The sequence below is a fragment of the Phodopus roborovskii genome, unplaced genomic scaffold (assembly GCF_943737965.1).
Source record: "Phodopus roborovskii unplaced genomic scaffold, PHOROB, whole genome shotgun sequence".
In the NCBI taxonomy this organism is placed as follows: Eukaryota; Metazoa; Chordata; class Mammalia; order Rodentia; family Cricetidae; genus Phodopus; species Phodopus roborovskii.
In genome coordinates, this window is record NW_026126585.1 from 5,382,912 (window position 1) to 5,453,421 (window position 70,510).

At 50.7% G+C, this 70,510-nt stretch overlaps 2 protein-coding genes and 1 pseudogene across 2 annotated transcripts; 2 read left to right on the forward strand and 1 right to left on the reverse strand.

The window, feature by feature from the left end:
• Nucleotides 1-541: 541 nt before the first annotated feature.
• Ralb (RAS like proto-oncogene B) lies at nt 542-13,013 on the reverse strand. Its single transcript, XM_051203994.1, has 4 exons — nt 12,851-13,013; nt 6,286-6,494; nt 4,037-4,214; nt 542-687 (listed from the first exon to the last, which is right to left on the reverse strand). Exons 1-4 carry the CDS (start codon nt 12,962-12,964, stop codon nt 568-570), a joined length of 621 nt encoding a protein of 206 aa, XP_051059951.1. The 5' UTR covers nt 12,965-13,013; the 3' UTR covers nt 542-567.
• An 8,065-nt stretch (nt 13,014-21,078) lies between these two features.
• On the forward strand, nt 21,079-21,564 carry LOC127236374 (40S ribosomal protein S13-like; annotated as a pseudogene).
• Nucleotides 21,565-49,738: 28,174 nt separating this feature from the next.
• On the forward strand, nt 49,739-51,623 carry Tmem185b (transmembrane protein 185B). The gene has a single exon (XM_051203997.1). The coding sequence runs from the start codon at nt 49,903-49,905 to the stop codon at nt 50,953-50,955; it is 1,053 nt and encodes a 350-aa protein (XP_051059954.1). The 5' UTR covers nt 49,739-49,902; the 3' UTR covers nt 50,956-51,623.
• Nucleotides 51,624-70,510: the final 18,887 nt, after the last annotated feature.

A 70,510-nucleotide genomic window follows, 5' to 3' on the forward strand; every position in this document is an offset into this window, starting at 1 on the left:
TGTTATTTTCACTGTTACCGGAGCTTAGATTTCTCTGTGTACTTCTAAACTGATAAGAACTGACAAGGGGTCTTACCAGAGACCCTTTTCTAAACCTAAGAAAATAAGACATTTTTTTTCTTTTAGAGACAGAGTCTTGCTAGGTAGCCCAGGCTGGCCTTGAACTGGGGCTACCCTCCCTGCCTTACCCTCCAAAGTGCTGGGACTATAGGCGTGCACCACCATGCCCAGCTAAAACTAGGCATTTGAATCGTCAAACAAAGGGTGGTCATGTCTAAAACGAGGGAGAATAAGATGCTGTGACAGCGCTTTTCCTTGTCATCCCAACTCAGCTGCCGGGGTCTCCAGCACTAGGTCCCTAGAGCTGGCGGCTGTCACGGGGTTCAGGGAGGGTGGGAGGGGGGCAGATTCTTCTGCCAGCCGCCCATGCACAGACAGTGGTCCCATTCAAGGGAGTGGCGGTGAGGTGAATGCGGCGGCTGTGGAGAGTGAAGCCAGGCTGGAGGCCGCCCCTGGCCTCGCGCTCTGCAGCTCCGCCCACTCTGTGCTCTGATGGCGATGGCGCTGTCACAGCAAGCAGCATCGCTCTTTGAAGCTCTTCTTGCTCTTGCTACTCTTCCTGCCGTTCTTGTCCTTGTTTTCTGACATCTTCTTTGCTCGGATCTCTCTCATCAGATCAAAGAACACCTGGCGGCCGGAGGAAGGGAGGAAAGAAAGAAGAGGGAAGCCATTGACAAGCAGTTCAACTGGCGGGAAAAGCCCAAAGGTACATTCATTCATTCACTCATTCATTCATTCGTGCACATATTCATTCATTCATTCATTCGCAGCAGGGGCTCCTGCAGCCCCAAGCACATTCACTCATTCATGCACTCATTCATTCATTCACAGCAGGGGCTCCTGCAGCCCCAAGTACATTCATTCATTCATGCACTCATTCATTCATTCGCAGCAGGGGTTCCTGCAGCCCTAAACTGGCCTCCGATTGGTGGTACATGGCCAGGAGCTCCCGGTCCTCCCTGGGCTGGGTCACGTGGCAGGGGAGATGGACACCAGGGCAACAGTCTATCGACTGAGTCCACCCCCAACCCCCTGCTTACTTTTATGAGCCCGGCCCATTGAAAACAAGGAACCAACAATAAATAAATAAACAAGGCAGCTACAGCAATAGGTAATAGTGAAACAGCCCTCCTTCTCCCCAGTTAGGAGCTCTGTCACCCCACACGCTGTCAGCACGGACAGGGCGAGCCCGTCAGATCTTAACGACGTAAGGGTAAAAAAATAAGCTTTTGCAGAGAGCAGTTCTAGAATGGTGTGCGGAACTGAAACATCTGGAGGGCAGTGGGCACGTTGTGAGTCTACACTTCCGGCGGCTGAGATGGCACATCGGGTAGAGTCCCTTGCCACCAAACCTGATGACCGGAGTTCAATAGTTGAGACCCACATGGTAAAGGAAGAAACTGGTTCCCACAAGCTGTCCTCTGACTCCACACATATGTGACAGTATGAACGGACACACACACACACAAAGGTGAGCCTCTGCTTTGTCCCATGTCACACCTTATTTGACCACTACAAGTGATGGTCCCCTCCCCAAACCCTATTGTAAAAGCCACCAGTAGCAAATCTGGAAAAGCAAGGAATGGGAAGTAGGAAGGCAGGTTCCTGTAGTGGAGAGCTACGCCCAGCTCCACCCCTCCCTGCCCCCACCCCGTCCCTTCACCCCCCCCAACCCTGCTCCATTGCCAAGAGGAATTTTATCAAGAAAGAAGAGCCTCTGCGCATTATCTAGACAGACATTATCGTTTGTCAATGAGGTTTGGGTTTGCCCTCTGGACCAACAATCATCAAGGGACTGATTACTCTCTAGCAGACAAAATAAGCCCCCTGCAAAGACACACTGCAGATTTCCCACAGAAACTGGAAGCGTGACAAGGGACACAGGCTTTTTTTTTTTTTTTAATCTTCACCAGCTCCAAGATCTAATTCTCAGACACAGACCAAGGTGAAAGGCAAGTCTGAGGGCTAGGGACGTGGCTCAGCTGGCGGTGTGCACCTGCCTGGCACGCACACGACCCTGGGTTGCATGAAGTAGGCGTGGTGCTGCACACCTGGAATCCTAGCTCTCATGGGCAGAGACAGGATGACCAGAAGTTCAAGTCCTTCCCACCTACGTCTTGAGCTGGAGGTTGGTCTAGGGTAGATGAAACCCTGCCGCTCTGTTTGCTTTGTTTCGTCTTAAAGAAAGAAAATTTAAAAAGACAAACAGAAAAAAGAGGAAAAGGCAAGTCATCTGTGATGTCACAGAGCTGGAACAGTTCAAAAACTCAGTCATTCCTGACTAAATAATCAATTTGAGGCCAGCCTGGACTACGTGAATTACTGCTTCAAAAGCAAAGAAAACAAGATTGCTCTTCTGGTGTGGCAACTCCACAGGAAGTTACCACGAGCCCTAGGCACAGGAAAGGGAGCCCCGAGTGTCCGGGCCAGCCAGGGCCATCGATTCTAAGTGACACACTTTGTTCCAGACTTTTTGTGCTAAAAGGCAGGGGAGATCTGTGGGTGCCTTCAACTGAAAATGTCCCCTGCCCTGTCCCCGGGCTGAGCGTATCCAGGGCCTTTCTGTGGGGAAGTGTTTACTGAAGAAAACAATATCGACTACCTGTTCCTGCTGGCTTGTTCTGTTTCATTGTTCTTTAGACAACAATGACCAGGCTGGCATTGAACTCACAGAGATCCCCCTGCCTCTTGCCTTCTGAGTGCTGGGATCAAAGGCCTATGCTGTCATGATCAGACAGCCTGCTTGGGTTTTAAAAGACAGAAGGCATGGGAGGCAGAGGCCAGCCAGGACTACTCAAATGTGTGCCCATCTCCTCATCCGGAGAGGACGAAGGTGACCTGGGTGGCCCTGTGTTTCCCTCGCTAGGAAACTGATGGGGGGTGGTAGGGAAACAGAAGTCTGAGCATCACCGGAAGCAACGGAAGCTCAGATAAGAGTACAGAGAAAGCGCGTGTGGGGTGTGGCGGCTGGAAGAGGGCCGGCTGCCTGGCATATGGGAGGCCCAGGCTCCACTCTGACACCCACAAACCAGGTGTAATGCTCGGCACCTGTAATTCTAGAACTTGTTACATGGAGGGCTGGAGGTCAGTCTGGGCTACATGAGACCCTGGAGAGAGTCAGAGAGAGATTCAGACAGACAGAGAGAGAGAGAGAGAGAGAGAGAGAGGGAATGCCAGGGGAGATGGCTCAGTGGCTGACAAGCATAGCAACTTCAGTTCAATTCCCCGGGACCCACACGATGAAAGCAGAGAACCCACAGGTCGACCCCTGACCCCCACCTGTGTGCTGTGACATGTGAGTACACAGATGCACAATGCTCCCCCAAACACACACACACACACACACAGAAATAAATGCAATTTAAAAAATAAATAAGACAACTGAAAAGCAGCTGATGCTGGGACACCAAGTCACACTGCACCGCAGGCCACACCGAGGTGGACTGATGACACTGAGCCCCGCTAAAAGCCAAGCCCTCCTAATGCTCCAGTGAGAGCACTCAGCCCCTCCTCCAGAACCAGCTGGTCAGACAGCCCTCCCTCCCGGGGACGGCTAAGAACACTACCAAGGCTTGTTCTTTTCTTTGGTTTTTCGAGACAGAGTTTCTCTGTGTAGCTTTGGAGCCTGTCCTGGAACTCCCTCTGTAGACCAGGCTGGCCTCGAACTCACAGATCCGCCTGCCTCTGCCTCCCGAGGGCTGGGATTAAAGGCGTGCGCCACCACCGCCCCGCTAACACTACCACTCTTGCACAGCACCTGAACTCAGTTCCCAGTACCCACATCAGACAGTTTACAATCACTGCAACTTCCACTCCAGGGCATTCTACAATCTCTTCTGGTCTCATCAAGCACCTATACTCCCGTGTGCATACCCTGACACACACACACACACTTAAAATAAAATCAAAACCAAGTGAGACAGGTGTCTTGAGACAGAAAAGCCAGTTTCCAAGAACCGTCCAGAACCCGTGCTACCTTGTCCACATTGGCACGGGTCTTGGCTGATGTCTCCACGTACTGCACACCCCACTCCTCCGCTTTGCCCCGGGCCTCGTCCACAGGCACCTGCCTCCGCTCCTCCAGGTCAGACTTGTTGCCCACCACCAACAGTGGGATTTTATCTTCCTCGGCCTTGACTCGGAGGATCTGTTCCCTATGGTGAGGCAGCGAGGTCAGCGCGGTTAAGAAAGCTAACGAGGAGCCCATGAGAAGGCTCAGCAGATAAAGGAGCTTGCCCCCCCCCCAGTGGCCTGAGGGCTTGAGATTGAGCCACAAGGTGAGTGGTGGAGAATGACTCCTGCAAACTGTCCTCTGACCCCTACGTGGGCACTGTGGTATGTGTGCCAGTGCATGCATATGTACAAATAAAGTTGCTTTATTTTGTCTTGTTTTAAAGCTGGCATAAGAAGTCAGCTTTGTGAGTAGCCGGCAGTGCGCCTTGGTGTTTACAAGCATATCTAGAAAGTTCAGCTAAGGAACAAGAGAAATCAGCTCCATTTGGGAACTATCTCAAAGTGGGGTTCCCCTAGCGTGGTTTTCCCAGGCTGGCCCTCAGCTTCCCCCCACCATGATGATCTGGTCTCTCTCCATCCCAACAGGGTTCCCAATTTATGGGGAAGAAGAAAAGGGTGGAGAGGGAGAGGGAGAGGAGACGGAAGGGACCCTCTGAGACTCTCGGGAATTAAAACAAACTAAAAGGTACTGGAGATGCGGCCCAGGGCAGGGTACTTGCCTTGCATGCACAGAGCCCCGGGTTCCATCTCCAGCACTCTATAGTCGGGGCATGGTGGTACCCACCTGTAACCCCAGGACTCGGTGGAACCAGAACTTCAGGGTCACCTTGGCTACACTGTAAGTTCAAGATCAACCTGGGCTACATGAGATGCTGCCCCCAAAAGAGCAAAACGAAAACCCAGGGTCTGAGAGATGGCTCAGGCGTTAAGAGCAGCCTGGTCTGATTCCCAGCACCCACGTGACAGCTCACAGCTATAAGGGAATCAGTTCCCGGAATCTGATGTCCTCTTCTGGATTCTGCAGGTTCTGCCTGCACATGCTGCCCAGACATACATGCAGGCGAAACACCCATGCACATAAAATAAGTAAAACAAAACCCCGCCTCAAACTCAAAGCAGCAGCTCACACAAATGGTTAATAATTCCAATACAGGGACAGGGGGACAGGGGAGTGAACAGGGCAGAATGCGCATGTACCCTGTTCTATCCTCAGTGGCCTCACTGTGAAGAGGAGACACGGTTGAGGTCGCAAGAGTATGTAGAAGCTCCATGATAAGATGGGAAACCCTACAAACGGAGGCGGCGGCTCACGTGAGACCTCCTCTGTCCATCTGTCTCCTCCACACACACTGTATTTGCAGAAACAAGGGACCTTCAGCTCACTGGAGATCTGAGACCTCACGCACAGCTAGAGGTCCTATCTTATCATCTGATTGGCTGAGTTCCTCGTCGCCTCCCTGGCTCACTGAGGCTGCCTTCCAAATCTGACTCCCTTTACCTTTGGAGGGTCATCTGACTTTGTGACAAGAAAGAAGGCATTGAAGCATGGAGTCTGGGAGCTATGGAGATGACTCAGCTAGGAAGGGGGCTCGGGCACCAAGCCTGACTGCCTGGAATTCACATGGTAGGAGAAAACCAACTTCAAGTCTTCCCTGGCCTACACACTTTCCCCATGGTAAAAATACACACGCCCGTGTGTGCACATGCACTCACACACACTCACGCAGTGGTTTAAGAGATAGCTCAGTGGTCAAGAGAACTGACTGCTCTTCTAGAGGACCCGGGTTCAGTTCCCAGCACCCACAACCTTCTGTGACTCCAATCCCACCCAATCCGATGCCTCTTCCGGCTTTCCACAGGCATCAGGCATGCACGTGGCACACAGATTACATGCAGACAAAACATCCGTACACATAAAATAAATAAAAATAAAGGTATGCCAGGCGTGGTGGCACACACCATTAATCCTAGCACCCTAGAGGCAGAAGCAGGCAGATCTCTGAGTTCAAGACCAGCCTGGTCTACCCAGGACAGCCAGGGCTACACAGAGGCCTTGTCTCAAAAAAAACCAAAATAAATAAACGAATCCTTTTTGAAAAAGGTATACCCAGAAGTCCTAAAACATGGATGCACAAAGAGGCGGGGGCAATGATGGGGGACGCCTGGGCACCCAGGCTGTGGGTCCAGCGCCCGGCTCTCCCGCAAGCACACCTGAACTCGGCTGTGGCAGTGAAAGACTCGTGCTCTGTGATGGAGAACACAAGGAGGAAGCCCTCTCCGCTTCGGAAGTAGTTGTCTCGGATGGCTGCATAGTCCTCCTGGCCAGCTGTGTCCAGAATGTCTATCTGGACCTCTTCTCCATCGAGGACCACCTTCTTTCTGTAGCTGTCTGCTTTGGTGGGTTCATAGTCTTCTACAAACTGGGAAAAAGAGTCAGAATTAAGGAGTACAGCGGCCCCTGACTCTACACCTGAATGCTTTACGGTCGCCATTGTTACTACATCCAGAGTTACTACATCTTGGAGGAGGCAATGAAGAACACAGTCAGTCAGTCAATCAATCAATCAATCAATCAATCAATCAATCAATTAATCAATCCCTCCTTTCCTAGACAAGGTCACACTAAGTAGCTCAGGCTGGTCTTGAACTCCCGACCCTCCAAATGTTGGAATTACAGGCATGCCCCACCATGCTTGGCAACCCTTCCTTTCTTGATAGCTCTGAGTTCTACCATATTTTTTTTAAGGCTTTCAACAATAGGGGCAGATAGCCCCATTTACAGATAAGAACACCAAACTCCAAGCAGAACTCTTGGTGACATTACTTCTGTCAATACAGTGTAAAATTATAATACAAACTGGGAAAGGTGAGACATGGAAGTCTGTATTCATAAAGAACAGATATATAAACAGAGAGGAGACAGAAGCTTAGATTAAACCACTGGGGGCTGGGAGATGGTGTGGGGGGGTCAAGTGCTGACCAGCAAACATGGGGACCTGACTTTGATCCCCACATACCACGTTTAAAAACAACAAACAAGGCAGAGTGATGGCTCAGCGGTTAGGAGTACATGCTGCAGCCTACAGGACCCAAGTTCAGTCCCTAGCACCCTTGGATGGTTCACAACTGCCTGTAACTCCAGCTCCGGGGATCCAATGCATCCAGCCTGCATGATCACCTGCATTCCCGTGCTCATATCCACAGTTACACATGATTAAAAAGATAAAAATAAACCTCAAAAAAGTCAGCCATGGGAACAGTGCACGCTTGCAGTCCCAGGGCTGGGATGTGAAGAGCTCACTGGCCAGCCAAGGCCAGCCTACTCAGCGAGCCCCAGGCCAACGCGAGCCCTCGTCTCAAAGAACAAGGTGGGCCATGACTCAGGACCGATACCTGGGGCTGTTCTCTGACCTCCACAGGCACCCCAGCACATGTACGCACACGCACATGCACACTCCACATACCCACATCTGCATACATGAACATGCATGTACACGTGTAAATGAGTGAGAAAACAAATCCTGTCGAGCACTGAAAGTAAACAAGGCGAGGACCTTATTACCTTGAGGTAGAGAAGGCCTTTTTAACTATGACTCAAAATCCAGAAGCCATGTAAAAAAAAAACAACAACAAATAAACATTGATAAATTAGATTTCCAAAGAATGAAAGATAACAGAGCACAGCACAAACGCAAGGGATAACAGAACAAGGTCTGGGTCCACAGTGCACAGAGCATGCATGCCTCTCCATCACAGCGGTGGGGAGGCATCAACATTCAACAACCAACCTCTGAGCCAAAGAGCAGGGAGAGAGATGCTCTTCACTAGTGCTGAGGGAGGGAGAGAGGGAGGGAGCCAGGGAGGGAGGAAAAGGAGAAGGAGAGGGAGGGAGGGAGGGAGGAAAAGGGGAGGGAGGGAGAGAGGGAGGGAAGAGAGAGAGGGAGGGAGGGAGCCAGGGAGGGAGGGAAAGGAGAGAGAGGGAGAGAGGGAGGGAGGGAGGAAAAGGGGAGGGAGGGAGGGAGGGAGGAAAAGGGGAGGGAGGGAGGGAGCCAGGGAGGGTGGGAAAGGAGAGAGAGGGAGAGAAGGAGGGAGGGAGGGAGGAAAAGGGGAGGGAGGGAGAGAGGGAGGGAGAAAGGGAGGGAGAGAGGGAGGGAGGGAGAGGAAAGGAGGGAGCTACATATGGGCACACTTAGGCACATAGAGAACAATACAGCATGTCCTTCTGCAGAGGGTCACTAGGGAGAGTAGAGGTGTGTGTGTGTGTGTGTGTGTGTGTGTGTGTTTCCCACAAAAAAGACAAAACAAACTCAAAAGCTGCCAAAAAAGAAAAACAGAAGCAAATTAGTCTTCCTAATTAACTAAAAACAGGAAGTTAAAGGTCTGAAATGGCTGCGTATCTATACAGCTCAGTGTCACAGGGCTACCCCGGCATGTGAGGCCGTAGGGTTAGTATTACCCCACCCCAAAGGAAAGAAGTTCTGGCCAGCAGTAAAGATTACTAGATGCCCTTTGGGAAGGCATGAATGTGGGCACCCACTGGAGGGGCTGGCTCAACCATCTCTAACTCCAGCTGCAGATCTGAAGCCTCTCTGGGGCAAGTGCACTCATGTACATACCCAAACACAGATACACATAAATAAATCATGCACATACCCAAACACAGATACACATAAATAAATCATGCACATACCCAAACACAGATACACATAAATAAATCATGCACATACCCAAACACAGATACACATAAATAAATCATGCACATACCCAAACTCAGATACACATAAATATAAATCATGCACATACCCAAACACAGATACACATAAATAAATCATGCACATACCCAAACACAGATACACATAAATATAAATCATGCACATACCTAAACACAGATACACATAAATCATGCACATACCCAATCACAGATACACATAAATAAATCATGCACATGCCCAAACACAGATACACATAAATATAAATCATGCACATACCTAAACACAGATACACATAAATATAAATCATGCACATACCCAAACACAGATACACATAAATATAAATCATGCACATACCCAAACACAGATACACATAAATATAAATCATGCACATACCTAATCACAGATACACATAAATATAAATCATGCACATACCTAATCACAGATACACATAAATCATGCACATACCCAAACACAGATACACATAAATAAATCATGTCACATACCCAATCACAGATACACATAAATAAATCATGCACATGCCCAAACACAGATACACATAAATAAATCATGCACATACCCAATCACAGATACACATAAATAAATCATGCACATGCCCAAACACAGATACACATAAATAAATCAATCTTTCTATTTATTTATTTAATGTTTCACTTTACATTCCAACCTCAGAATCAGTCTTTTTTAAGGAAAGAAAAAATAACAACTAAGCAAATGACAAGAAAAACCAGAATACACAGAGTGGGTGTAACTGGACTTCTTATGCAGTACATTTGAAACATAACAACTAGCTCAAAATAGCAATGACTTAGATATGAACTAAAACAGAAACTCAGAGGGAAACACAGGGTTCTCAGGGTGACACCAAAAGCACAAGAGGAAATAAATCCGGGGCAGGGGTAAGGGTGCTGGCCACTAACCCTACAACCTGTCCGGGGCAGGGGTAAGGGTGCTGGCCACTAAGCCTACAACCTGTCCGGGGCAGGGGTAAGGGTGCTGGCCACTAACCCTACAACCTGTCCGGGGCAGGGGTAAGGGTGCTGGCCACTAAGCCTACAACCTGTCCGGGGCAGGGGTAAGGGTGCTGGCCACTAAGCCTACAACCTGTCCGGGGCAGGGGTAAGGGTGCTGGCCACTAAGCCTACAACCTGTCCGGGGCAGGGGTAAGGGTGCTGGCCACTAACCCTACAACCTGTCCGGGGCAGGGGTAAGGGTGCTGGCCACTAAGCCTACAACCTGAACTCCATCCCTGGGGCTCACACACTGGAAGAAAACTGAGTCCTGCAAGCTGTCCTCTGACCTCACCATAGCAAATGCACACATGCACACACACACCACACACACAGACACAGACACACACACATGCCACACACACACAGACACACACACATGCCACACACACACACGCACAAACACACACACACACACACCACACACACAGACACACACACACACAGACACAGACACACACACATGCCACACACACACAGACACACACACATGCCACACACACACACACGCACAAACACACACACACAAACACGCACAAACACACACACACACACCACACACAGGCACATGCACATGCACAAACACACACACCACACACAGAGGCGCGCACACACACACATGCACCACACACATACACACACACACACACACACACACACACACACACACACACACACACACCTTTCAGGGCTGAAGAGATGGCTCAGCAGTTGAGATGCTGGCTGATCTTCAGAAGACCCAGGTTCAATTCCCTGCACCCACACGGCCTCTCAACTTGCTGTGTACAACTCCAGATCCAGGAGTCTGACACCCTCTTCTGGCCTCTGTGGATATTACACACATGGGGTACACAGACATGCATGCAGGCAAAACGCCAATACACATAAAACAAATTAAGTTTTCTGAAAAGTTAAAACTTTGGCAAACCAAAGGGCAGTATTGGAAATGTAAAGGGCAAGACAGAGTGGACGCAGAACTTCTGAACACTGGGTCCACAACTGTGACACTGTATGGGAAGGTTGTAGAACTGTTAGGGGGTGGAGACTTTCAGGAGGAAGTGGACCACTAGAGGCGGGCCTTGGAATTTTATAGCCAGCCCCACTTCCTGTTCACTCTCTGCCTCCTGAGCGTGGTTGCAACGTCCCCAGCGGCCTCCTGCTCCTGCTGCACGCCTTCCCTGACATAACAGACGGTGTCCCCAGGAAATGTGAGCCAAAAAAAAGCCCCTTTTCCTTTAAGCTGCTTTTGTCAAGGGTTGTCACTGCAACAGGGACATACCCAGGACAACAATTCATTACTTTATATTTTTGCCTTCTCACACAGGGCTTTGCCATGCAGCCCAGGCAGGCCTCAGACTCAGGACCCTCCTGCCTCACTCAGCCTCATGAGGGCTGGGATTAAAGGCACCCCACACCTGCTTGGACTACACACGACCAAAGACGGTTTAGTGGGCGCTTGTCTGAAAACTCCAGAACCCACGTGGTGGAGAGAGAAGTGGCCCCCTCTGATCATCAGTGTGCTGCGACATACACACAGGCAGACACAATCAACCTTTCTTTAAAAAGCACAAAACACCTAGACAAGGCTCTCCTGGTGCCTCCCGTGTCTGTGGCTGCAAGGAAAACAACTTTTAGACTCCAGCAGGACCCCGGCTCTGCATGAAGTGTCCTCAAATTTGGCATAACGCCTCTACAGCCTGGAGAACTACAGGCATCTTCTCCACAGCTCTGCCTCGCCTGTGATTTGTCTCCGCCTAAACTCCGGGCTGAAATCTGGTTTTAAGTGTTAAGAAAGACCAGGGTTGCAGGGATGGCTCATCTGGTACATACAAGTGCTTGCCTTACATTCCTAAGTCCTGGGTTCAATTCCCAGGATCCCCCATAAAAAAGCAGGGCATGGCCGTGCTGTGCGCTTGCGACCTCAGTGCTGGGAGATGGAGACATGCCATCCCAGATGCTCCAGGGCATGCGGGCTGGCCTCAGGGAGCGCCAGGACAGAGAGACCTTGTCTCAAAATTCAAGGTGGACAGTTCCTGAACAACGCCAATTAAGGCTATTCTATGTGCTTCTGTATCTATGTGTACATACAAACACACACACACACACACACAGAGCCCACAAAATTAATGAACGAGAAAGGGTTCATTTTTGGCTCACGGTTTCAGTTTTCATTCCACGGTTCCTAGAGGCCTGTGGTGAGGCAGAGGATGGGCATGAAAGCACCCAGCAGAAACAGGAAGCCGGGAAAAACACAGGAAGGGGCTGGGATTCCGATCTTCTTTAAGGACACTTCCAATAGCCTAACTTTCTCTGGCTGAACCCTCGTTCCTAAGGTGCTCTGGGCAACAGGAGTTTGGTTCCCAGAACCCACACTGAGCAACTGTAGTGAAATATCCACCCTGTTCACACCTGTTGTACTGACCACGCCCATTGCGGGGCATGGAGACAGGTGTGGGCATGACCGGTGGAGTCTAGGTCTGGGTCCTGACCAGGATGCTCTCTCTTACTTCTGAGTTGGAGAGAAGATTGGAGGACATCTTGTAGTGGAACCTGGAGTGGTAGTCTGTTTCTTGTGTAAATGAATTCTCCCCGAATAAACCTCAATCAGCCTGTATTGAGTCCCAGAATCTTATTACTCGCTTTCGGCAACTCACAACTGCCTGAAACTTCAGGCCTTCTGACACCCTCTTCTGGCCTCTGAAAGCCACCACACTCTTCTACACCCCCACACGCACACACAGAAATTAAAACAGTAACAAACAAACCTTTAAGTTACAGCACCTATAGAGACTTCTCGCTCCCCTTGCCCCTGTCACAAACAAAGCACCCTGAAAATACAGAGTGCAGACAGACGCCTCCCATTTCTACTACGACTAAAATCACCAGCCGGGATCCTCTGCCGAGACTCCCTCCCCCTGAAGCTACCCAAAAACTCCGTGGACACAGGGGGACGTGGACACAGGAGACAGCTGAGGTGGACACACACGATGACACAGCAGACACAGTCACTTGCAGGAGGTGTGCTGGCATCCTTACCTCGTCATACATGAACTGAAGCGTCAGGGCTGACTTGCCGACCCCGCCACTGCCAACCATGATGACCTTGTGAAGGGCCAGGGAGCCCTGGCTCTTGCCCTTGTTGGCAGCCATCCTGCTGGTCTGAGGTGATGACACACGGACAGATGGCCCAGATGGGGAGCTACAGGTGACAGAGACAAGGACTTAAGATGGTATGCATTCTATCCAGTCGAAATCAAACGACATCTGTCATTCCTACACTTTAAATATATATATTTTTTAATTTACTCTTATGTGCATTGGTGCTTTGCCTACAGGTTAGTCTGTGTGAGAGTGTCAGATCGTGGAGCTGTTAGCTGCCATGTGGGTGCTGGGACTTGAACCTGGGTCCTTTGGGAGAGCAGTAAGTGCCCTTGACTGTTGGTTGCGCTGTCTTTGCAGCCCCTAAATATTTTATTTTTATGTTAAATTATGGGTATGTGTGTGTGGGTTTGTGCACATGAGTATAATACTCTCAGAGAACACAGGCATCAGTCAGATCCTCTGGGGCTGTAGTCAGAGGGCAGTCATCAGTCCTCTTAGCCCCAAGCCATTTCTCAAGCCCTCCCTGAACTTTAGAAACACTTAATCCTGAGGTAGACTGATTCCCATTTTCCTGAGGAACCGCCATACTGATTTTCAAAATGGCTTTACAAGTTTGCACTCCCACCATCAGTGGAGGAGTGTCCCCCTTCTCCACATCCTCTCCAGCATAAACTGTCATTGGTGTTTTTGATTTTAGCCATTCTGACAGGAGCAAGATGGTATCTCAGAGTTGTTTTGATTTGCATTTCCCTGATAGCTAAGGATGTTGAGAACTTTCCTAAGTGTCTTTCAGCCATTTTAGATTACTCTATTAAGAATTCTATATTTAGTTCTATGCCCCACTTTTTAATTGGATTATTTGGTATTTTTGTAACTAGCTACTTGAGTTCTTTGTATATTTTGGGAATCAGCCCTCTGTCAAATGTGGGGTTGGTGAAGATCTTTTCCCATTCTGTGGGCGGCTCTTTTGCCTTGTTGACAAGGTCCAGCAATTCCACTCTTAGGTATATACCCAAAGGATGCACATTCATACAACAAGGACATCTGTTCAATTATGTTCATAGCAGCATTATTTGTAATAGCCAGAACCTGGAAGCAACCTAGATGCCCCTCAACCAAAGAACGGATAAAGAAAATGTGGTACATGTACACAATGGAGTATTACTCAGTGGGGGGAAAATGAAATCTTGAAATTCACAGGCAAATGGATGGAACAAGAAGAAACCATCCTGAGTGAGGTACCAGTCACAGAAAGACAAACATGAGCATTCACACAGTAACTGATGGAAGCAGAAGCAGAGATCCACAGCTGAGCACAGAGAGGGAGGAGAGATGAGCAAAGGGGTCAAGACCAGGCTGGAGAAACCCACAGAAACTGCTGACCTGAACAAGGGGGAGCTCATGGACCCCAGTCTGACAGCCGGGGAACCAGCATAGGGCAGAACCAGGCCGTGTGAATGTGGGTGCCAGTTAGGAGGCCTGGGCAGTCTATGGGGCCTCTAGTGGTAGAACCAGTATTTATCCCCAGTGCATGAATGGACCTTGGGAGCCCATTCCCCATGGAGTGATACTTTCTCAGCCCAGATATATGGAGGAGGCCTAGGCCCTGCCCCAAGTGATGTGACAGACTTTGATGATCCCCCATGGAAGGCCTCACCCTCCCTAGGGAGTAGATGGGGGTGGGGGGGCATGTGAGGATGGGAGAGAGAGGGAACTGGGACTAATATGTAAAATAAGATTGTTAAAAGACTTAGCCCATTGAGACAGAGAGGGTCTGGAGAGGAGGCTGTGACAAGTCTTAAACTCTGAAGCCAGGACATGCTGAGAAACAGTGGACACCCCACACCTGCACCACTAGGGAGGGTGGCCCGGGCTCTCTGGCCTCCACAGACACCAGGCAAGCACATGGTAGGCAGATGCACACACAGGCAAACATCCACATGCATAAAACAAATTGAAATTTTTTTTTGATAAATAGATTAGAAGAACTAATATTCTAGTGGCAACCAAGGGGCTCCTTGATCACCAGGGCCCTGGTGCGGGGGAGTTCTCCCTAAAAAGCTGTAGCCACAGCCTCCTCCAAAGTCAAGCAATTAACATGGGGGGGGGAGAGAGAGAGAGAGAGAGAGAGAGAGAGAGAGAGAGAGAATAGTGTTTGTGCATAGTATGTGGAGGCCAGAGGTTGACATCAAGTATTCTTGAAAACCTCCAGGGTATTTTTTTAAAATTGTGTGTGTGCGTGTGTGTGTGCGTGTGTGCATGCGCACATGCCCTGAAAGGCCAAAAGAGGGCGTCTGATCCCCTAGAGCTAAAGTTATAGGCGGTTGTGAGCGCCACTCTGCCTGGGTACTGGTAATAAACAGGGGTGCTCTGGAAGAGCAGCAAGTGCTCTCAACTGCCAAGCCATCTCGCTGGTGATGGGAGATGTCATTCTGTAAATGTTTCTCATACTGGTTTATGAATAAAGCACTGTTGGCCAATAGGAAAGGAAGAGAGGAGGGGCTAGGAGACAAGGAGGAGAGAGGAAGGAGTAAGGAGGAGTCAGCATGTAGAGACCGGAGAGAGCAGACGCCGGCCCATCTCCAGTAAGATGAGACCACGTGGAAATACTTAGATTAATAGAAATGGGCTAATACTTAAGACAGAGCTAGCGGATAAGAAACTAGTACCTGGCCAACAGCGTTGTATCAAATACAGAGTCTTGGTGTGTTCATTGGGACTGGGTCCAGACCAGCGGCAGAAAAACCTTACTCGTAACACACTGGTTCCTCAACCTTTTAAAAATTATTTTTACAATTTTGAGGCAGGGTTTCACTCTGTAGCCCTGACTATGTGAAACCATTATGTAGACCAGGCTGGCCTTGAATCCCCCTGCCCCTAGTCTGTATTCGTTACTTTTCTATTGCTGTGATAAAACACAATAACCAAGGCAATTTACAGAACAAAGGTCTATTTAACTCACAGTTCCTAAGGGACACAGTCCTTCAAGGTAGGGAAGCTTAACAGCAGGCAGGGGTTGGGAAGGAAGGTGAGGGCCCAGAGGCAGGGACAGGAGGGGAGGGCCCAGAGGCGGGGACAGGAGGGGAGGGCTCAGGTCTTGAACCATGGGAGAAAGCACAGATAGCAAACTAAAAAAGGCACCCGGCTTTTGTTTGGTTGGTTTTTGAGACAGGGTTTCTCTGTGTAGCCCTGGCTGTCCTGGAACTCACTCTGTAGATCAGGCCGGCCTTGAACTCATAGAGATCTGCCTGCCTCTGCCTCCTGAGTGCTGGGATTAAAAGAGTGCACCACCAAATTTAGGCACAAGCTTTTTAACTCTCAAAGCCCTCCACCAGTGACACATTTCCTCCAACAAGGCCACACCTCCTAAGCCTCCCCAAACAGTGCCACCAACTGGACACCAAGCATTTAAACGCTGGGCCAACAGGGGGCATTTCTCATCCAAACCCCACAGCCTCCAAAGTGCTGGGCCTAAGGCCCTACACCTGGCTCCCCACCGTATCTTTTGAGACAAGGTCTCTCACTGAATCTGGAGCTCAGTGTTTCTACAGCCCCATCTCCACCACCCAAGCGTGAGCGTTGGAGATGTGGGCTGTTATGCCTAGCGTTTTACATGGGTTCTGGGGGCTGAATGCTGTTCTTTACCCTTGCACAGAAACGCTACCTAACTGAGCCAGCTCCCAAGCTGTGTTCTTTGAGGGCATTTTGTTGGAGTGATGTTGGTTCTTGCTTTCTCTGTGACAGGGTTCTCCACTGTGTCACCCAGGCTGGCCTGGAACTCAGGCTCCACCCCCCCCACCCCAGCCTCCTGAGTGCTGAGATTACAGGCATGCACCACCCAGGCCTGGTACGCACTGTTCACTGTGCATTTCTGGCTAGCATCTCCATTTATACAGTCTTGTATGTACGTAAAGCCTTCGAGGCCGCAACTGAACGTAATTAATTCATTGTGTTCTTGGCGATGTGCAGTTCCTTAGCATTGGTGTTGGCTGGCGACATGGCCTTGGGCTGCTCGAAGTCATTTCTCCCCTTTGCCCTTCTCCAGGTCCCTGCCCACTCCAGGCATCACACTACTCCCCCCTGCGCTAATTATGTGCTTTTTAATGATCCAGCTAAGCAATTAACTAGATAATTAAGCACAGCTGAGCGGGGATAGAACTAGAAGGAATAGGGGTCCCGGCGCCCCACCAGGCTGAGATTCCGGAACTTGAAAATACCTCTGGCCTCGTTTGCAGCCACCAACTCTTTCTTGCAGAGCTGAGGTTGGTAAATGGGAGTTGGGACCCCAAGTCACCTAAGTGTCTCATAACTTCCCAGTCAACCTCATTTCTGTGGAGTTGATGGAAATGAACCGTTGGTCTGGGCGGGGTATGAGGGGGGCAGGGTCCTTTCCAATATCTGCCGACACCAAACTATGCTGACATATATGTACTTAGTATGTATGTGTGGTATGTGTATGCGTGCATGTGTTGTATGTACCTTTAGTGTGGAGTGTGCAGATACATATGCATGTGTGTGTGTGAAGGTGAGACATGAATATTAAATGAACACTGGAGCCTCTTTCCCGTCATTTGTCACCTTAAATTACAATAATTTACTTCCTCTGCATATGTGTGCGCGCACACGCGTACACACGTGCCACAGCACATGTGTGGAAGTGAAAGGACTCTCGGGAGTTGATTCTCTCCGTCTACCCCATGCGTTCCAGGGTCAAACTCCGGTAGACAAGCTGGGCAGGAAGCCATCCCGCCCGTCCCTACTTTACTTTTCGAGGCGGGGTTTCCTGATGAGCCTGAAATGACATCAAGATGTCCGCATCTGCGGTCCAGCGCTGGGATTACAGGTGCACACAGCCTCCCCTGCCTTTCCCCGTGACTTCCGGAGATGGGAGCTCAGGCCCTCATCCTTGCAAGGCATTTCCCTAGCCATTTCCCTAGCACCATTTACTCGCTCCTGGGTTGTGTCTGGTTTTGTTTGGTTTAAAATGAAGTCAGTTCTCTGTAGGAAATAATCACCAACAAAGTCTTTACTGTAACCACTGAAGACCAAAACCTTCGCTCCAAGTCCAAAATGGGGACCAGCCCATTCACTACTTGCCTAGCATTCTGGGTTTGGTCCCTGCACCACATAAACTTCGCGCGCGGAGGCACACCCCTAATAATCCCAGTGCTCTGAGGCGGAGGCAGAGTTCAAGCTTACAGAGACGCAGCTGCAGAGTCTCTGAGGCAGAATGAGATACACGAGCTCTGGTCTTTTTCCCTCCCTGCCTTAAATTATGTGGGAGTACACACACATGCGTGCTGGTGCCCACAGCAGCCACGGGCACCAGGTCCCCTGAGCTGGAGTTACGGGCAGGGCAGTTGTGAGCCACCGTGTGGGCACTGGGAAGATGTGCAGCTAGCCTCCCTCACCCCTCCAGCCACCAGATCTAGTTTTTGTTGCTTGCTTACGTGCAAATCAGAAGTAACCAAAGATGAGATTTGCAACCCAGGCCACAGCCGCAGCTAGGGTCAGGGAAGGACCTGAGCAAGGGTGGAGGACAGATGTCTGCCACTGACTCCTGACACTTCCGAACTCCTGGTTCTAAAGATAAGAAGCTGTCCTCTCTTTAAGCCACATACACCATTCACTGTAGCTGATTTTGCTTTTTATTTTTGCAGGTAACCATTCCAGAAACACAGCCTTTGCCTTTAAAACCCTGTTTGTGCGTCTGACCATTCAAAATGAGCCGTGAAATGACTGGAGATCATGAGAATAGGTATGTATTCTCTCTCTCTCTCTCTCTCTCTCTCTCTCTTTCTCTCTCTCTCTCTCTCTCACACACACACACACACACACACACATGCAATAACTGAAAAATAAAAGACTAGTTCAGGAAAAACCAACACTGTTAACTGCTAACCCGACAGAGAGATCTGGAAGAAGAGAAGGCTATTAGGGGCTGGTAAGAGGAGCATTTGCTCCTCTTCCAGAATTCAGTTTCCAGCACTCACGTCAGTCAGGCAGCTGAGAGCTCCAGAGAATCAAGCATTCTCTCCTGGCCCCCAGGGCACCTGCACACATGTGTCATAAACTCACACACAAGTGTACATAAATAAAAGTCTTTTAAAGTAATAATAAACAACATTTAAAAATAAAAGATACTTGTGTGGTCTCGAAGCATACCTTACCGAATCACTTTCTTTTTTTAAGTCACATTTATTTTAATGGGGGAGTAATAAGGAGTACTGGTGTGTGTGTGCTATGGAGGTCAGAAGGGACTTAGAGATCAAACTCAGGTCATTAATTTTGTTTTGGTTTGGTTTTTCCAAGAACAGGGTTTCTCTGTGTAGCCCTGGATATCCTGGAACACACTAAGTAGACCAGGCTGGCCTCGAACTCAGAGAGATCCACCTACCTGTGCCTCCCCCGGGCTGGGATTAAAGGAGTGCGCCAGCACCCAGCACCCATCACTTCTTGATTATTGAGAAGGTAGAAAGCATGGGATGGCAAAACAGAGAACAATCTGGAAGAATCCACTAACTGGAAACACTTGAAGAAACTATGAACGATTCTATGTTTAGAGTATATGGCATGACAGAAAGGAACAACCCTACCTGCTGTCCTGGAAAATGTCCAGGGTGCACCACTAAGTGAGAGGTGGGGGCGGAAATCAAACTGCAGGAAATAAAAGCTATGGTGTCATTTGTTAGAAAAAATCTGGGGGCTGGAGAAATGGCTCTGCAGTTAAGAGTGCCTGTTGCTATTGTACACTGGAGCTCAGTTCCTGGAACCCACCATGGGCTACTCACAACGCTAGTTCCAGGGGACCTAACAGCCTCTTCTGGCCTCCTTGGACACCTGGACACACGGCGCACGTGCCTACACACACAAATGCACGCACACGCACAGACGCTGGAGAGATGACGGAGTCAGTAAAAACTAACCGTGCAAGTATGAGGCCCTGGGTTTGGTCCCCAGCACCTACGAGAAACCCTGAGCTTGGGGTGTAGACCTGTAATCCCAGCACTAGGTTGGGGTGTAGACAGAAGGGCTTTGGGGATCCCTGGGCAGTCAGCCTACCTACTCAGCAAGCCCTGGTCTCAATGAGAGACCTGCTCTCAAAACACAAGGTGGTGGCTCTGGAGGGACCCCAGAGATTGACCTCTGGCCTCCACACACATATGCTCTTGCACACACAAGCTGGGTGTGTAACACGAGCACCTCTAATCCTAGCCATCCTATGGGGAGATGGAAAGCAAAGAGAAAACCCCCCAAGAGCTCCAGGGACAGCTAACTTGAGTACACCGTGCGGAAAACAACAGACTTTGCTCAAAATTAAAAAGGGGAGGAGAGGAGGGGAGTCCCTGCACCTAAGGCTGTCCTTTGACTTCCTTCCATATGTGTGATGCATTCACACTAAAACACACAACACTAAATTTTAAGCAGCCCTGTGGTTACGGTAAGCGAAAACGAAGGAAATTCCATGTCAACCTGACACAAGCTAGACTCATCCAAGAGGACGAAGCCTCAACTGAGAAAATGTCTCCTTGAGATCAGGAGGTAGACAAGCCTACAGAGCATTTCCTTAATTAGCGATTGATGGGGAGGGCCTGGCCATGGTAGGTGAGGCCATCCCTGGGCTGGTGGTCCTGGGTTCTATAAGAAAGCAGGCTGAACAAGCCATGAGAGAGGAAAGTCAGTCAGCAGCACCCTCCATGACCTCTCCTGCCTTGGCTTCCCTCAATGAGCTGTGAATAAAGGCATATAATCCTTCCCTCCCCAAGCTGCTTTATCACAGCAATAGTAACTCAAACTACAACAATTTTTAAATCTTATTAGACTACTTCCTGCTAAAACCCAAGTGTGAACATCTCAACCAGAATGACCTTCTCTCCTCAAATAGCCTGCTCCAATATGAAACAGCCCTTGGAGCCCCAGACTCAAAAAAGGAGATGCAGAGTAATTGGAGACGGCCGACTCTGGCGTCTGCCCTCCACATGCGCACCCACAGACATAAATCATAAACGCACACACAATAAACAAATGCAAAAAGACAGCATCTGTTCATCACCTTGAAGGAAACAACTCACTGCTTTAAAAACTCAGTGCTCAGGACTTCCTGCCTGTGGCTTGGCTTCCTGCGTTGTCTCCTCCCTTGTTTTCTCTTTACTGCGAGACCTCCGCCATCATGGGTTGCATGCACGCTCCCGGGAAGGGCCTGTCCCAGTCGGTGCTGCCTTACCGCAGGAGCGTCCCCACGTGGCTGAAGTTGACGTCAGATGATGTGAAGGAACAGATTTACAAACTGGCCAAGAAAGGCCTGACTCCCTCCCAAACAGGTGTGATCCTGAGGGACTCACATGGGGTGGCACAGGTCCGTTTTGTGACTGGTAATAAAGTCTTGAGAATCCCTAAGTCCAAAGGCCTTGCCCCTGACCTCCCTGAGCATCTCTACCATTTGATTAAGAAAGCTGTTGCTGCCCAAAAGCATCTTGAGAGGGACAGGAAGGATAAGGATGCTAAATTCCGCCTGATTCTGATAGAGAGCAGAATCGCCGGCTGGCTCGATACTATAAAATTAAGCGGGCCCTCCCACCCAATTGGAAATAGGAGTCATCCACAGCCTCTGCTCTGGTGGCATAAATTCTCTTGTGTACACAAGCAATAAAATCACTTTTGGGGGGAACAAAACAAAACAAAACAAACAAAAACAACTCAGTACTCAGAAGGTGGCAAAAGGAACAGGAATTCCAGGCCAGGCCAGCCTTGGAAGGGGGAAAAAGCAGGCTGGCTGGCCAGTGAGTTCAGTTCCCAGCATGCATGTCAGGTTGCCTGTACTGACAGTTCCAGGAGATCCAAAACTGTTTTCTGGAATCCACTGCCAGCTGTATGCGCTCCCCTCCCCTCCCCCCTCCCTCCCTCCCCCCCCCTCTCTCTCTCGTGAGGCACACCCACAGGGAAGCATCTGAGGACCCTGCTGTCCAGCTACTCCAGCAGCTGGAACCTGGGCCCCTGCCTCCATCCCTGTATTCCCTCAGTGTGCTGACCCTGCCAGCCTCTTGGCATCACTTGGTGAAATACAGCAGCCAGTCTGTAACATCTGGTGGCCTGCAAGCACACTGTCTGTTTGGTGTTTCCAGAACATTCAATTTTGTGTAATCGCTAAAGAATTTTGCTCTTAAATTCTGTGTACATGTGGAGAAGGGGGTGAACATGAGAGTGCAGCTGCCCATGGGGGCCAGCAGAGGGCGCCCTAGAGCTGGAGTTACAGGTGGTTGTGAGCTGCTCAGTGTGGGTGCTGGGATCTGAACTTGGGTTCTTTGTCAGAGATAGGCCAGCAAGTGTGTCCTAGGGATCCATTTGTCTCTACCTCCCTAGCTATCTTACATGTGTGCTGGGAATCAAATTCAGGCCCTCATGTTTGCATAGCAAGCAGTTTACTGAATGAACCACACCCTCAACCCTTATTTATGTTGAACGCCTGAATGTACTTATGGGATACCACATGCAGGCAGTGCCTGCTGAGGCCAGAAGGGGAGCATCAGATCCCTTGGAACTGGATTTAAAGGAGGTTGTGAGCTGCCATATGGGTCCTGGGAATGGAATCCGGGAGCCTCTGTAGGAGCAGTAGGAGGCCACCTCTCCAGCCACCCCTGCCTTTGTTTTTGAGATAAGGTCTCATTGTGATGCCCAAGCTGGCCTTTAATTCTTAGGCTTGCAAGATTCTCCTGCCTCAGCCTCCTGAGTACCAAACAGATACACACCTCTGCACTCAGACTGTGAGAAATGGGTTTTAGTTTGTCTAGCAAAGGTGACTTGCTGCCAAGGACCAGCATCCCATAAACCCCCCTGCCGCTTACAACTTTTATGCAGAGGAATTCAAATCTTTCCATCTCCCCTACCTTGTAAGACTTGTGTTTACCGCCCCGCTGCCTCGTGCATTCCCAGAAGGTGACTCATGACGCCTTCCCTTCATTTCCTTTCCGCTGCCACCTGGGAGTGGACTGTGATGTTGAGCCACAGCCAATGAGGAACGGCCAAGCTCCCCCCCCTTGCCAAAGGACAAAAGACAGGGACCGTCCTGGGCGTGTGTGTTGCTTGCTATCCCGGTCTGGGCGGTGGCTCGGTAGTTAAGAGCACTGACTGCTCTTTCAGAGAACCCAGGTTTGATTCCCAGCACTCACGTGATGGATGGCTCACACACGTCTGTAACTCTGGTGGCAGAGGATCCAATGCCCTCTTCCAGCCTCTGCGGTACTGTATGTACATGGTGCACAGCCGCACACGAAGGCAAAACAACCACAAACATAAAAATAATAAAACGAAAAAAAAAAAAGAAAAAAGGAATTGCCTTGCTGGGTTGCCTTCACTTTGTGTTTCTTTTTTAGTATCAAATATTTCTCCATTCCCCTCCCTCCCCCTTCCTCCCTGCCTCTCTCTCTCTCTCTCTCTCTCTCTCTCTCTCTCTCTCTCTCTCTCTCTCTCTCTCTCTCTCTCTCTCTCTCTCTCTCTCTCTCTCTCTCTCTCTCTCTGCCTCTCTCGAGGTCCTTGACCCAAAGAAGCTCCCAAATAAGACACACGAAGACTTACTCTTATTTATGAATGCCTGGCCTTAGCTTGGCTTATTTCTAGCCAGGTTTTAACTTAAATTATCCCATCTGCTTTTTTGGCTCTGGGCTTTTATCTATATAGACTTTTCTTTGCTTCTTACTCCGTGGTTGGCTGTGTGGCTGACTAGCCAGCCCCTGGCGGCCTCTCTCCTCCTTTTCTCAATTCTCTCTAGCTACTCTGAGCCTAGATTTCTCATTCTCTTTATTCTCTCTGCCTGGTAGGCCCGCTCCTGCTTAGCTACTGGCCATTCGGCTCTTTATTAGACCAATCAGGTATTTTAGGCAGGCAAAGCAACACAGCTTCACAGAGTTAAACAAAGGCAACATCAGAGAATGCAACACACCTTTGCATCACTGAGCAAGCATTCCCAGCAGAAACGAATGCAACACATCTTAAACCAATGTCCACACAGCCGTCCGTCCTGGGTGCAACCTCAGCTCTGACTGCTCTAATGTTAATGCCTTTCCTTTTCCCGCCCAGGCAGAGTGCACAGTACTCCTCTGCCAAGGCCTGGGGGTGGAGAAGGCAGTGCCAGAATGGGACTCACCTTGCTGGGCCCTCACACCCTGATCGTAGCTCTGCCTCTACTGGGACGGTGAGCGTGACGATGCCCCACACTCCCCACGACCAGGTCTCTCAGCTCAGCACCTCCTCTACCCGAACCACGCTCTTGGTGAGAGGATAAAGAAGAAAGGAGAAGTGGGTACCTTTCAAAGGACGCCACCAAGCAAACATGCCATGCGCAAAAGAGTTGGTGCAAGAGGTTTATTGGGGAGGGGAGTGAAGGGCCGTGTCAGAGCGGGGACATAAGAGAGACAGACAAGACAGACAGACAGAAACAGAGAGAGCAGGAGACAGACAAGAGGAAGGAGGTGGGCGAGAGAAACGAGAGGTGATAGACAAGAGAGCGAGCTGTGCCTGGCGGGCACTTTAAGGGGCACCTGCTGACAGCCGATGATGTAACTGCCTCAGCAGAGGCAGGCGGCTGCCACTCGCAATACAGCAAGGCCGGTAAGGACATTCTTCTAGTCTAAGAACGTTCCTCTCTGCCTGTCCTTAAGGACTCCACACTTAAACATATGATGTCGGCCTCCCCGGCCCTTTCCCCACCCCCACCGGGCCACTCCCTGCTCACCTCCTTAGTTACCGCCTTGTTGCAAACTTCCCATATAGCTAAGGCCTAGCCTTCCATTGTAAAGTCCTCTGTGGCGACTGTCACAGCCAGACCTCCTTCCTGCCCGCTTTCCTTCTGGCCGGAGGATGCTGATTCTGCTTCTGACTTCATCCTCCTCCGGACCTTGTTCATGTAAGTGCAGGGAGGCTGAGGCTGTCCCTCGAGGGGCTCGTGCCCCGCTGGCTCTGAGGGCGTTTGGACAATGACCCCATGAAATTGGCATCTCTCCAGGAATATCATGCTGAGAGAAGCAGTCAGGGGCCTTGGTGGGATTGGCCAGGCAGAGGGGGTGCGGGTGAGGCTTGTCTCCAGGAAGAGATTCACACAGTGCAGACAGCCTGTCAGACCACTCTCCAGCAGGGACTTGGAGTCCCCAGCCCCCGACAGTGATGGGCAGGGCCACACCTGGACCAGAACTGTTTGGCTCTGCTCACATCATGGCCTCTGTTTAACCCTGAACCACATGTTAGGAACCCCGACGATGACTTACGGGGTCACTGGGCCTCTCTTCCCAATGTGGCCACAGAGAATCACGCTCCTTTATCAGCTGTAACTGGTTGGTTTAATTGGCATCCTGAGCTCGGGCTGCTGAGCCCAGGCCCTGACTCTAACAGCTCTAGGGATACCAAGTTCCAGGTCTCTTCTCCAGGACATTTTCCTTCCATCGACCCGACACCGCCACACCACGCCACGACCCTCACCTGATCCGGGCTCCCCTGTGGCCCTCCACCCCACCTGTGCCCTCATGTTAGCCAGAGCCGCACGGTGCTGGAGCCCCCCCCCCCACCCCGGTTGGCTTCCTCCATTATTACTCTCCTGCCTCCCACCCCCACAGCTGACTCTGCACACAAGACCTCAGGTAAACAGAGTTCTAGAACATCTAAGAAGGCACACTCACTCTGCCCTGTGGACCTGATCTCACCTCAGAGGCCCTCATATGTTACTGTCTGCCTGTCCATCTACAGCATTAAATTTTTTTTATTAAATCTCTTACCAAAAAAAAAAAAAAAAAAAAAAAAAAAAAAGACATTCTGACTCGGTGTCTCCTGGGAGCCCTGTATTGGTTATTTTTCTGTCTCTGTGATAAAACACCATAACTTATGGAAGGGAGAGTTTATTTGGGGTTGTGGTTCCAGACGGTTAGAGTCCATGCATGCATGGGGACTGGACAGAGCAAACTAGAAATGGGTAACTATTTAACTCAAAGACCTCCTCCAGAGACACACCTCCCCAACAAGGCCGTGCCCCCAAACCTCCCTAAACAGCACCGCCAACCGGGGGCCAATTATCCAAAAGCATCTCCGGGGAACATAGCATCCTTACGCCACACCCCAAACCTACCATCTTTCCACTCACCTGCTCAGATCCCACCTGCCCTCCTGCACCTATAAACACTAACCCCGGCACACTCTTCCTGGGCTCCAATGCCACCCCAGGCTTACATACTGGAGACCTTACCATGTCCTCATGCAAAAACTCACCCCTCAACCCCATTGCCAATCTTCCTGGTACTTGTACTAGCAAGCTGGCCAGAGAAGGAATTCAAGAGAAAAATTAAAAAATCATGTAACCAGCCTCATGTGACTACATGTTAAATGCAGTTTTACATCCCAAACCAAGAATGCCACTCATTCCCTCCCCACTGAGACCCTACTGCTAACCCGTGTGTCTGCTTGGCGGGGCCTGTCCTAGACTTGAGGCTCATTTTCCCCAGGGCTTATCCCTTCTCTGAGGCTTTTTCACACTTGGGTTTTTCTCTGTAGTTCAGGCTCCACACTTTATCCCGGGGGGAGGGGCTAAGCACATCCATTCAGGTGGCTTCCTGTCTTTCCCAGGGAAGAGCCCAGGCCCCTCTGACTTCCTGTCGCCTCCCCCCCATTTGGCGGTCTTCCAGGAATTTCAAACTCACCAGTTCCAAAATAGATTTCTCCATTCTTCGTCCTTCCTACCTTAAAACCTGCTCCTCAGGGTGTGGCCAGACATCTTGGCAGGGAAAAGCACGCGTTGCCAAGCCTGACAACCCTGGGAACCACATGATGGAAGGCGAGAACCTACCCCCCCCCAAGCTGTCCTGTGAGTGTGCGAGTGTGTACTGGAAAACACACACGAATTAAATAAATAAACACACCAATAGAACCCTAGTTCCCTTTAACTGTCAGTTTAATGTAGCCAAGAGTCACCTGAGAAGCAGTCTCAATTGAGGGACTGACGGGATTAGACTGGCCTGTGGGCACATCTGTAGAGGACTGTTACACAGTTACCTGATGTAGGAGGACCCAGCCCACTGTGGATGGCTCCATGGCCTGGGCCGTTGGTCCTGGGTGATACAAGAAAGCAAGCTAATCACGAGCCTGTGAGTCACCATGCTGAATCCTCCATGGTTTCTGCTGCACCTCCTCAGCCGTGAGTGGATTCTTTGCTTAAAGGTGTAAGAGCAAGCATGCTTGCCTTCAAGTTCCTTCTGGAGTTCCTGCCCTGAGGTCCCTCACCGAAGGAAGCCAAATAAACCCTTTCTTCCCCTAAGCTGCTTAAAGTCCAGGTGTTTATCACAGCAGGAGAGTGAAACTAGAACACACAGGCCTTCTAGGCCACCCCACCCCCCACATCAGCAACTCAAGCCCCTGGGAATAGGGACTGCAGGCCTCTGTCAAGCCAAGCCTGGGAGTCATTCCAGACGCCCATTCCTCCCCAGTCCTACTCATCAATTCTCCTGACTCCGCCTCCAGAGACCTTTCCCATCCACCCCTCTCTTCCACTTTCTCTGCTCTATCTGGGGTGCAGCAACCAGCTCCTCTTCAAGCCACTGTCCACACCGGCCCCTGCAAAGTGTGTGTCAATGTCAGGTGTTCTCAATTGTTTCTGTCCTTTGTATTTTTTCCTGAGATGGTGTATCATGTAGTCCAGGCTATGCTTGAACTATCTTTATAGTCAAGGACAGCTGTCATGCTCCTGTTTGCACCACCTCAGAGCAGGGGCTGTGACTGGAACCTAGGACTTCATACACTCCGGGCAGGCAGGCGCTCCGCCAATGGAGCCACACCCCCGTGCTACACCTCACTTCTGAGACAGGGTCTGCCACTGGCCTGGAGTTCACTGCTTAGGCTAGACGGGCTGGACAAGCCCCAGAAAGCGCCTGTCTCCGCCTCCCCGGCACTGGGATTACAAACTCAAGCTGGCATGCCAGGTCGGTTTAGCCTTGTTTTGCTTTAGCATGGGTCCTGGGGATCAAGCTCAGGGCCTTGGGCTTGCATGCTGAGCACCTTAACAAACACACGGCCTCCCCAGCCCGTATGAATTTTCTAAACCAGAAGACAGTAATGTGTTTAGCACTGTAATGGTTCACCATTGCTAAAATCTAAACCCTCGCCCCACCAGCCCTTCCTCTCCCAATCACTACACCCAGAGCTTCCTTCCTGCTGCAAACATGGCTCGAGTTAGCCGAGCCCTCTCTCACATGCTTGCTGTCCCAGGCTCCATTCCCAGAACCACGCAAGCTTGCGCTGTGCCTCTGTAATCTCCACTCCTGGGGAGGGGAGACAAGAGGATCAGGCTGTCTTCAGCTACACAGGGAGTTCAAGGACAGTCTTACCTACACAGACCCTGTCTCAAAAACAACCAAAAAAAAAAAAAAAACAGAAGTAGCAGACAGCCTCTGTGGCCATGGCCATGCAGCAGAGAGCCTGTGTGGCCACGCATGGGGCTGGGGAGCTGCTTCTGTCGCTAAAGCACTTGCTGGGTAAGCATGAAGGTCTGAACTTAGAGGCCCGGAACCCATGTAAACAGAGCTGTGATGATGTGTGTATAATCCCAACAGACATAGAGACAAGACAATCCTTGGAGCTCACTGGCCAGCAGTCTAGCAGGATGGGCAAGCCCCAGTTTCAGTGAGAGCCCATAACTCAAAAAAGGAAGATGGCTGGGCATAGTGTTGAGTGCATTTGGGAGGCAGGGGCAGGTGGACCTCTGTGTCTCCCAGGCCACCCAGGTCTACATAGTGAGTCCCTGTCCCAAAAACGAGGAAAAAACACCGAGGTAGAGGCCTCGTGAGAAGGCTCAGCATGTGACGCTCTCTTGCCTCCAAGCCTGAGGACCTGAGTTCGAGCTCTAGGATTCACACGGTTGGAGAGAATCCTAAGTTGTTCACCAAGATCATCTTGTCAACAATTTTTTTTTTCATCATCAACTTGTTTCATAGTTGACTTAAGAGAATCTCTGTGTTCCATTTAGATTTTTAATTTCTAATTTTTAAAGCTACTTATATTTGTTTGCTCAATTCTAGGATCTGACAGTGAAGAAAGAACATGAGGTTCCAGTATGATTATGGAAGTTTCTAGAACAGCAGGAACTCGAGATGTATCTTTATCCCCTACAGTACCCACATGCTTTAGGAAGAACCATTAACAAAAATCATCTCAGTAGTGTCTAGTCTACAACTCTTTTAAAAGGAAGCTGGGTGTGGTGCACACCTTTAGTCCCAGCATTCGGGAGGCAGAGTCGGGGGATCTCTGCGACTCGGTCCCTCTGGTCTACAGAGTGAGATTCCAGGACAGCCACTGCTACAGGAGGGACCCTGTCTCAAAACAAAAAACAAAAATGGAAGCTAGTCTTCAAAGAAGGCCTGTGGCTATCAGGATGCAACTCAGTTGTAGAGTGTTAGCCCACAGATGCCAAGTCCTGGTGTCCATCCCCAGCACAGGATAGACCACGTATGGAGGTGTACCTTTGTTAGCTCAGCACTGAGCAGGTAGAGGCAGGACCCGATCAGAAGTTCACACTTGGGACTGGAGAGATGGCTCAGTGGTTAAGAGACCTGGGCTGCTCTTCCAGAGGACCTGGGTTCAGGTCCCAGCACCCACATGGTGGCTCACATCCTTTCCAGGGATCTGACTCCCTGTTCTGACCTTCTGGCTCCTGCACACACATCAGACACATACTCTCATAATCTCACATAGGCATACATACACATACACGTAAAAATATATGAAAAAAAATAAATTTAAAAAAGGAAACAAATGTCTTGCTCATCTAATAGCAGGTGCTGAATTAGGACGGAGATTTGACTCAATCCTGTGTTCATTTCTTAGCACAGGAGGCTAAAGAAAAAATTAAGAAAGAAAAAATAAAATAAAAGAAAGTAGGACTTGGGGCTGAGGAGATGGCTCAGCGGGCAAAGCACTTGCCTTGCAAGCTGAAGTACCTGAGTTCAATCCCCAGAACTCGTGTTAGGGGAAGCCGAGAGGACTAGACTCCTGGAAGTCACAGGCCAGCTAGCCTGGCCTACATGGAAAAGTTCAGATGAATGAGAGACCCTCAAACAGAGGTGAAAGGCAGACGGGTGTGTGCATACATGCATATGTGTGCGTGCGCGCACGCGCGCGCGCACACACACACTGCACGATAAATAAAAGATGCAGTGATAAACACTGGGGTTCAAGCTTCAAGCTGAATAAAGAGCAGCCACTAGCTCTCACCTCTAGCTCAGGCTGAAAGGGCTGATCCACGAGCTCTCTACCAAGCCTCAGACTGCCGCCTCTCCTCAGCATGGAGCGACTTCAGAGACCATCCCAGAATGTCTTCCTGTCCTCGATGTGGCTGGAGAATGAGTCCCTGATACTGACTACTGAAGACCCTGCTCCTATCTTTCATAACCCACTATTGCTGGGATTAAAGGTGTGTGATCCCAGATGCTAAGATCACCTTTGTGTGAGCTGCTTCTCTTTAGGACTGGATCAATCTTGTGTAGATCTGGGTGGCCTTGAACTTACAGAAATCCTTCTACCTCTTAATCCTGAGTCCTAGGATTGAAGGTCTGTACCACAACCTCCTAGCTTCTGGCTGCTGGAATTAAAAGTGTGTATCACCACTGCCTGATCTCTACAGCTTGACAGTGGCTTTGCTTTCTGAATCCCCAAGCTTTAATAAATCATAAATAACATATCACGAGCGTACATAATCATACATACATACACACATACATACACATGCATACACATACATACATACATACATACACACACACACACACACACACACACACACACACACACACGACTCCTGTGCTGGGAGAATAGCTCAGTGGTAGAGCAGTTGCCTAGCATACACAAGGTCCTGGGTTCAATCCTCAGTAGCACAGAGATAGTTCACAGAGCTCCACCCCAATAGTTCTAGCTGTTATTACAATGTCTCCAGCAAGGATGGTTCCCACATTCAGAAATGAGGTGAATGGGGGTGGGATTTAGTCACAGGACCCAGAGAGGTTCGCCATGATGGAATGAGGCAACACAAACTCCCAGGCTTCAAACGTTTTATGGAACCTTAAGCCATCATCCCCACGGCAGGAACCTTGAAGAACTTCAAGGCAAGAATGAAGACACTGTTCTTCCATCTTTTGTGTATGAGCATACATAGATGTGTACCTGTGTTGTCGTGCTCTGTACACAGTGCACATGTGTGTTGGTGTGGAAACTCATGTCTGGAATCACCCTCGGTCTGAGCCAGAGCTCACTAAAGGGAGAATCTCACACACTGGCCCACTTTCCCCCCGATCCCATCGGCACATCTTCCCATGCCAGAATTTCAGGCAGGCTGCTGTGCCCACTGGGTATTTATCTGGGCTCTGAGGATCCAAACTCCAGTCTTTATGTTTGCAAGGCAAGTGCTTTAACCACTGAGCCATCCTCATAGACTAAGGATCAACAAATCTGAGGCTCCGTCCCCAGCACCAAGTCAAACAGACAAAACTCAAAGACCGGACAACACCTCTACCTCCACCATCTGCCTACCAAGAACTCTGCAGATTCCACTTAGAGGTTCCCATTCTCATTGTCCTATTGAGTAACTCGCACCCACACCTTCCCCCACACAGAATCCTGGAAAAACACTTCCTCCGGCACAGTAACACATTGCTGGGATCTCAGCCAGTGATTGGGAAGGAGGAGGGGGAGCTGGGGTCCCCCACTGGTGGATTATGCATGCCTGCCCAACTCATTGGATAGAGGCAGGAACACCAGAAGTTCAAGGTTACCCTCATTACAAACCAAACTGCAGGCCAGCCTGGGCTACAAAGGACCATGTCTCACACACAGAGAGAGTGCCAAAACCAGCGTCCAACCTTGGCTCAAGTTCCCGGTTCTGGTTCTCCCCAGTATTCAGCACCTCCTTTCGCGATCCCCCGGAATCTCACAATGTCCCCACCACAATCCAGGCTTAAGAAGCAGCACTTTGATAAGTTCTCAGAGTAGACATACACATGACAATCTCGCTCTGTTTAAAGCAACCTTCACAGTCCTTTCCCTCTGATGAGCCTACTTCATTCAAAAGCCCCCTAAACTTAAGAAAAGCGATTAGGAAATCAAGGCAGAGCAAGCGTTCTCTGTCTACAGGAGTTGAAGGCAAATCAAAGAATAATCTATCCACCGGAGACTCCAGATCCTGTCCCCAGAAGAACACCCTGATAACGTTAAAGTTCCAGGTTCCAGCATTCACTCGGAAATGAACAGAGCGGTTGGGAGGACGCTGCTGTGGGTGTGGCGCTCTGTGGGGTTGCAGGTAGGAGCCACACACCCGGAGCCAAGACGCCGGGCCAGGAAACACCCTTCAAGCCACCGTGCTTCTAGAAGCCACCTTCGATGCTAGTCACGCTCCGAAAGGCATTTGGAAGACAGGATCAAAAAGTAATTCACAACCAACCAAGCCCTTCCAAACTTTAGGAACCGGGCCCCCAGGTCACCCAAAGTACAAGTTCCTACCTTTAAGAAAGAAGTTTGGGCAACATTTTATCACTCTGAAAGGCACTGAGGAAGTGGACCAACTCAAGCGGGAGGCCCGAAAAGGCAGGAAGTGGTCATTTGTGGGAAAAAGGGAAGGACAGGCAGCAAAGGAAGAGAAGCTGGGGCGCCTCCCCCAAGTCCTCAGCACCCCGGATCCAGCTGGGAGGCTCTCCGGCTTTCCCAGGAGACACCTCCCAAGCCAAGCGGGGCGCGGCCGGGGCGTTGTCCTTCAGGGGACACGTCCCTCCCTCCCACCGTGGAACCAGGAGGCCGCGATCGCGCGGGGAGCGCACCCACTTCCCCATCCCAGGGCGCACCCCGCGCCTAGGGTCCCCTGAGCGGCGCGGCATCCTTACCTGGGGGACCCGACCCACCGCCGCTCTGGCCGTGCGCTCAACCACACTCGCCGCTCTCACGCGCGCCCCGCCCCGTCCTGGGGCCGGACCCCAGCTGTCCCCAGTCGATTTGTCATTGAGCAGTCGTGAGCTCGCGTCCCCACCCCCTCGGAGCGCGTTCCCGCTGTCCCGCGGGCAACCCAAGCCTCTCCAGAGCCGGCCCTCCCTTCCGTTCCCCCGAGGCCACGCCCACGGACCAATCAGAAGCGGCACCACCAAACTTTGGCCAACGAGACCGCGCGTCTTGAGTGTAGGGGGTGTGGCCCCATAGAACGGCCCCGCCCACCCCGCCTTCCTTTTGGCCTCTCCGCCGGACTCGTGCACGTGACCGCTGCTGCAGTGGCGGAGCTTGGGAACTGGTCTGGGGACGCCGGGCGTGGGCGGGTGCACTCCCAGGGAAGCCAAAGCGAGGCCAGAGTGGAGAAAAAAGCCAAGAAGGACAGAGCCGCTAGACAGAGGCCAATGGGGAGGACGAGGTGGCCAAGTGTGGCCTGCGCCCTGGTGTGGAAGGGAACAAGCAGTTTTGGCGACCCTTGGCCAGAAGTTGGAAACTACAAGCGGCGCCGCCTCTAGCTTGGCCTATGACATTCTATTAGTAAAGGAATTACAGCTGTTAACTTGACCTAGGTCACATGCAAGGGCCGGAATCCTAACTCAAGCCATAGCCTGCGGCAAGAACTACAGACAAGCTGCCCTGCCATCACCCTCCTACGCACAGGAGCTTGTAATTTTCGGCTAGGGTTGACTTTCCTAGGTGAACGCTGGCCACCTCCCACCACCACAGTTGTGTGATACCCTCCCCCTCCCCATACAAACTCCATGGTGCCTTTCACTGTACGGCAATTAATGATTCAGTGCCTGTCTCTAATCTTTAAGGAGGGTGACAGTGATAGCAGTAGTCCACACTGTGTAATTACTCTTGTTGATAATTCTAAATTAGGACACATGTACATCTGAGGCTTTGTGCTTTGTTTAAATGGTTCCATACCAGCGACTAACAGACCTAGCCCTCCCACTGACAGCTTGGGGACAAGCAGAGCCTTGGGGCAAGCCAGATGGCTGGAGGGAGTAAAGGCACCTGCAGAGATGCACACAGTCTCGACCTGAGTTAGACCCCTGGGATCCACATAATGGAAGGGAAAACTGGCTCCCTTAAGTTGTCCTCTGACCTTTCTCTCTCTCTCTCTCTCTCTCTCTCTCTCTCTCTCTCTCTCTCTCTCTCTCCCTCTGTCTCCCTCTCTCTCTCACACACACAGGGATGGATAGATGATAGACAGACAGACAGATTAAATTCAAAAGATTGCCTTAAAAAGAAAGAGACAGAAAATACAGCTGGGCAGCGGTGGCGCAGGCCTTTAATCCCAGCACTGGGAAGGCAGAGGCAGGTGGATCTCTGTGAGTGTGAGGCCAGCCTGATCTCCAGAGTGAGTTCCAGAACAGGCTCCAGGCTCCAAAGTCACACAGAGAAAACCTGTCTAGGAAAAACCAGAAAAGGAGGGAGGGAGGCAGGCACGGAGGGAGGAAGGAAGAAAGAAAGATTAAAAAAAAATGGTGCCCTAAGGGAGGACTAGGAAGCTGCTTTTTAATGAACAGATTTATGTCGTGTGCATCGTGTGCATGGTGTTTTACCTTTATTGCATGTATGTACACCACGTAGGTGCCTGGTGCCTGCATAGGGCAGAAGAGGGTGTGGATCCCCTGGAATTGAAGTGGCAGGTGGTCTCCAGGCAGCGTGTGGGTGCTGGGAAGTGAACATCTGCAAAAGCAACAAGTGCTGTTAGCGGCTGAGTCATCTCTCCAGACCCTACAGGAGGCATCTTAAAACACTGTGCAGAGTTCATCACCTGGGAGAGTCATGCTGAAGCCTGCTGGAGTCGGGAAGTGTGGGGTAAAGGAGAATGTGTGAGTAGCACTGGATCAGGGTCCCTGAGGTGCCTGCACTGCATTTTTCCCAGCTAGTCAAGAGGGGGAGTGCCCTGAGCTGTAGAAGTCATACATGGAGATGCCTTGACAAACAGATACGGGCTTCCATATCTGTGAGGTCCAGCAAACGTTACCTAGAAGGCTCCCGTGTCTATGAAATTCTTCCTCAGGCATGATGACACGCTAGCTCAAACAGCAAAGCTGTCTGTCCAGCCACAAGAGAAAGGAGTAGCTCAGGAGACAGGCAGGAGCTGGGTCACAGACAGGCCAGCCTTTCCCTGTGTCCGGTCCTGTCCCCCATCCCTACCCTGCCCCCACGGTGTGGCCTCCCAGGCTCTGACCTACCTTTCCCGGGTCAGAGTGTGTGAGTGCTGATCCCTTCCCTTACAAACAGGATGCACGGGGCTGTATGAAAGGCTGACTCATGCTCCACCCCTAGGATGCCTGGATTCCACTGGGACCCCATCAACACAGTCATGCTCAAGGTCTCACCATGCCAGGCCCCGCAGGAGACTGGCAGGCACTGGTGTAGGGGCTCTCACACAGGACATGTGCCCTGCTATGGAAGGGTACTGAGACGCTTCATGCCAGGTCTCAGGTGGGCCCTGGTCCTCCATGATGCTTCTTCAGGAACTCGGACTCTTGGCAGAGCTAGGGGTCTCAGCGCAAGATTACATAGGGCCCAGGCATACCTGTGAAATCCCTCTAATCTACTGATGGCCCGAAGAGGAGATGAGCACGCCCTCCAGAAGCATCTGCTGAGCGCTGTGAGCATTCTGTTGTTTCTAGAATGAAGGCTGTAGTTGGGTTGGTAGAGTGCCACCTCTAGGCAGGATCAGGATCAGGAATGGGTCTTTCCAGGGAGGAGGAAGGGAGGCAGTGGTGAGGACTCTTCCCTCTGGGCAACCCCAGCCCTAGGGCCTTCCTGCTGGGAGATGGTCATCAGTGACTTTGCCCCCTGAGCCTTCTCTAACAGCACTATAGTGATGTGGACAGGTGATGTGGTCAGGGACCTTAGGGTCCCTACCCCTTGAGTGTGATGCCTTGAGCTGACCTTCCCATGACTCGACAGCTCATGTAAGAGGAGGTGTGACTGAGAGAAGCCTTGGAATGATCTAGAATAAGACTAGATAGGCCTTCTGCTTCTCCTATTGAGGGGTGGTTTACTGTAACTAACTTTGGAGCTCCAGAGGCCTGGCTTGCAGCACTCAGGCCTGGTGGCAGGGGTGGGTGGTGATGGTAAAGTTCTGCCTTATAAGCAGGGGGACCCTCAGAACCCATGTGCTTTTTAAAGTTCGGTGTGGTGGCACACATTTGTGATTCCTGTGCTGGGGACACGGAGGATTCTTGGGGCTCACTAGCCAATCACCTTAGTTGACTTGGGGAGTTCTAGATGTCAGGGTCTCAAAACGAGGGGTCCTGGGGCCAGAGAGGTGGCTCAGAGGTCAAGAGCACACGCTGATCTAGCATAGGACCTGGGTTCAGTTCCCAGCACCCACGTGGTGGCTCGGAACTCCCTGTAGCTGCACACAAAGTACAGATCTGTATGTTGAAGTCCACAGCACACTATATATAACGTGTGTGTGGGGGCACCTGAGGGATGACAGCTGAGGCTGTCCTCTGACTTGCACACTGACACATAAGTGAATAAGTGAATGAGTTAAGTTAAAAAAATACAGCTCTGTCAACACATGCTGTGTGACCCCAGGAAAATCTCTTTACCTCTCTGAGTTGTATCTGCATGCTGCAGTCCAGGTCCACCCTCTATACCAGGAGAGCCCACCACCTCCTGATTGCTACTATTTAGTGCATCGAGCCTCCTCCCTCCCAGCCCTGCCCTGCCTTTGAACAACTCTGCATCCCCCCCCTTCACCCCCACACACATTCAGATTCTGGACTAGAGGGAAACCCTTGAAGTTGAAGGACATTGGCCCTCCCCTTTCTGACCTGGGCTGGCTCAGTCTACAGGGAAAAAACAACCTCATGGGCAGAACCCCCCCCCCATCCTTTCTTTGTTTTCCAGCTTCCGGGGGAAACACCGGGTTGCACCGGGCTTTCCTTCCTGACTCCCCCATGCTCCTTCCAGAAATCCCCCAACTGCTGCCTGTAAGACCCTCAGAATGAGGAGTCTCCCAGTTTCGGTCGCTGCCCCCAAGAACTCAATGTCCAGTCCAGTTGCTGCAACACCAAGAGGCTTTAATGAACAGGAAACGTTTGCACAAACGGGATCCTCCAGCACGCAGGCTAGAGAGAAGCCCCCTCCCCGGGGCACAGGTGTTTTTAAAGGCAAATCCACTAGCTTAGGGAGGGGTGGGACCCTCTGTCCATTGAGTACGTGACCCTTTGAGGCCGGATGGTCTCTCTATTAGGGTCAACAGACCTTAGGGCCTCAGGGTGTGCTAATTAATCTTGTCTGGGCAAACCAGAGTTACAGCTATCTCTTTGTTTCTTAAGGACCCTATTCACCACCTGCTGACTCACAAGAAAGGAGGGGCAGTGTGAATTCTTGGTATCTTGTTATCTTAGGGCCATGTGAGGGGAAGTTAGCAAATTCCAAGGAACAGATATTGGTCTGGGTTAGCTTTCCAGGTTAGTCTGTCCTTCATTTCAAGTGTGTGTGGGGGGGGGGGGTTCCTTTAACTTTATTTTTTTTGTCTTTCACTGCCAAGCTTTGACACAAAGAGAAAGTTTAGAGCTATGAGGTCACCTAGGCCACAGGCCCTCCCTCCCCTGACGACACAGGAGATGAGTAGGCGAGATGGGGGAACGACACTCTGAGGACACTTTGGGCCCCTCAGTGTGGCTTTAACTGAGCACGGTGGAGCCTACCTGTGATCTCCGTGCTTGTGAGGTGGAGGCAGGAAATCACAGGTTCAGGTCCTCAGCCAGAGGGGGGGAAGTATGGTAGAGGTACCCGCCGAGTCTGGCATCTGATGGGCATCCAGGAGAAGTTCTTCCTCTCCTTGGCAGTTGATGGGCAATGAATGCAGAGTCACACCCACCCCGGGGCCTGGGCGGGGAGCCAGGAGAGTGCACCACCTGAAGGCTGGCCACATCAGACTTACCTCCACCCAAGGTGGGAGTGGGGGACTCGGGGGTGAGGGTGGGAACCAGCCTGGGGCTGGGGGTGAGCTCAGCAGGACACCTGTGTTGCTCTCCTCAGGCCCGGCAGGGGTTCCAACCCTGGCACCATGCAGTGAGAAATATAAATGAGAGAGCCAGCACCAGGGGGAGATTGGATTCCAACTGTGGAACCCCAGAATCGGAGACGCAGGCAATGAAAGCCCTGCCCCGTCCATCTTCTCTACCCAACCTCAAGGTAACCCCAAGAACAAGCCGATACTTTCCCCCATATATCCCAGGAAGGGCTGCAGGGACAGCGTCCAGGATAGACTGTGACTCACTCTGAGTCAGGGCTGACACCTCCCAGCCAGCCCTTCTACCCTCCCTGCCTGGCCAACAAGCCACTGTATGGGGTGCCACCCTTTCCCGGTGACTCCCTCAGTCCCTTAACCCCACCCTGACCTAGTCCCTCCTCCTAAGGCTGCGCGCTGCCAGGACCCTGAACTCACTGATACCCCGCTCTCTTGCCTCTCCTCCTCCAGCCCCATGCTATCCCCTGCCTTCTGTGGCTCCTAGCTGTCACCCCTGTCCTCCTACTGCAGCTAAAGTGACTGTCCACCCGTGCCTCTCTCTGGCTGGGAATCGAAACAATGGACACCAAGGCACTGGAACTTCCCAGGGCATCTATTGGTAGGAGGATGAAAAGCCTGGCACCTGGCACCAACCATAGGGGATCTTGTCTCCCAGGAGGAGATTTCACACAGGTCTGACGTTAGTCAGACCATCTTGTACGCGAGAATGGAACCTGGACAATGATGGGTCAGTGGCAGGCACGTTCACACCTTGACCAGAACTGCTTAGCTATGCACACTGTTCGCTCTCTATTTAAGCCTAAACTTCTAAACTTCATTCAGGCCTGGGATGTGGCAGGATGGGAGGGTGGGGATTGGGTGGGAGAGTATCACCAGGGCACACTGAATAACTCTTTCTCTGCTTTTCATTATTTCTTGTCTCCTTAATGGACCTGTTGAGGATCAGTGCTTGTGAGGGCTGCAAGGCCCAGGCTCTGACCCTAACAACTCCAGTAACAGAAATGGACCCTCCCAAAGGCCTCTCTGTGCCGGGCGGTGGTGGCACGGGCCTTTAATCCCAGCTCTCGGGAGGCAGAGGCAAGCGGATCTCTGTGAGTTCAAGGCCAGCCTGGTCTACAGTGCTTTCCAGTACAGCTTCCAAAGCCACAGAGAAACCCTGTCTCGAAAAACCAAAACCAACCAAACAAACAAAAACAAAAAACAGAGGCATCTCTGCAACTGTGGTCATCAGTGTCTTGCACCGAAGCCCTGCTTTCTCTAAGAAGGCTGTGTCTAACTACTGTCTTCCTGTGCCTGACCAGAGCAAGGAAGGAAGGATGCCTCCATTCGGCATCTACTGCGGCTCACAGAGGCTGGCCTCTGTGGGGCTGTGTGGAGAAGAGCAAAGGGGGAACTTCAAGAACTACATCACCAGCAGAAAGCTTGGAAAAATAGGAAACGCCCCCTCCCCACCTACCTTGCAGACAGGAAGCTTCAGGACAGTTCCCTATAGACTTCTCTGCACGGTGAGGTCCTGTGACCTCAGGATCTAGCCACAGTTCTGTGAGACAAAGGCACTGTCCCCACTGCTCAATTCTTCTGTCAGGGTTCAGTGTCCCCTTGCACAGCTGCCTGCCGGAGTCTGTGTGCATCAATGGTGTGTGTATGTGAGAGACAGAGAGAGATAGACAGAGATAGAGCGAGCTCATGCTTCTACCATAGCAAACCAAAGGCAGGGCTTCCCTGTCTCTCTTTTTCACTGTCCCTGGGGGAGATCTGATCAGGGGCTTTAATTTTATTCCTTTACCCCCCTAGTAACACAGTAGGCACTCGTGGTGGTTAATATTATCAACTCCACAGGATCAAGAATGACCTAGAAGAAAAACTTTGGCGCCCGTATATGACGGGCTTTCTAGCGTGGATTGTGTTGGAAAGACCCACTCTGAATGTGGCTAGCACTGTGTGTGGGGGGGGGGGGTAGAGGACTGGGCAGAATGAAACTGGAAATGCCATGTGACCAGCCCCTGCAGGTTCCTGCTTCTGCCTTCTCAACCCGTGAGCCAGACAAACCCTTCCTCAGGTCCTTTGCCAGGCCTCTGTGTGTGTGACTTGTCTTCAGCCAGCTGTGAGAGCCCCCATTGCAACAGCTCAAAACTGGAACGCTGGAGCCCCGCTCTGCCACCCTGGACGCCTGAGTCCCAGGGTCCTCATATGCGTGTGTGACGGTGACAGGCCCTACTTCAGAGCCATGGCAGTTTCTCCTCCGCCAGAGGTTCTGCCATTTATTTATTTATTTATTTATTTATTTATTTATTTATTTATTTTTATCTTAAGGGAACAGTGGGGATCAAATGAGAGATTAAGACAAAGCCATCAAATCCGGTTTGGGGCCACGGGTTCTGGGTGTCCCCATGAAATGTTGCAGGAGTTGTCCTGGTGGCACCTTTGGTGTGAGTTTTGGCACAGACTCAAACAGGCACACTGAGGGGGTGTTTACCTAAGGCCTGCAGCGTCCAACCATAGGCTACCTGAAGCAGTGGCAGTGAGGGACAAACAGGCTGTTCTGAGAGAAAGAAGTCCAAGCTGTAAGCCATGGTTCTGGACTGCAAACGGAAGCAAGAAGACACCCTTGAGTGCATTAAGCAAAGATACAACCCTGCCAGGGGACAGATGGCAGGCCAAAGGACTTGGTCCATTCAAGCAAGTGGCAAGCCCTGCTTGGGGAAGTTTACTCTGGGTGAAGTCAACAGCTGCTGTGCAGTTCACCCAGCCTGGGCCTGAGTCAGGCTTCGGTTCTCTTAGGAATCTCCTTCAGTCCCGTATTTCATAGAGGAAGTGAACTGAGTCCATCCAGACTTCTGGACTAGAATATGGAGCCACCAAGTCTGCTCACTGGAAGTTTGCAAAGCCTGTGGCTTCAGTGGCAGAAATATTAATAAATCTCGCTTCTCTCAGGCATCTCCTTCAGTCCAGTGTTTCATAGAAGGAAGAGAACCGAGTCCATCCAGACTTCGAGACTAGAATATGGGGCAGAATATAGGCCATCACCAAGTCTGCTCACTGGAAGTTTGCAAAGCCTATGGCTTCAGTGACAGAAATACTAATAAATCTCAATGCTCTGATCTCAGGCCAAAATGGAAAACAAACCAAAACAAAAAACCAGGGCAGGGGCCAGAAAGAGGGATAGCTAAGTGGTTAAGACACTCCCAGGGGAATCTGGTGATCTCCCTGGACTCTAGCGCATACACACACACACACACACACACACACACACACACACACACACACACGATGCACAAAAACAGGCACTGTGATGGGTTCAAAGGAAATGGCCCTCATAAGTGATAATTCTTCCGTTTTCATTTTTCACTTTGAGCTTTGGGTCCTCCTTAGGCAATAATTAAAAACAATTGCTAACCAACAGTTTAAAAGAACCCAAGTGTTGTGTGTCCCCCCCAACCCTAAACTGAACCCCACCACCACCACCACCACCACCCCTGCCCCAGCATGCACCCTGCCTGCTCTGCACTGCCAGGGAGGGGACACCTGAACCAGGCCTTAGGCTCCTCCCCTTTAACATGGGTGTTTTAGTTACTGTCTTACTTATTTTCCAACTGCTATGACAAAACGCCAGAACCAAGGCAACTTAGAAAACATTTACTTCGGAGGGTTATTCCATGAACGTCATAGCGGGGGCATGGCAGCAAGCAGGCCAGTAGTAAATTACAACTTTAGCCATCACATTGTCTATTTCCTCCCAGCTTGTCTGACTGCCACGCGTTTCTCTCTCTTGGGCTGTTTCCACTTCCAGTCTGCAGCTCTCCCTGGCAGAAATCCCACAGCCCGGACAGCTCTAACCCCTTAGGGTCTCTAAGGCAACCCAGGTTTCTTTTTTTAACAGCTTTATGTAATGGCCTCCAAGCCTCCGTTCAGGGACTCCAGCACCACACGCCTGGCCTCAGGCAGCTCTGCCTAACTTCAGAGGAAGATGCCACAACCCCTTTACTCCTGTGTCTGTCCTTCGGGGCTCTAAGGCCAGCACCAAGTAGAAGTCGTGCTGCCTGCTTGGTCTGGAACCTGGGTCCCTCTTTGAGTGACAGCTGCATATGCTTTGATTTACTGATGCTTTCTTTCGCATCAGAATAGGCTTCCCTTTGCTCTAGGAACAGAAGATTCCTCAGGCATATCCTTTTTAGAGCCGGAAGCTCAGCTGGGTGGGGTCTTGCCCTGGGGGGGGTCTCACTGTCTCCATTCCATTTCACACCAGGCCTTTCTTGAGAAGCCTCATCCCTTTGAGCAAAAGACTTGGCCCCAACATTAAATTTCCCAGAGCCCTTCTTCTCCGCAACCTGCACATTCTGTATCTCTTTTTGCCCAGCTTGATCTTTTTCATTGCAGACATGCATAAGAGTGGTCAGAGTCAATAGGACAGAGTCAATATTATGTTGTTTTAACATCTCCTCAGCCAATGAAATTAGTCCAAAACTCTTCATTTGAGCCCTGGATAGATTCTTGGGACAAAGGCAGCCACATTCCTTGCCAAAATATTACAAAAATAGTCTTTAGCTCAGTTGTCAATATTGTTCTCTTCTGAAAGCTCTTGTGCAGGGCCTCTATAGTCCTTATTGTTTTTAGCACTATTATCTTTCAAGCTCCAGTAACACTGTCCATTAATCCCACTGACGGCATTTATGTTGGATAGTTTTATGTCAACTTGACACAAACTATAGAGTCACTGGAGAGGAGGGAGCCTCAATTGAGAAAATGTCTCCATATGATCCAGCTGTAGCAAGCCTGTAGGACATTTTCTTAATTAGTGGCTGATAGGAGAGGGCCCAGGCCATTCTGGGTGGTGCCACCCCCAGGCAGGTGGTACTGGGTTCTGCAAGAAAGCAGGCTGAGCAAAGCCATGGGGAGCAAGCCAGTAAGCAGCATCCCTCCATGGCCTCTGCATCAGCTCCTGCCTGCAGACTCTAGTCCCGCTTGAGGTTTTGTGTTGACTTTCTTCAGTACCATGGCAGCACTGAATTGCTTTCCTAGTCCAAAATCCCGAAGTCTTCCACACTCCTCCAGAAAGTACCACACTCAGGCCTATCACAGCAGGCCTTTACTCCTAGTACTGACTTCCAGCTCAGTTAATTTCTTACTGCTGGACCAGGACCAAGGTAACTTATAAAAGCAAGTGTCTAATCTGGGCCTCACAGTTCCAGAGGGTTAGTGCAGGACCGGCACAGCAGCTGGCAGGCAGGTATGGATGGACTCAGAGAAGGCAGAGAAGGAAGGGCGGAATCCACGCCTTTACAGACCAAGAAGCAGGGACTCACTTCCTCTAGCCATGCTCCACCTCTTGGCTCCAAGAGCTCCCTCCAACAGCACCGTTTGTCTGATACCAAGGGTTCAAACCCACAGTCTGGGGGAGGCACTTCACACTAACCACAGCACGGGGCAAAAGTCCCACTTCTGCACTGTGCTCAACACGGCCAAGGGTGCTCTGTCCCCCAGGGTAACCGCAGCTCTGCAGCCTGGCAAGGACCCAGGCAGCATCTCACCACAGCTTCCCAACTTTCCCGTTCTGTTTCACCAGATTTTTACAGGACCCCAGGCATATAAAATAGGTACACAAATCAAGCATTCACCATAGATCACGAAGAAATTTATTTAAAAATAATTCTTTGGCAACAGAACTTAAGGATGAAAGCAAATTTACATAGCCAAGAACCAGAAGGGCTGATTTTACCTTAAAAGCTAGATCCTGCCGGGATATTTGATAACGCGGGATGCAGAGCGCCTTCAGAGGCTTTGATTTTTATAACCCGAAGGCTGAGAGCTGGGCAAAAGGCACATGCAAGGGCATTGCAGAAACTGAAAAATAATGTCCTCTCTCTCCCCAAGCCCAAATTCACCCAGTGATGTTTTCTGAAACTTAAGTCAACAAACAACTCAAACAGCAACTTTAAAGTCAAGCATCTGACACAGTGCCGTTTGAAGAGATGCTGGCTGGCTCGGGAATCAGCCTGCTTTCCGCCGTTAAACCAGCATACCTCTCCAAGAGCAGAAAACTCTGTATGTAAAATGGTAGAAACCCTGCAGTTCCTAACACACGGAAACCTCGAACCTGAGTCCAGGGTTTCAGGCAACGCTGGTTGGTGCGGTGTGGCCTGACACATGCGCAGTGGGAAGTAGGCATGCTGTGTGTTGAGAACCAAGGTTGTGATGAAGTCACAGGCTGCAGCATGGGGTGGGGGTGGGGGCTCACCAGAAACAGCTGGGACCCAGTACCTACTTGATTTCGAAGTTCAAAAAACCTTTTGCTACATCCAAATTACTTTAGTAACTCCCACATTCAGTGACAGGAGCAGTTATGGGGTCAGGACCCACAGTTTTAAAAAGCCGGGAACTTAGGGATCCTGGCGTCTCTGGGAGGGACATGGGCACAGCTCCAGAACATCCCGTGTCAGTGCACTTGCCCTTGGGGACCTCCAGTCAGGTGAAACTAGCATCCGCATCCTCTCTGAGGAAAGGAATCCTTCACTGAGGACAAGGCATAGGTGGAGATGAAGATATGTTAGACCAGGTGAGATGGCTCAGTGGGCTAGCCCTGGACTCCACAGTTGAGAGAGAAAACTGAACCCTGCAAGTTGTCCTCTAACCTCACACACCTCTTCCATGACACACATGCCTGTACTCACACACACGGCAATAAAAACTGAGGGGCAGAGTGAGACAGGACACCCTGGAGTGAATCGCTAAAGAGACCACTGAAGGGCATCCAGGCTCCGGCTATCAAAACTGCTCCCCTCTGTGGGATTTCATCCCATTTACGACACTGGTGAATATGTGACACACGTACACTGATGCAAAACGCAGCTCTCACCCCCAAAGGGAAAGAGAGACCGTTGACTCCTAGCCAAACGAGTGTCCATGACCCTGCATCGATCCACCAGGGAAGTGGTCACGTGAGATCTTAATAGTCACAACAAAGAAACCAGGTCGCTCAGCAGACACATTGGTGGGAGCCACGGGTGAGTGGTGGTTACAGCAGACTTGCCATGCTTTCTGGAGACATTCCTGGCTTTCCTTTTTTTCTTTCGTTCCCTTTTTAAACTTTATTTATTTATTTTGAGACAGGGTTTCTCAGTGTAGCTTTGTAGACCGGGCTGGCCTCAAACTCACAGAGATCCGCCTGCCTTTGCCTCCTGAGTGCTGGGACTAAAGGTGTGCGCCACCACCGCCCAGCTGACATCCCTAGATTTGATACTCACACGCAGGACTCTGCAATGAGTGAATTTCAAAGAGGCCGAACAGCAGCCCAGAGCCACTTGGCTCTCGTCTGTGACATCTTGACTTTTCTAATCAGCCTCTGGGGGGAAATTCCACTTATGTGTCACACGTTGTGAAAGAAGGAAATGATGCCCAGGCTGGACAATTTAAAAGTGTCCTCCAAGAGAAGCAGGAGCCCAAAGACAGCATCTTTGGTGTAAGGACAGCAGTGCACAGCCTCATCGAGGAGACAGAAGGGCAAGAGAAGCCGGCAGTCTGGATTACGGTTCTGCAGGGAGGGGGCAGAATGTAGCTCTAAACCAGTGTTCACAGCTTGTCTCAATCTACATCAAGAGTACCAGAAACACCTCAAGCAAATTCTGTCCACGAGTGTAACTTAAAGTTGGCTCAAGTGGGCTGGCTGTACTTCTGTGGGAAGATAACACAGAGTCCTGGGTTCTACCTCATGCTCTGCATAAACCTGAGTGGATTGGAGTGGAGCACTCCTAATCCCAGAGACAGGAGGATCAGAGGTTCAAGGTCATCCTGGGCCACCTGCAGCCTGGGATCCTGTCTTTAAAAAAAGAAACATTCGCTTCAGTTGGTGCAGTACCTAGATAACAGTTGAAACAAACACACCTGACCTCCCTCTACTGTTGCAAGATACAGAGATGCCAAACAGAAAATAAGTGAGCTGTCATGTTGCTATGACAACAGGAAAAGCAAACGACCCGTACTCTCCCTTTCTAGGGCCAAATGGAAGGAACAGCACTGTCAAAAGCCCACAGCGGTTCCCCTGTGGGTGGCAAGAAACCTTCATTTCCTTCAAGCACTGGTACTTCCCACGTTTTTTCTGAAGTGATTTATCAGTTAGTGAGCATATAAGAAGCGGGAGAAAGGACCGGAGAAATACCTCACTCTAAAGGAGACTATGTAACCATGACGACCTGAGTTTGGGTCCTGGGAACCCTCGGTAAGGCTGGGCAGTAGCACACATCTGGAATCCCAACTCTCAAGTGAGACCAGGTAGAGATAAGGGACCCTGGAAGCTGGAGCGCTGCCTAGCCTGGCGTCTGTTGCAGCCAATGAGAGAGCTTGCCTCGGACCTCCATTCGTATGTGGTGGCCTATGTGCACAGGCACTCACACACATGCACAAACGAAACAGGAAAAACAGACAGGATGCAGCATGCAGGGAGCTCACAACTTTAGGTCAGGAAGGGCTGCTTGGAGGAGGAGACATCCGCTAGAACTGGGAGGGGCCAGCACAGGAGAATCCATGGGAGGAGTTCGATGCTGCACCCCTGCTTCTAGGGCAGGGCTGGATCACAGGGCAGATGTTTGGGCTGTTTTTGTCTAAGGGCTAAGGAATGAATGCATACAGGAAGAGCTGCTAGGGCCCAAGACTAAGTTTCAAAGGTCCTGATGAAGCCTGGCTGCCTCGGGGCAGTAATCTCTGAGTCTGTACCTGGGACAGTACTCAGATTCTAGAGGAACACCAGCAAAGAGCTGCAGGAAGCCCACACCCTGGACTGAGCAGAGGCTTTCAGGTCTGCTCCAGCTGACACCATCATCTGAAACACAGTGTCCCCAAGCACCTACACTGCATGTGTCACACTGCTGCTCAGACGAGTGTGTGTGTGTGTGTGTGTGTGTGTGAGTGTGTGTGTGTGTGCTGTCTAGTGTTTCCTCACACAGGCCTGTGTGAGCATGAGCATGACAAATGGCAAGGTCACAGCAGCAGGATTGCTGTGGAAGCCCTAGGGCAGGGGCTCCTGTCCTTGGGAGAGGGACATCTAGTTTGATACAGACACAGCAAGTGACAATAGCCACCAGCCCTGACATCAGGCTTTCATACACTGCGTCCTTTGTCCTCACTTTGAGGAGCTTATCTTTCTGTCACAGATAGGGCAGGAGGAGGCTTGGTAGCTTGCCACATGGGGCCTCCTCCACCTCCGCAATGTAACATGTGGAGGAGACGCAGGGGGCTGGCCCCTGCTGCTGAAGGTGGAGGTGGGAATGTGTTCTGTAGGGGGGCAGGGGCTGACAGAAAACACCAAGTGGACCATGACTTCTCTGCAACAAAGCAGGCAGGACTAAACCACATGGGTCTGAAAAGGAACTTCCTAGGTTTACAGTAGTAACCTCAGAGCACGATCAGCAAGGCCCAGAGGCCTTGGAAGGATCCAGACTTGAGCCCAGGGCTGGAAGCATGTCCAGGTGTCACCTGAGGGGTGGGGGCTGGGAAGAAAGCTCTGTGCTTACTGAGGGCAAATCCTAAGCAGCCTTGTAAGAAGCTGTAACTCCAGGGGTGAGGTCAGGGATGGGGGGGGGGTAGACAGGAATGCTGGGGTTACCTCCATGTTCAGAGACAGACCTTGTTTCAGGGGAATAAGATAGTGCAAACGGGGCACGTGACATCATTCTTTGTCCTCTGCCCACGCATACACATCCTCTCCCCCACACAGGGCGTCAGCAGGTGACAGGTGAGTTCAGGAGAGGCGCAAGTTAGACAGAGGCTCAGACCTCAGGGCCTCCCACCCTTTGGAATACACTAGTCCCTGCCTTCTGGGCTCTCAGTCTCCCAAAGCCGTGCACCCTTAGAAAAGGAAGGCCCATGTGGGTGGCACGAGGCAATGCACCCCACACACCCCCAGAGAAGGGCAATTTTAGGCTTAAGTTTGTGTGCTAGCCTCAGGGTCGCTGTGCTTGGGGGAATGGGCTCAGTGGTAAAGTGCTTGCCCTGTACTGTGTGGAACAGATTCCTATCTGGGTGAGTTTGACAGTGCCCTACAATCCAGTCCTGGGGAAGCAGAAACGAGGGGTCCCCTGGGCAAACTGGTTATCCAGACTAGCTAGATTTCAGGAGAAGATCTGGCTTCAGCAAGAGATCTTGCCTCAGTAAATACAGTGGGCCATCAAGGTTGACACCCCATGTGAATTTCAATCGCGCGCACGCGCGCGCGCACACACACACACACACACACACACACACACACACGAATATGAAAATCCATGCACACCACACAACCATTTTCTATGGTAATATCCTTTTTGAAATGTGGGCGTAAGCAAAACAGACCACAGCATCTCCAGGCACAGGCCATCACTCTTATGGGGTCTGCAGAAACAAGGGTCTTTGCAAACATGTCTGTCTGTGGTTCAGAGTTGGCCCTGGGCACTAGGGTGGTTACTGAGCTGGGAAGAGACCTCTGCTGTCTACTGGTCTCCTCCAGCAGCCCACCAGCAACGCCTTAGGACCTGAGGCTGAATGGTGGTCCTCAATTTTCTCTGGGAGGGCCGAGGGCCGAGGCAATAGAGGTCCATGAGGGCACTGTTTCTCCCTGGGTAGCCCTTCCTCTTTATTCAGAGAATGGCACCCCCCTCCCACCGTCCCCCCCCCCCCGCCCCAATACACCCTGCATTTCCCTCTAATGATCTAAGACTTTAACGTCAGTGCTCTATGCCCACTCAGGGAACCTGAAAGTTAGGCCTGGTGATGAAAAGCAAGGACTAGCAACCAGGATTCTGCTGAGCAGGGGCCAGTGGGGAAGGGAGGCGAGAATCGTCTAGTTCTGTCCAGCAGGGTCAGAGAAAACGATGCTCCAAACCACAGACCCCCCACACGGCATCGTACCACAGAGAGAAGGTCGGGCTTGTTTCCTTTCTCAGCCGGTGGGTGGCAGCGGCTGGTTTACAAGCTAAATTTTCTTGACCCTTGGACCTTTCCCTAGCAGTTCCAAAAGAATCAGACTCAGGAGGGGACAAAGAAATGAAACCGGGGCTCAAGGTTGGGAGCCCTGAATCCAAGCCTCCTCCGGGTCCAGTTTCACCTGCTCCTTCAGGGAACTAACTGCTTCTGGCTTAGTGGGCTCTGACACCCTCCCCGGTACCCGCGCTCCGCTTCTCGGGTGACACAGGCCTAGGCACACGGCACAACCTGTTGGGGGCAGCCGGAGAATCGCTAGTCGCTCTGCCAGGGTGGAGTTTTGCCCGGGGCACAATCCTAATCAGTGCACTGCCTGCACAGCCGACCTCCGCACGGGGCCCAGGGTCAAAGGCCCTGCTCCTAGCCCGCAAGTGCACCCGTGCCGGGGCAGTGGCAGTCACCTGCGTGCTCTCAGACTCCCACGCCCGCCAGCCACCCGCCTCTGCTCTTGCACACTCAGGCTCCCGCACCACACTTGGCGCTGTCGCCTCTCCGCGCACTCCTACCGCTCGCTGCACGGCCACAGCGGGCTAGGGGGCGGTGTTCCCAAGTCCCGCCCCCTGCAGCGACAGGCCCGCCCCGTCCCGCGCCTAGCCCCGCCCCTCTCCGGGCCCCGCCCCCGCCGGGCCCCGCCCCCAAGCCTGCCGGCAGGATATGAGCTCATCCCCTCCTCCATGTTCCGGCCGCCCCCAGGAAGCGTCCTGCGCAGGTCTCGGCTTGCCTACGGGTTGCGGAGCCCGCGGCGCGCCGGATCCCACCTGACCCCCAACGCGGCGAGGCGTCCGCCACGCAGGTGCGGCATGAAGGCAGGCGGCGTGGGCTCCCACCCAAGCCTGGACCACGGGGCTCGGGCAGCGCCGCCGGCGTAGGGCGCCGCACCGTTCCCGGCGCTCGCGGTGCCCTCAACTCGCTTCCGGCCGGGCCACGTGACTGCGCGCACGTGTTCCGGCGTTTGGGAGCGGCGGGTCTGCAGCCTCCTCCGGGCCAGCCGGCGGATGTCCACCCGCCCAGGGGCAGAGCATCCTTCGCCATGAACCCCAGGGGCCTGTTCCAGGACTTCAACCCCAGTAAGTTCCTCATCTATGCCTGCTTGCTGCTCTTCTCCGTGCTGCTGCCCCTGCGCCTGGACGGCATCATCCAGTGGAGCTACTGGGCGGTCTTCGCCCCCATCTGGCTGTGGAAGCTCCTGGTCATCGTGGGCGCGTCGGTGGGTGCGGGCGTGTGGGCCCGCAACCCTCGCTACCGCGCGGAGGGGGAAGCCTGCGTGGAGTTCAAAGCCATGCTGATTGCCGTGGGCATCCACCTGCTGCTGCTCATGTTTGAGATCCTAGTCTGTGACAGGGTGGAGAGGGGCACCCACTTCTGGCTGCTGGTCTTCATGCCGCTCTTTTTCGTTTCCCCGGTGTCCGTGGCTGCCTGCGTCTGGGGCTTCCGGCATGACAGGTCCCTGGAGCTGGAGATCCTGTGCTCTGTCAATATCCTGCAGTTCATTTTCATCGCCCTGAGGCTGGACAGGATTATCCACTGGCCGTGGCTGGTGGTGTTCGTGCCACTGTGGATCCTCATGTCGTTCCTCTGCCTGGTGGTTCTCTATTACATCGTGTGGTCCCTCCTGTTTCTGCGGTCCCTGGATGTGGTTGCTGAGCAGCGAAGAACACATGTGACCATGGCCATCAGCTGGATCACGATCGTCGTACCCCTGCTCACCTTCGAGGTCCTGCTGGTTCACAGACTGGATGACCACAACACATTCTCGTACATTTCCATATTTGTCCCCCTTTGGCTCTCGTTACTGACATTGATGGCTACGACGTTCAGGCGGAAAGGGGGCAATCACTGGTGGTTTGGTATTCGCAGGGATTTCTGTCAGTTTCTACTTGAAGTCTTTCCGTTTTTAAGAGAATATGGGAATATCTCTTACGATCTCCATCACGAAGACAGTGAGGAGGCCGAAGACTCATCGCTTCCAGAAGCTCCAAAAATTGCTCCAATGTTTGGAAAGAAGGCCAGGGTAGTTATAACGCAGAGTCCTGGGAAATACATTCCTCCTCCTCCGAAGCTAAACATTGACATGCCAGACTAAACTCACAGGCTGGGTGGGCCTTTACGTGTACTAGTGAATTCCACTTCGTTTTTTTCTGTGTTCACCCAGCCCTGGAATTGGGGATTGGCCCTCCTCATTCATTTCACACCCTCTGAGATGGAATCCTCTTGAAGTTGTCAAGTGTGTACCCCAGACAAGGGAAGGAGGGCTGTGTTATTCTTGGTGTGTGTATATGTGTACACATAATGTGGGAGAGAACTCACTTCCCAGGTCCGTGTCTTAAGAGCTAGCCAAAGGCAGTAAATTGAATTGTTTCAAGGCCTTCAAAAGACCTAAAAAACTACATAGCTGTTTGTTTTCAAGCACTACTTATCCTACCAAAAGTATTGTTTAAAAAGTATTTTTATACACTGCTAGTCTAAAATTGTATTTTAGATTGTGTACATTGTGACATGATGGCAAATGTACCAAATTCTCTCCCGCCACTGTTCCACACACCTCATAGTTGGTATTTCTAGTGTTCCTACTGTTCAAATAGTTGTTTGCTTTGGGCTTTGCTGACACAGGCCTTTAGTATTCTAATAGATGAATTTTCTAATGGAGTGAATCTGCATATGTTAGTATTTATATGAATGTTTAGCAGTGTTCTAGTGTTGAATTGTAGTTCTTGGCAATACCAATGTATTGTGTTAAAGTATTTTTTTTAAGCTGCTGTGTGAAGGTACATGTTTATTGCAACTATCCTTAAAAGACTGCATAACACTGTCTCAAAAAACAAACACACAAACAAAAAAACCAAAAGAATGCATAAGAAGCTAAGATGTCCCTGTGGGGTGGGATCCCGGCATAGTACTGAGTGTGTCAGAGCAGTCAGTAATAAATACCAAGAGTGCCACAAGTTTTTGAGGTTTGCCATAGTGCCCCCCCCCCCAGAGGGAAGGGACACCACTCTGAGGATAGGTGGCATTTACCGCCTTGGCTTTTGCCTCACAGGTGGGTGGTATCATCTCTTCAGGAACAGCCAAACTAAGCAACACACGGTGTGGCCATCCAAGGCCTGTTACCGTGTAGAGCGTTGCTGTTGGAATGATGAGACAGTGGCAGTGGCCAGCAGGATGAGGTCTTGATGTAAGGTTCAACCTTTTCCGTCCACCAGTAGCAAGGGAACAAATGCTCAGGGTATTTTTGAAGATGAGTACAGGGTTCTTTCAGGTGCTGGAGTCACCCCAGGAAATCAAAACCAGAGGACAAAAGTCAGGTCCTCTCAGGATGAGGATGATGGGGAAGAAGCTCATATCACCGAGGAGAGTGGCCATATTAATAGCTGCTTACTAAGAATTACTCAGATCCGGTTCCATCTACGTCCCCCTTTGCTCTGGCCATGTGGTTGTCCCGTCCCATGTGAAGAAAAAGCTAAACCTATCACTGGGGTGACAGCTCAGCCAGGAAAGTGTGGGGCGCCAGCTAACCCATGTTCAAACCCTCGGCATCCATGTAAAGGTCCACAGCATGTGTGAGCTCAGCCCTGGAAGGTTTTTGGCCAGTCATTCTAAAACATGAGTTGCAGGTTCTGGTGGAGCAGCCATGGGCTACGGAGGTAAAGGGGCTTGCCACTAAGCTCCGTGACCTGAGTTTGGCCTCTGGAACCCACATGATGAAAAGAACCAACTGCCTCCTGGCTGTCACACACGTGATGGCATGTGTGCGCACACACAACAAAATCTGAAATAAAGTGGGAGGGTGGCTCAGCAGTTAGAGCACTGGCTGTTCTTCAAGAGGACCAAGGTTTGATTCCCAGCACTCACTTGGTGGCTCCCAACTGTAACTGCACTTCGAGGCAATCCCACGCCCTCTTCTGGTCTGTGCAGGCAACAGGCACATGAGTGATACGCAGGCATGCGTGTAAGAGAGACACCCACATACATAAAGTGAAACTAAGTTTTTAAAAGGTAGAGAGCAATAGAGGAGCACACCTGACACTTCAGGTTTGCACATGCACAAACAACGTGAATTCACTGTTTTAGCAACTTCCAGAACCAAGTTAGAATGACATCTGCATACATGTTAGCTAACGACATGAAAAGCCACCCGGGGTTCCGTGTACCTGCAGCGAAGCTGGCCTGTGCCAGCTGGCGGGTGTGAGAGGCAGCATGGGCCAGCAGTGGTCTGAATGTCCTACACAGGGAATGGCTGGTTTGCTGTTTCAAAGCCTTAGGGCTCCGCGGGGCACTAATGGGGTGCGGGGCGCTTCCTAGCAGGTGCCTGTGTGAGGGAGGAAGGAAGCTGAGAATGTGGGAGAATGCAGCTGGCTCGTGGGTGAACTTCCCTGAGGTTCAGGTACCCAACATCCCATGGTTCCCCGACTCCATCCCCCACAAAGAACACGAAAAGCAACAGCTGTGCCCTAGCGAGGTTCCAGGGTGGGGACTAGAGAGGTGGCTCAGGTTAGAGCACTGGCTGTTCTTCAGAGGACCTGGGTTCAATTCTCAGCACTTAGGTGGCGGCTTGCCACCCTCTGTGACCCCAGTTCTAGAAGATACAACTTCTTGTTCTGGCTCTGCAGGCAGTAGGCACATTGGTGACACATAACATGTATTTTCAGGCAAAAAACCCCATACACACAAAAGCATGTTTTAGTATAAAAATGTTTTAGGTATGGAAGAGCAGGTGTCTCTGAAGGGTGTTGAAGAGGGTTGTGGTACTCAGTACAAACCCTTATTGACAGCCTGGAGTCCTCCAAGCAATGTGTGTGGTATTGGAGAGCCACTGTTTGAAGCATGCTACAAACATCCCACCCAAATCAGCTGTCCACAGTTAGGCCAGCCTCTAGTTACCTCAAGGCTTCTGCTTAACAACTCAATATCTCAATGGCTGGGCTGGCTGACTGGCTCAGTGAGCACATGGCTGTGTAAGCATGAAACCTCAAGTTTGATCCTCACGCCCCCACGAAAGCCAGGTGTGGTGGTGTGAGCTTGTATGCCCCAGGCTTTCAAGCCAGCCTAGTCAAATTGTTGAGCTCTATGCCAATGAGAGACTGTCTTAAACAAACCTAGGGTCAAAATAAGAATTATTTTAAGGACCAGCAAGGTGGCTCAGCAGGAAAGGGTGTTTACTACACAAGCCAGATGACCTGTGTTGGATCCCTTCATCTCATGGGAGAAGGGGAGAGGAGGTCCCTCCCTGAAAGGCCTCTGCCTTTCACAAGAGTGCTGCGGCACACATGCACGTGTGAACTCATACAGTAGTGATTTGTTGCACTCGCAAACTTGCACACACAAACTCCTCCTGGGAGCTGCAAGTTGGCTGTGGGTTACACTTCAGGCTGGGATCTGAGCCAGGTCGTCTTGATGCCAGGTTGAAGGAGCAAAACAGTCTTGGACCTTTGCCCTTTATGGCAGGAACAAGGAGGCCAAGCCAAAGCCTGCAGGCACAGACTGTTCCTGTTCACATGTGACAGATGTTGAGTCTACTCATGTCCAGTGACCCAAGCATATGGTCAGGTCTACCAGGTGTCAGAGGTGTATGTCCAAGGGGCAATAAAGCAATCTGCATGGGCAGCTGGCAGCCCATGAACTGGCTGTTACAGGATCATTCTGAAGAATGGTTCAAAATGTGTAGATCAGGAGTGGTTGTCTTCTCTTACAGTATTCTATAGCTTTCAGAGGTTGTCGTCATTGGGAGGAAGCTGCTGGGATCTGATAAGGAATGGGAAGGCCTTGTGTTCAGATCCCTTTGTGAGTGGTGGGGAGATCCCAGCAGCTGTGCAGGACAGCGTTATGATGGTGCTGATCTCAGACCTCCTCAGGTAGAAAAAAAGATCAGTTTAAGAGTAGCCTGGGATGAGACCTTGTCTCAGAACCAAGTAAATCGCAGTAAGAACAGTTAAAGAAGTGTTGGAGAGGGGGGCGTGGTGATGCACTAGCCTTTCCTGAGGATCCGAGTTCAAGGCCAGAAGCCATGTAAAAACACTGACCGCTGTGGTGTGTCCCAGTAATTCCAGCTGTGGGGAAGGAGACAGCAGGGTCCCTGGGGCTTGCTTGCCAACAGCCTGGCCTAACTGACAAGCTCCAAAGCAGTTTGAGGCCCTGTCTGGAAGTGACCTGTGTTCCTGACGATGACACAGGGTCCTTCCACCTCAGGCACACATACGTGTCTTCATGCACACACTCAGGAAAAAACAAAGAAGGCTAGCGTCCAGGGGCTTCCCTGGAGGGATACTTTGGAGGGGTCAGGATGGTACAGGGAGGTCACCCAGGCAGAGGGTACTGGGAAATGGGGAAGCAAAGTAGCACAGTGGCCAGGTCAGCAGCCACTACCCAGGGCTCGGGGTCAAACAGGAAGTTTTTGGGACACTTGATGCATTAACTAATTAATCTTATCAATAAAAAATAGGAAGTCAAATCCTGGGGTAAGAACCTGAAAGATCAGAGAAGCAGGGGGCAGCTGCCAACCGCTTCCTACCTCTAACGTTTCTCTCCGCCCTGCCTTACTACTTCCTGTCTCTACCAACAGTTCTCCAAACCTCTATGGCAAATGTAGAGCAGCTAGTGGCTAGCTTCACCCTGACTCCAAGCAAGCTTTGTCAGAACACAATCGAAATATCACACGGCAGGCAGCAGGAAGAAGATGCTGGGACACTGGAAGCCACGCCGGGAAAGCCAGTCAAGGGCTAAGTACCTCAGAGAATCATGTGGTGAGGAGGCTGCCAGCTGGAGCCACTGCCACCGGCTACATGACTGACCAAAAAGGGACTACTAGCTTACCCCTGCTGCCATAGAAATTCCTCACCTGATACCGTGCCGCTGCCTTGTCTGAGACTGAAACATTCCATCCTGCAGGGAAGCCCCTGAAACAGGAAAATAAACAACTCAAAATGGTTTCAGGACGTCCCTGAAACTGAGCAAGACTCAGTAAATAATGGGCACCGAGCTGCCAAGAGAACTCAGAAAAGCCTAGCAGCAAGTAAGACCCCCAGACCAGGTGAGATGCCCGGAAGAAGCAGAGACCAGCTCAGGTGTCTGGAAGAAGTTTAGACCCAAGACCGACAGAGTCGCCTGGAAAGGACTCCCCAACCTGCTGAGCTGCCCAATGGCTGTGCCATGTACTCCAGGTCCCCAGCTTTGCCAGCTGTCAACCACGTTGGGGTGGGCCGTGGTTATGAAGCTGGCTTTGAGTCATTTCTACTCCTTGGGTAACCCCTCACTGTTACTCCTATAAGTAACCCCAGTAAAACTCATTGCTTCACCCTGTTGGACTTTGGTAGTATCCATCCTTTGTCAGTCATGGGCTCCCTCCCTATCTGCGGTGATCAGACATGTGTTGTGTCTCCCCAGGAAATATTTGTCACACGGCTACCTGCTAGAAGGGCTAGGAGAGGGAGCTGGAGAGATGGCTCAGAAGTTAAGAGCACTGACTGTTCTTCCAGGGGTCATGAGTTCAATTCCCAGCAACCACATAGCGACTCACAACCATCTGTAATGAGATCTGGTGTCCTCTTCTGGCCTCTGGCCTGCAGACAGAACACTGTGTAAATAATAAGTAAATCTTAAGAAAAGAAAGGCTAGGAGAATAGGATTGGGTTAGCCTCGGTGGAGGTTCTCTGCAGACTTTAGAGCTGGAAAAACGAGGTCTTGTGGCTTCCTTACCTCTGGAGTCTAGTGGAACAGAGAAAGCTATACCAAAACTCACTTGATCAAGAGTTTCCAAAAAAAGGAAACGTGCCTAGAGGCTACATAACCAAACAGTGACCACACATCCCATTCCTGAGCTATCTGGCACGTGCCTACCTCTGGCCATGACGCTCACCATGCTACAAAGCAAAGAGGAGTTCTCGTCAAGAAAAAGAGATTTTCCCTGACCCCCACCTCAGGCATCTGGGGTATACCTTCCTCTAATTTTGCCATTGTACATGTTGCAGCTCTGAAAGGAAATGCTCCGAAGAGCTCCGCTGATGGAAGTGTTACAGAATGCCAGTGTTACAGGCATTCTGACAGTCAGGAGCCAAGGACTACCACAGTCACACCACACAATAGATTTACTGGGACAGACACAAGAGGGTGGCGGCCTCTGCTCTGTGAAGAGTAACAGGGAACTGAGTATGACACAGGCTTTATACAGGGTTTCTTACAGGGTGGGCAGAGCTCTCCAGGGTGGCCTGGGATTGGTAGGATTGTTGTGGCTTGAGCCTGGGGCAAGCTCAGGGACTGGTGGGATTTTTTTTCCCTTGGTCCTGGCCTCTTGGCTGGAGATCAAGTCAAGGTCAAAGTGTTCTTTCTTTGGCCCCTTTATCTTGCACAGCCATTGGTGGATTTTCGGCTGGGGGCTCAGGGATTGGTGGGTTTTGGTAGATTTTTCAATCCCAGAAGTAAACTTTTTGCCCTACAGTCATTTGAGGATATGTATTTTCAGGTAAGTGTGGATTGATTGATTAATTAACACTTAAAATTGCCACGTGCTCTTCAAAGAGTGGTCCAAGATTTACATTATCCAACTATACACCTGAGTTTGAGTCTCAGCGCTGGTGTGAAGAACCATCTGAGGTGGTGTGTGTTTTGTAATTCCAGGCAGAGCCAGATAGGAGGCAGAGCCTGGCAGAGCCCAGGAGCTCATTGTCCAGCTAGTCTAGCTTATTCAAAGAAGTTCTAGGTAGTCTAGCATATTCAAAAAAGTTCCAGGTCACTGAGAGACCTGTAAAACAAGAAAGTGGGTGGCGCCTTAAGAATGATATTTGAGGTTGTCATCTGACCTCTACACATGTATACACTGATACAGATGTCCTTAAGCCCATACATCTATGCATACATGCAAAAAATAAAACTGGGGATCAGGCATGGTGATGAACACCTTTAACCCCAGCACTCAGGAGACAGACGCAGTCAAGCCTCTGAGTTTGAAGCCACCTTAGTCTACATAGTGAGTTTCAGGTCGGTTGTGGCTACATAGTGAGATTCTGTTGCAAAATCAATTAATTAATTAATTAGTTTGTTTGCAGCATGAATCCTAAATGATTTTAATAATAAAAACCTGGAGTCAGATATTGGGGTTAATGCTGAAGATCAGAAAAACAAAGTAGCCAGCCACTAGAGAGTTCTTACCTCTGCCAATGCTTAGACCAAAGGGGCTATCCTGTCCTCAGGCTGCATCCTCAGACTGCTTAGACTACACTGTTCCTCACACTGCATCTCTCTCTTGTCTCCTCACACCTTATATTCCATATCACTCCTGTCTCCACCTCCTTAGTGCTGAGATTAAAGGCATGTCATTCCAAGTGCTGGGATCACCTTTGTGTGAGCCGTTTCTCTTGACTGGATTAATTAATTCCATGTAGCCCAAAGTGGCCTTGAACTAGCAGAGATCCGTCTGTCTCTGTCTCCGGAGTGCTGGAATTAAAGGTGTGTGCCACCACTGCCTGGCCTCTATGGCCAACTAGTGTGGCTAGCTTTGCATTCAGACAAGCTTTATTTGTTAGATCATTGTGGCAAAGTTAGCCACTGAGCAAGAAACCGCCCTTGCCTTGACTGCTGACAGTGTGCTGTCTAAATTGGACAGGCAGGACATAGAAGAAATAGACTGCCAAACTTTGCCAAGATAAGATAGGACAGTCCTTCAAAATTCCTGCTTCACAGAAAAGTCTGTCAGATATTCTAGGCCTGTAGGCCAAAAATGGATGTCCCAATGCTGCGGAGGAACCTTCAGTGACTGACTGTCCAGGCAGCCAGCTGTTTCTGTCATTTCTAGTTTTGGAAGTTGTGTACTTCCTGCTTACTTACATAATATTACATCCTTCTAGGGTCTCTGATGGAGTTGAAGATGAGACAGTTATAGTTACAGTTTTCCTTGTTACCAGATTCAGAAAAGAAGCTCACAACAGAGGTATGGCATGTATAAGACTGAGAAACATAAAAGCTTAAATTGTTTATCTAAGGAAATGTTTGAGGTCTAAAATGATAGTTTTGGGTTGCTGATATTAGTTAGGATAGGAAGTGAATTAGGCACAAAACTTTGGACTCAGATACGACAGATAATACAGTACTTTCTCTAGATCTGCCAAATACAAATGGACCCGACATTGTGAATGTAATTCTTACCTGATAATTGTTCTTGTATATAGTTTTACTGTGTTAGAGTTAAAACCTTCCTTTTTATTTAGACAAAAGGGGGGAATGTTCTGGGTTATTTCGATCACACTCACACTCCCGAGACTGCCAATAAAATTTACTTTGAATCAGAGGGTGGGGCTAGCTACTAGCTGACTAAAATTAGCCATAGAGGTTTTGGAGGACTGAGGACATGTAGACACAGGAAGTAGTAGGGAGGGGCTTAGAAAGGTTCTTGCTCCTTGTTTTGGATCCAGGAAAGAGAGAAGGAAGTCATTTCTCCACTTCTTCTCTGATCATTCAGGTAATATCTGACTACTGAATTTTTATTAGTAAAGAATAACTAGATAAACACTAAATTCCATGGGGGTGAAATTATGCAATGTGTTCACGTATGAAATCCTCAAATAACAGAAAATGTGGGCACAGAAGAAACGAGAACTCATCAACGGTGAGAGCACACCCAGAATGAGGTGGGACTGTGATGATCAAGTTTCTTCAAGGAAGACTTTGGTAAAAAAAAAAAATCATATTCCGTCTGTTGTTGGTGCCCATCTAGGGTAAACTGGACTCCAAAGGGCTGGCATGATGTCTCAGAGGGTAAAGTGGCCTGCCACTAAGCCAGATAACCCGAATTCTCTACTTGGGAAGATTCATCAAGTTGTCCTCTGACCTTCGTGTGCTGAGGCATGCCCCTCAACACCACACAAATGCACGTGCAGAGATGTAGCAGGCACGAAAGACTGCTCAGCAGAGGAGAGCACTGGGATGAAGGAGTAACAGGCCCCAGACCTTAACACAACTGACTGCGTGACGAAAGTGCCGTTCAGGCTGTAGAACCCAGCGTGTAGACAGCACCTGCCAAAACTCAAAGGCCCAATCCGTCCAAGCCTGGGCAAGTCTCTCTTTTGCTTGCTTTTTGGCTTCTGTAGTTCTGGCTAACTGTTCTTGCTAACTGAAGTATGTCAACCCAAGACAAAGACATGGTTTTTGTGCTTAAAGGCTCACCCTGGAAAGGCTACACTGGGATCCTGAACACCTAGCGTCGTCGCCAGACAGCTAATAAAGACTTCCTATTGGTTTAAACCCGTGTCCCGGCAGCCTTCTCCGGGGAACACCACACAAGAAACTCAATGGTATCTGGGCCTCTGGGAGGCAGCAGTTTTGCTAAGTTAGAGTGTGAAATTGGGTTCCTGAGAAAAAGGCACACCTGTGTTAGACACTCAACAATGCTGATTGGTCAGTTGCAGGGAGCTAGACTGTAACAGATTGGGAGCCAATTATTGTCCATGTCTGTGTCTGACCTAACATCCTTGTGACTATTAGGTAAGTCCTGTAGAATGTACAGATTCCTTACTTTAGTCAACCCAAAGGCCAAGAATGTCACCTGCCAGCATCTGTGACCTCAGCAGAGACCTCTCTCTTCGCTGTGACCTGTGTACCTTCTAAAATGCCTTTGTTTTCAAACTTTCTTTGCTCTGTTACTATGAAAACTCATGGGGCTATTATCCGGTTGGAACACGGTATTTGGGTTATCGAATCTGTGTTCACAGGCCATGGTGTCTCGTGTTTCGCTATGGTGTAAGTTTGCACTCTCTGTGGGTGTTGACACAAAACCAGAGCTCAAAGCAGCAGTTTGTTCTAGAATCAAATATGAGTGACCATGACCAGGAATACAGATTGAGGTCAGCCCAAATTCCATGTTCCAATGTTCAGTCAGTTTTATGAAGCTTTTATAGCAAAAGTACAAAGAACACCATGAATCAAGACACCCCTGGGAGCATTATGTGGGCCCGAGATAAAGTGTAATTGGGCTTCAGACACACAGACTGCGAACCTTCTGCCATCATGGAAACCAGTCGGCCCTGCAGGAGGGCTGGTGGAAGGCGCTGCTCCTTCCGGGGGACTCTTATTCACAGAAGTGAGAATGTTTTTGTGTCATCATGGGATTTGCTTCAGACGCTGGCACAAGAATCATCTTGGTGTCACACACAGGACACATGAACAAATGAAAGCAATTTGCCAAGGTGGTTTTTCTGCAAAGGACACCAGCACCCAACCAGGCTATCAAATACACTCCCCGAATGGCCTCTGATGTAGGTGGTGACAGAGTCTCATCTCACCATCTCATGCACCTGGTAAGCAGGGCAGAGGGGGCCGGGGAGGTTCAGGAAACGTGGGCCCTTGTCTGGCTGACTGCCTTTAACACAAAAAGCCCTCCTCTCCACACTGATTTGCTCATGTAATACCCAAATGGGGCATCAGAGGGAGGGCAGGGGATGGTGCGGCCTGGAGACCCGGATGTAGAGGCTTTGGAGCCATGGCCTACCCAGCCTCAGGAGCACGGTGTGAGGCCCACGGGCACACTGCCACACCTTTCTGAACACAGGCACACACACCTTTGTGATTTGTTCTGCCCAGCAACGGGATGGGTGTCACTTTCATGAAGAGATGGGACAAGTCAGGGCACTGCTCCTCAGAAGGGAGGCAGAGAAGAGCAGAGGCTACCCACCACCAGCCCAGGCAAGGCTGCAGGAGCCAGGACACAGGGAACAGTACTCACAAGCCTTGTGTCTATGAAGGAGAGCTAGAGGACGTGACAGGAAGAGCTCGGCTTGTGCGTACCCCTCAGAAATGGCGGAAAGGTTTCAGGGCCACAGTGATAGCCTTGAAAAGCTGGAAAGGAGGATTGTGGGGTGGGCCAGTCAGTACTCCACTTGGGGTAGCGGGTACGAAGGGAGGGAGGGACTGTTGAGGATGCTCCTCGCTGAGGCACTGGCTTTCATCCCTGGGGTGAGATGCTGTACTTACTGTAAGGAAACCCTGAGGGGAGGGCCAGAATCTGCAGGCCCTCAGAAACAGTGGCGGGGGCCCTTCAATACTGTGGAAGTCACCAGGTGAGTGGGGAAACAGGGCAATGAGGGCCGTCTAGGGACACACCACCATCACCATTAACTTCTAGGGCCTTGAGATGGCTCTGTAGGTAAAGGAGCTAGCCACCATGCTCAAGCTGAGTTTCAGCCCGGGGACACACATGATGGGTGCAGAGAGCTTGACATGGAACACACCTCCACCTCCTATAAAGAAATGTAATTTACATGAGATATCTACTGTGTAGCCCTGTTCGCGCACGCGCATGTGTGTGTGTGTGTGTGTGTGTGTGTGTGTGTGTTAGGTTTATAATAATTGGTTCCACAAGGATAAAAGTCCAGCATGGCATGCAGGTGGCATCAGGGCACCATGACAGCTAGAATTCACATCTCCAAACCACGGGCCAGAAACGGAGAGCATACTTGAAATGGCTCAAGACTTCCATGTCTCAAAGCCCACGCCCACGCCATCCCTCCTCCTGCAGCCTCCAAAAGAGCTCTTCCCCAAGCTGCCTTTGGTCATGGTCTTGTATCCCAGTGATAGAAACCCAAACTGACAAGCCCAGTTTGCTAATATGTTTCCCCTTGAGTCAGGCTTCCAAAGGCCACGCTGCCCTCCACGCGCCCATTAGGGCAGCCCATTAAGCACCTACAGAGTTCAGCCATTTCCAGTTCCAAGGGCCAAAGCCTTCCACGTTTCTAAAACAACCAGAGCCCAGCATGGCTAGGTCTGTCACAGCAGGAGCCCGACTTCTGCTGCGGTGATGACTTCCAGAGGGAAGGGTTTATTTGGCCTACAGTTCGATGGTTCAGTGTCCAGCATGGCAGCAATGGTCGCAGCATGGTGACAGGAACAGCTGAAGGCTCACATCTCAGATCCCAATCAGGGAGCAGAGAGCACAGGCAGCCAACCAAGTCTTCTAACCCTCAAAACCTGCCTCTAGTGACACATCTCCTCCAGCGAGGCCACATCTCCTAAACAGTGCTTCCAAGGGACCAAGTGCTTAAGTCCTTGAGACTACAGAGGCCCTATCATCCAGGCCGCCAGTGTGCTCTTATGTGTATGCACTTGCCCGTGTACGCGGAAGCCAGAAGTCCTTATTCCTTATTTGTCACTGAACACAGCCTGCCACTTCAGCTAGACTGGGGCGGGGGAGGCAGCAAGCCACAGGGACACCCTTATTTACACCTCCCCTGTGCTGCTGTAGGTGCATTCACCACCACACCCAGCTAAGTGGTTAGTGGTAATTCGAACTCAGGCCCCCAGGTTTGGCCAGGCCCCTGCCCACTTCTTGTGCGCCCTTTCTGCAGCATGCTCGCCTTTCATCTTCACCATAGTACGAGGCGGGTGTCATGAAAAGCACCCCACTTTGCAAGGCCCCGGCAGAAGGTTGGTGAACAAGGTTCCAACAGGCTCCATTTGTGACCTGGAATTCAGTAATATCTAAATGGGTGACTTCCGAGTGTCATGTGACTTCATATTGTAGGTCATGAACCTTGACTGCAGCCACGCTGAGTTGTCCCTCTGGCTTCTAGGTGACCCTGGTGGTCCCCCTCCCCCACACTCACCCAGCATACTGTAGATAACCAACCTCTAAAGTGTATGTGGGACTCTAACCAGACTCAAGTCCATCGGCATTAGGAATGTGCCTGGTACCCTTGATAGCAGCTTGAGATAAATGAGGTACATTCCAGCTCTGCCCTCTGACTTGAGTTTTAGGGATCCACTGGTCCAGCTGCTGCTCCGGGCCAGGCTTCTGTGAGCCCTAATAAATTGCATCCTGTCATCCTGGATCTGTCTGCTTTTCTTCAGCCTCTCAGCACTGGGGGCCAGAGGGATTTCCCTGAACAGATCCCTCTGCCTGCTGGTCCTCTGGCCAGCCTAACAGTTCAACCTGCCCAACAGAGCGGCCAACCCGAGGCTCCTAAGAGATCAGTGAGTGTAACATTATGTGCAAATCTCCCATGTGTCCCCCTCTGTAGGTCTGTACCCTGAAACAAGACTTCCAGCCAGGAGCAACTAGGAAACTGCTTGCTTAGTGTGCATGAGGGTTAGATCCCTGGCACTGCATAAACTGGGCAAGGCGGTGGATGCCTGTAATCCCAGCACTTGAGTGATGGAGACAGGACAGTCAGGAAGTCAAGATCGCCACAGTGAGCTATACAGTGAGTTCCTGGCTGGCCGTGAACATGAGACCCCAAGGCCAAAACAACAGCAAGCCTCAAATCAAGCAAGTGTTCCAAGGAGAGGGTGGGCTTTTTCAATAAGCTGTACAGTACCCAGAACTAACTGACACACATACTGTCTCTCACTTTTCAAGACAGGGTCTCTCTATGTAGTCTTGGCACTTGCTATGTAGACCAGGCTGGCCTGGAACTCAGAGACCTGCCTGCCTCTGCTGGAATTAAGGCACTAGGCTACCCAGAGCTCTCAAAGAAACAGCACATAGAGGTCTGGGGAGCAGATGACAGGGATGGAGAGAACACACCATGATGCAGAGTGCAGGGTGCGCTCCAGGAAGAGAAAGCGTGGAATCCGAAAGGCAGGCACACAAACACATCCCACAGATCTGTGTGTGTGCTTTGCTTTGGGCAGGAACTGCCCAGACACTGATAGCTCCTCCTGTGGGGACTCTGTGGGGCAGCAACTGAGCAGGATGACTGCTGCTTCAAGGCAACAAGCAGACATGAACCAGAGAGCAGTGAGTCAATGCCCTGGAGTACAAGATCTGAGCTGTCAGCTCGGGACAAGTGTGGTCCAGGCCAGGCCTTCTCTCTCTCTCTCCCTTCCCTTTTTTTTGGGGGGGGGCACTCTCATGTAGCCCAGGCTGGCCTTCTGCAGTAAAGGATGACCTGAACTGCTGATCCTTCTGCCCCTATCTTCCGTGTGTTGAGACTGAATGCTCTGACTACCATGCCTATGTTTCCGTGGTGCTGGGGATGGAATTCTAGGCTTTGCGATAAGCACTCAGCTGAGTTCAGTTCCCAGCCTTGAGGAGCCAGGACAGCTGGTCCTCTCAATCTGTTTCTCCTTAACTACTCGCTAGCCTGAGAACATAAGCCTGACAGCTGTCAATCTGACCCAGGACATATGTCCTCCCTGGGTGAGAGATTCACTCCCCATTTCTGCTCAACCTCAGAAGGGCGCCGTGGGACCTCAGCTTAGGGAGATGAATGCCCGCTGAATAGACCACTCTGAGTGGTCTATTGCAGCCAGGACCCATCAGGGCCCCAGACCATAATTGGCTTAAGATGTGCTCTGCAGCTCCGGCAGGCTCTGCTCAGTGCAGGCCACCCAAGCCCCATCTGGGCTGATCTGGGTGTTTTGTAGCACAGCTGGAACAGGGCCCCGCCCCCTGATCCTCGTAGCAGCTGGGTGGGTACCAGTCCACACCAACACCCCCTTTGTCCTGCTCCTGGCCTAGCTTCCTTGGATATGGAGAAGAATGCAGTTTCCTCGTGGGTTCTCCTGCTTATGTCAGAACGGCTTTTCTTGCTTACTTCTTGCATTTTCTAGTTTCCAGCGCAGGTGAGGGAGCCCGGCTCCTCCTTCCGACCATCACTGAAGAGCCTAGAAAATTTTGCCCTTTCTCCAGGCACAGGAGTGAGGCTGTTCCCACTTCCCCGGAAGCCTTGCTACGTCACGTGGTGTGGTGTCTTGGCCCAGCAGAAACCTGCCCAATGACCGGGACAGCCACACTGTTCACAGAAGATGTCACTGTGCAGGGGACCAAGTGGACGAGGCCTACTATCAGCAAGAGGCTGTGTGTCACACTGCATGTGTCCTTTTGTAAGGATGTTAAAATTTAGCCCAATTTTCCCTAGACTCTGCCCCCTAGCAGTGAGTAGGCTAAAGGTCATTCTTGACTGTTTTATGACAGGGTGAGTGAATGAGAACAGGAAATGAGCCGTGCCACACTACCCAGGAGCCCTATAGAAAGCAGACTTCCTGGGCTAAGCGTGGGCTTGTCACACTACCCAGGAGCCCCAGCGAATGCAGACTTCCTGGGCAAAGCGCGGGCTTGGATAGTTCAAATTGATTGGTCCATACTGGATGCTATTGAGATGATTGGTTTGTAGTGTGCGGGCTTTGTTGTAACCCTATAAAAGCTGTCTGAACCCTGTACCCAGGGTTCCCAGTCCTGTACCCCACGTGGAGTATGGCTGTGGACCCCAGTGCACTGGAATATAAAAGACCTCATGCTTTTGCACCAAGACCGCTTCTCGTGAGTGATTTGGGGGGCCGCCTTTCCTGAGTCGGGGTGTGAGGGTCCACGCCCTCCGCAGGTCTTACATTTTCAGATGACATCTCTGAGACTCTGGTCACTCTAGGCCTTGTGGGCAGTGAGCAGTATGGTACAAGTTCCAAGGTGTTATCCTAAGCCCCTGGAATGACATGGTGGCCTTCCAGGATAGGCTAGTATGGGTGCCCATAAAGATGGCTGCACTCCATCTTGGCACAAGGAAAGAGAGTTCAAAGCTGTCCTCAGCAAGTCCTAAGACCTAAAGGTCAAAGGTGTGGCTGCAGTAGGATGTTTGTCTGTCTTATTCTAAATAACAACAGACCTGAGGTGTGGCTACTCCTGACCTCAAGGCTAGGGAACAAGAAGTTGGAGCTAAGGTGGGGTCACCGAACCCTTAGAATAAGTGAGGAAGAAAAGTCTGTTCCAAACACATCATACCGTCTTCCCCTTTTTGGTTAAGAGTGGTGAAAAGTAAACTGTGACATTTCAGTACTGACTAATCTGCCCTCCTGACCTTCATTCTGTCTCTCTGTCTTTCTTTATCGACTATAGCCAGCCTTTCCCTCATCCACAGTCCCCCACTCAGGTACAGACTTGGGGCTGCTTGGCTGGCTCTGATTGCAGCCCCACGAAGACCACTCCCAACAGGCTAGGTGTTATCAACAAGGGTTATTTTTATTTTGAGAGTGCTGCTATATAGTTTATGATGACCTTGAACACTGACTGCCCAGCCTCCCAAGTGCTGGGGTTACAGGTATGCACCATCATGCTCACCCACCAATGTTTTGTGTATATATTCATGCGTGTGAGTACAGGAGCATGCATGTGGAGGTCAGAGGTCAACCTCACATGTAGATCCTGGCCATCCACTTTGAGGCAGGGTCTCTATCTATGGGCATGTCAGGCTGCACATGCCAGGTGAGGGGGCCTTGAGTCTCAGGGGATTCTCCTGTCTTTGATTCCGTATCACTGCAGCAGCTCTGGGGTCATAGACACGTGTTACCACAGTTGATTTAATGTAGGCTCTGGGGATCTGAACTCAGATCCTCATGCATGTGAGGCAAGTGCTTTACCCACTGAGCCATCTCTTCAGCCACCAATGAGAGTCTTAGCCTTTAGAAACATTTCCACTCCCAATCTCCCACACTGCCACTGACACAAATCCCAAACATGGTATGAGTGCTTCAACTCACTCCATCTGGTTTTTATTAATGGTGGCTCTGACTTAACTATTCAGCCAGGGCATGCATGTTCAAGAAACAGCTTATAAAGCACGGACACTCTACTCTCACAGAAGTTTTATTTGAATGGGTCATGTCTAGAGTTCTTGTTCAGTGTACAGACAACTCACAGTTCTGTGTAGTGCATCTAATACAAGAATATACAATGGGAATTCACTGAATATAGTGCACTTGATATAAAAATAAATTACAGTTTCAAGGCTACTGCAGAGTTTAATGTAGAAAAAGTAAACACAAAATAGTCGGTGAGTCCTCATAACATCTATTGTATCCAGATGCGAAAATGACGAGTAAAGGATTCCATGAAAAGACACACGCACATACACGCACATGAATACACACACCCCTCTGATAAGAAACCCTGAGAATTAGTGGATATCACCCCAACAACGCGTTAAGTGGAGAACTGCAGCCCAAGTCTCCAGCAACTACCTGTGCACCACAGCAGAACTCAGCTCAGCACACGTCCCCCATCCTGGCAGCACAGGAGTGTTTCCAGTCTATCCTGGCCGCCATAAACCCAGGGTTAGTTTCTTTCCAGAAAAAAGCACAAATGATCTAGAAACACACATTCTTTATTACACATGTGTATCCAAGAGTCTAACCAACTCCATGGTTAAGAGATGGATTAAATAATACGATGCCACCAAGGCTCTCACAGCGGAGGCCCACACTCTCTCCCTTGCAGTTTCATGGGCAAGGACACCACGTCCTGGAGTGCTGAACTCCAGGCCGTACTCCACTGCTCTCAGACTGGGACCAGCCCTTGTGGGGGCTCTCACCCTTCCTAATGCCATGTGACCCTTTAATACAGTTCCTCAGGTTGTGGTGACCTCCAACCGTAAAATGATTTTGTTGCTACTTCATAACTGTAAGTTTGCTACTGTTATGAATCCTAATGTAAATATCTGGTATGTGGCCCCAAACGAGGTGGTGACCCACAGGTTGAGAACCCCTAGCTTAGAGCTTCATTGTTAAATAAGCTTTAGTGAGCACAGTTACGCTCCTGGGTACTGCCCCTGATGATGCCAGGCAGCGCCAGCAGCACTGAGTGGTGAACTGTTGGCCGGCTCTAGCTCTCTACAGACCAATCCTACTGGATCTGGAGACAGCTGGGTGGCAGAACGAGGAGATGCGCACCTGGCTGCCTGCCTGCCGAGTGCTGGGATCACAGGTGTGCATCACCGTTTTCAGCCCAAGGTCCCGGTTCCGATCCCTAGCAACACAAACCTAAAACCAACCAAGTAACACTTGTCAGGGTTAAGTATATGCTAGGCCCGGTGATTCACAAGTGAAATCCCTGCACTTGGAAAGCTGAGGCAGGGGAACTGCTATGAGTTCAAGACCATCCTGGGTTACAATATGTATATGGCCTCGCTAAATGAGAAGACAAGAATTTTGTTTCTTAAGATTCGTACTTGGAAAATAGGCACGTAGCTGGGCGGTGGTGGTGCATGCCCCCAGCACTTGGGAGGCAGAGGCAGGTGGATCTCTGAGTTCGAGACCAGCCTGGTCTACAGAGGGAATTCTCGGCCAGCCAGAGCTGTTACACAGATAAATCCTATCTCTGAAAAAACGAAAACATAAAACAAACAAGTTTTTCACCAGTTGAACGCCTAGCACACAATCTAGCAAGCGACAGCAGGACTTCCTGGGGCTCAGGTAGAGAACAGAGGTCTAGTTTTAGCCAGAAATGGGAAGCACAAGCAGCAGACCCTGAAACAGCTCAGAGATCTCATTTCCAGAGACTCCCAGGGCACCCAGCGGAGCCTGTGCAAAGCAAGTGCCCACTGACAGTCAGCAGGACTTGTAAGGAATGTTTTCCACGGGAGCTTTCTCAGAGCAATGCAGGAAGCTAAGGAGCCTGCTTGCAAGCTCTCCTCAGCAGCCTCCCGAGGATCAGGAGAGACAACTAGAGGACTTGCTAGCCACAAGCTGTCATCTCCACATCATTTACGTGTACAGACTTTTCCCAGTGCTGAGGTGGAGTCTAGGACTGCTAACCTTCACGTCTTACTGGAAATTGCCACGCTAGCCAGGGAGACAATCCCGACTTTGTCTAATGCTCCCCTGGGCGCGCAGCAGGCTGCTTCGGGGCGCTATTTCCAATGTGACATAAACGCAGTGCCGGCAGCTGTCCGCTTCCAGACTCAGCCCCACACTGCCGGTTACCTTCTCAGCCAGTTGCCACCGCCTCCAGCTCACTGCCAGCATCACTGACCCCGTCACATATGGCCCACCCCTATCACTTCCACGTGGGCCCGCAGGCCTGTCTCGCTAGACTGCTACCATTTTCAGAGGAGCAGAGTACACGTGCTGTAACAGCACAGGAAACGTATCTGACACGTGTGTCTAACCTGTCAGGGCAAATTCATCACTCAAGTATTACTTCTATACTTATTACTTGACACGAGGACATAGGATTTCTTTTAACTGGAGATTCAAAGCGAATCCTAACAAAGCCCCTAGCAATATTCCGACTGTAAGGGTTTAGGTAGCTGGAGACACAAATGTTAGGGGTTTTAGCTACTCCATCTTGAAGCAACAGTACTTGATCTTAAATGGGATGGGACATTTAGGATTTAGCAGCACAACTAATTGTGTAAGCCGTCCAGGACTTCCAGACACTGGAAATTTGATACCCAGTCCAGTATGTCCTGGATCAAGCCCTGGGTTCTAGGTGTCACCCTGTGAGAAATGTCTTACCACTGAGGACTGGCAAGCACAGGCCTAATGAGATCATGAGCTGCCTACTGGCTAAGGGGAGCCAGCCAGAGAGGAGGGCAGCTCTGTCTCCTTTAACAAAAGTGCCAGCTCCTCTAGAGACCGCAAGACTGAAACCCCAGCTTCCCAGTCAGTGACTAGCTTTTGCCCGAGCACATTCTATGCCACAGGGAAGCCAGGGTAGTCTAAACAATAGCATCTTAATGACTACGGATATCCTTTAGCTGAAAAAAAATGAGTACTCAACCACATAGGACATTGCGTGATGGGCAGCAAACTGAACAAACTCTGGGAGATACAGCTCAACATCAGTGCTTGGTAACAAGGCAACGCCAACGGCTTTACCAACGTCTGCATGTCACTCCCATCCCCGTGGCAACTGAGGTCCTGATCTTACCGCCCACATTTCTGTGTGCTGG

Excerpts from the sequence above, each read along its gene's own strand:
- Ralb (XM_051203994.1), bottom strand. The coding sequence starts at position 12,964 with ATGGCTGCCAACAAGGGCAAGAGCCAGGGCTCCCTGGCCCTTCACAAG. Across the intron at positions 6,495-12,850 it reads TTCAGTTCATGTATGACGAG|TTTGTAGAAGACTATGAACC; the intron begins GTAAGGATGCCA and ends TCTTTTTCCCAG. Across the intron at positions 688-4,036 it reads CCCGTGCCAATGTGGACAAG|GTGTTCTTTGATCTGATGAG; the intron begins GTAGCACGGGTT and ends TCCGGCCGCCAG.
- Tmem185b (XM_051203997.1), top strand. The coding sequence starts at position 49,903 with ATGAACCCCAGGGGCCTGTTCCAGGACTTCAACCCCAGTAAGTTCCTC.